The 72,089-nt window shown below is 33.3% G+C and overlaps 3 protein-coding genes across 3 annotated transcripts; all 3 read left to right on the top strand.

Annotated features, from left to right (window-relative positions):
• The first annotated feature begins 37,340 nt into the window (after positions 1–37,340).
• On the top strand, positions 37,341–60,727 carry LOC145329549 (all-trans-retinol 13,14-reductase-like). Its single transcript, XM_080173822.1, has 25 exons — positions 37,341–37,398; positions 40,559–40,623; positions 41,101–41,167; positions 41,468–41,504; positions 42,203–42,252; positions 42,457–42,517; positions 43,310–43,386; positions 48,779–48,858; positions 49,392–49,467; positions 50,067–50,132; positions 50,835–50,959; positions 51,628–51,703; positions 52,591–52,681; positions 53,609–53,673; positions 55,431–55,505; positions 55,995–56,055; positions 56,367–56,444; positions 56,658–56,711; positions 56,916–57,031; positions 57,617–57,715; positions 58,602–58,689; positions 58,909–58,984; positions 59,431–59,500; positions 59,646–59,702; positions 60,270–60,727. The coding sequence occupies exons 1-25, from the start codon at positions 37,345–37,347 to the stop codon at positions 60,351–60,353; spliced, it is 1,848 nt and encodes a 615-aa protein (XP_080029948.1). The 5' UTR covers positions 37,341–37,344; the 3' UTR covers positions 60,354–60,727.
• A 3,425-nt stretch (positions 60,728–64,152) lies between these two features.
• LOC145329548 (uncharacterized) lies at positions 64,153–69,651 on the top strand. Its single transcript, XM_080173821.1, has 7 exons — positions 64,153–64,226; positions 64,746–64,816; positions 65,832–65,915; positions 66,524–66,613; positions 67,022–67,679; positions 67,970–69,142; positions 69,518–69,651. The coding sequence occupies exons 4-6, from the start codon at positions 66,601–66,603 to the stop codon at positions 68,547–68,549; spliced, it is 1,251 nt and encodes a 416-aa protein (XP_080029947.1). The 5' UTR covers positions 64,153–64,226; positions 64,746–64,816; positions 65,832–65,915; positions 66,524–66,600; the 3' UTR covers positions 68,550–69,142; positions 69,518–69,651.
• A 479-nt stretch (positions 69,652–70,130) lies between these two features.
• Positions 70,131–71,546, top strand: LOC145329547 (uncharacterized). The gene is made up of 2 exons (XM_080173820.1): positions 70,131–70,614; positions 70,832–71,546. The coding sequence occupies exons 1-2, from the start codon at positions 70,143–70,145 to the stop codon at positions 71,350–71,352; spliced, it is 993 nt and encodes a 330-aa protein (XP_080029946.1). The 5' UTR covers positions 70,131–70,142; the 3' UTR covers positions 71,353–71,546.
• Positions 71,547–72,089: the final 543 nt, after the last annotated feature.

The raw sequence follows: 72,089 nt of genomic DNA, 5'->3' as shown, positions 1-72,089 counted from the left end.
ATTGTATGTTGTGTGACCAAATAATAAAAATACAATTACAATATGGTCTTATAATCTTAGAATATAAAATAATAGAAATACAATTACAATATGGTATTATAATCTTAGAATATAAAAAAATAGAAACACATTACAATATGGTCTTATAATCTTAGAATATAAAAAAATAGAAATACATTACAATATGGTCTTATAATCTTAGAATATAAAATAATAGAAATACAATTACAATATGGTATTATAATCTTAGAATATAAAATAATAGAAATACATTACAATATGGTCTTATAATCTTAGAATATAAAAAAATAGAAATACATTACAATATGGTCTTATAATCTTAGAATATAAAATAATAGAAATACAATTACAATATGGTATTATAATCTTAGAATATAAAAAAATAGAAATACATTACAATATGGTCTTATAATCTTAGAATATAAAATAATAGAAATACAATTACAATATGGTATTATAATCTTAGAATATAAAAAAATAGAAATACATTACAATATGGTCTTATAATCTTAAAATATAAAATAATAGAAATACATTACAATATGGTCTTATAATCTTAGAATATAAAATAATAGAAATACATTACAATATGGTCTTATAATCTTAGAATATAAAATGATAGAAATACAATTACAATATGGTATTATAATCTTAGAATATAAAAAAATAGAAATACATTACAATATGGTATTATAATCTTAGAATATAAAAAAATAGAAATACATTACAATATGGTCTTATAATCTTAGAATATAAAAAAATAGAAATACATTACAATATGGTCTTATAATCTTAGAATATAAAAAAATAGAAATACATTACAATATGGTCTTATAATCTTAGAATATAAAAAAATAGAAATACATTACAATATGGTCTTATAATCTTAGAATATAAAAAAATAGAAATACATTATAATATGGTCTTATAATCTTAGAATATAAAATAATAGAAATACATTATAATATGGTCTTATAATCTTAGAATATAAAATAATAGAAAATACAATTACAATATGGTCTTATGATCTTAGAATATAAAATAATAGAAATACAACTACAATATGGTCTTATAATCTTAAAATAGAAAATAATAGAAAAGCATTGCAATACGATTTTATAATCTTAGAAAAAGAAATAATAATAACATAATAAAATACGGTTTTTTAACCATAAATATGAAATAAAAGAAATGGCTTCCTACAATCTCAGAATATACACAAAAAAATCTTATAGATAGACAGCATTTTTACCATTTTTTTCTAGATATTTTTCTATGACTATTCTTTATATTTAGTCCAGACTCGATAAATGTAAAGAAAAGCATTTTTTTCCTTTTAATTCTCTTTCCTTTATAGTTCATTTTACTCTCATCTACCCACAAATATTTATTTATGGCTGTACTTTTAGTAGCTTAAAAAAAATACTTTTTAAGTTCGTGGGAAAAACATGATTTACTTGGCTGAATTTTTTTGTTGTAAAGATACTCCTTAAAAAAGAGCATCCAGTATACAACTTACTTGGACCGCCAGTTTAGAAATATACTTTACTCGTGATTTTATATTATTTATCATAATTGATTTATCTTTCTTTATACCGAACTTATAACAATTACACATATGATCATAACATATTTTGTTTGTTTGTCCATAATATTATTTTTGTGCTTCACTAATTATTGATATTGTCATCATAGTTTGTATTATATTGTAGTAACCTATACACTTTTTTACTAAAAGTTTTTCTATTTTTTCTTGTATTATCCGTTCTTAAAGATAAATGAAGTGTATATTTTTCCTCCAAGAATATTAGGTATATTGTAATATACAAAAAAAATATTGTAGGACCATTTAAACGTTATAAAAGTCAATATTTTCTTGATTTTTTATACTATTGCCTTGAGACTGGGCTCAGATAACTAGGGGCACATGAAGGAAGGGTGGGGCGACCCTCCAATTTTTATTCTAATTTTAAAAAGAAAATAGAACAACATCTTTTTGGAGGATCATTTTTAGTGGCTAATTCTCGTTTAAGGGTGGTGGTATCCTACTCAAAATAGTGATAAACCCTTCTTGGACCTTGAGAAGCTTCATTGTAAAGGAGAACCTTACAGCGGTTAGTAAGGTTTTTTAGTACACAGAGACAGCCAATATGATAATTTTATATAAGAATTATGCAAATGTCTAATTTTATTTTCCAAAATAATTAATATTTGAATCCACTTTCTCACAGTCCTAAACACATTTTTGTATTAATGTATTCCCCCGCAGAAAAGTTTGTAATGTCCACAATAAATCTTTATAGATAACAAAACTATGTAGTATTAGTACTTTACAAATAAATAATTTATAATGAAGTAATGGTATACCTATGTTGTTAAACAAAAATAAAACATTTTAAAGCTGTTTGTACTTAAATTTCAGCGTACTTCTATTTCTTAGTTTATTTCTTGCAATAGTACCCAGAACCAATTCTTTGATTGCAGGACCTTTGTCTCAAGTCACAAATTTAATTTTCTTAGTAAATGGTTTTTATTTATATGTAAATTTTCTTTTTAGATTTATTATCAGATGATTTTTTTCTTTGATAATATTCAAAGCCTTGAAATAAAGTTAATGTATATATGAAATTAAATCTAAATTAATCTATTAATAGTTGTAAAGAAGTTTCATTTTGGTGCCAAAATAGTTTTCAGATATTCAAATATATTTGCAGAGAAAGGGAAAGACAAATGGAAAAATCTGTGGTTAGCCTCGGATAGCTTTTTAGGACAAAATACTCCACGAAGTCACATTTAAGGGTATCTCTGAACTAAACCTTGCTTACTGGTGTGTATTGTTAAATATCAATTGTCCTTCAAACAATCAACCCTTTTATTGCACAACCTTTGTCTATGAGTCTGGAAGTATGGATAATAATATGTTTCACCTGTATTGGGTCAAATCATTTCTAATAATTAACTATTCATGTCGCACTACTGACATAACTGCAGTTGGAACTATCATTAACGTATTTAGTTATGACGCAGTTTCGGGCTGGGATTCGAATATATCAACCTCCCGACAACAAGCTGATGCGTATCGTGTTTCGCCACAGTCACAGGTAGAAAAACTGTTGAGTGAAATTAGATTAGAACCGTTTCCCCCACGGCTTAATGGACGGAGTATTTTAGAGTCAAGAAAATCATTTAGATTTTTCAATATTTATCTCCGTTTAAGTTTGGCACTACTCGCTAAGTTGAATTTTCAGAAATATAGGATCATGTAAAGAAAATGAAGTGTCGGTATTCGTCGTATTTTCACAGTAGCTTTTAGGTTCTTTTATGTTAGGTAAATGTTATTGATTGCCCCACAGAGTTAGAGCCCCTTCTCAGAATGATCTAGAAATAGGAGAAAAGCTACTGTGAAAATTCGACGAAATCTAAAATCCATATCTTTATTCCCTGAATTTGGCAGATAACATTAATTTATACATTATCCAGTTTCTTCTCTGTCATATTTCAAATAATCATTTAGGATTAAATTTTTTAGGAAAACTAGTATAGAACGAAATCATTATATAAAAGTAATAAGATAATTGTCTGCCTGTGTGTCAGTCTCTGCCAAGGATTTCGCTAACCACTGATGAACTGATATGGTTCTCCTTTACAGTAAAGGTCAAGGGAAGGGTTAATGATATTTTGCTTGGGTAACTTCACTTACCCAAGAGAAATAGCGTAGACAAAAATGCACCTCCCCAAAATTTGTTATTTAATTTTTTCTTTTTAAAACAAAGCTTGAAAGTGAAGGGGCGTATCCGCTAGTTTTAAGTAATAAGTGTAATGCTACTCTACAATATACAAATTTTTGTCAGAAACGTTATGGGTTAAATTAAACTTGTTTGCCCGTTTGTTTGTCGTTAATGCTGTGATGGGCGTTTAAATTTTGTCAATTAATGAAAATATAACTTGTCCTTCAAATTTAATAGTAAACAACAGGTTTAATAAAATGTAATTGATTCTAACAGAAAATACAGTAAAATTCCAAAGCTCAAGTTTAGTTGTGCAAAATCAGTTTTCTATGTATTTCATTTAGGTATAAATGAATAAATGATAAGCATGAATAGGGAAAGGGATATGACAACTGAATGCAAATAGAAAAAATCTCATTATTGCATTTAAAAGGTTTGGGAGAATTTCCTTAGAAAAATAATTAAAAGAACATCTTTTGTATAAGCCACTTTTTGACATAGACCACTAAAGTAATTGCTAAAATAAATATGATTTTTTTTAATGAGAGGGAACATGCACTAAATTTTGTTTGGAGGGGGGACAAATTTTTTGGGGTCTCATCCTCCAACAAAATATCTAAATCAGCAAAAAGTAGGGATATTATCTAAAATGTAGAATCCAATCGACCACGCGGTTAGCAAGATCCTATATCTCCTACAAAAGAACAGCTAGTAAGACAATATTCTACTTTATGTTCGTAATATAAACTTGCAAGAAAGGAAAACTGAACACAGTAATAGTGTCTGACTGATTATGACGTAACAAAAAAAATTAGCCAATGAGAGGCCGTTATTTACCAATGGTAAAATTTATAGTGGCCTCTCATTGGCAAATTTTTTTTGTTACGTCATAATCAGTCAGACACTATTACTGTGTTCAGGAAAACTTAATTTTGTATAGGTGATAAATCACAGTCCTTGAAACTAAATGGGTTTGAGAAAGAGCAATCAAGTTTAGAAAGTGATGCATTCCATTTCAATGATTGCAGCAATATGTATAATACCTGGATTTATATACATCATTTTGTTCTAATGATGTAAAGCTTTTAGAACAAACTTTATATGTTTACAATTATAGACATATAATCATAATTAATAATTTTAATTTGAAGGAAAAAATGGACTTATTAAAAGAATAAATAGATGAAATGTGCCAATATCATTCTAAAATAAAATTGTATTCAGGTTGTAAAATATTTAAGCATCTACCAAATGTTTATTATAGTATTTCCTGAAAGTAAAAAGATTATTGTTTTGTTTTTGTGTGTAGTAAAGGATCTCGCAACTTTTTTACAGTTTAAAACTATTTTGGGAAAGGTTACCCCCTACCTCCCAAGATAAATCAAATGAAAGTCTATGGTGAAATCATTACCCAAATTTTCCTAGAGACCTCTAGGGACGTAGCAAATATAGAGGTAACAAAGTACATAAAAGTAAAGCCATTTTATATAGACCAAATATGTTTACCTTTTCAAACCTGGAGGTATAGAGAGCCATAGTAAGTATAATGTAGATAGATAGCCTGATTGCTTGCTTTATTTAGCCTACCATATGCTATATGATGATCTTGAAATACCTAAAAACTTTAAGCAAAAATATGAGTTTTTTACCCTAGCGCGCGCGGGCTGACTACAACAAAAACCAGATTTCCAATTTGGGTCTACTGGGTCGATGTAAGAAATTTCGAGTATTTTTTGACTATTTTTTTATTTAAAACTACGAACTTACATACATTTTAATTACAATTATAGAGTTGCTACGCATTCTACTAGTTCAATGAATTTTTTAAACAAAATGACAATTCAATATGTTTAAATAAAAATTTCGATATTATATTTTCTTTAGTGCAGACACTTATTTAGGGTTATCGGCTATAAGATATCTAAATTTCTAAGATTCAAACTAATGCAATTTTCAATAAATATACATTTATATGCAGCTATTCTCATCAGTATTCTATGTAATTCAATGAATTATATAAATCCTAGGTTCTCCTTCCATAGATTCAACTTTTGTTTGCTCTAATAATTAATTTTCAATACAGCCAAAAGTTTAAATGCTATATACAACCAACTATATAAAGATTTGTATTCTTAATATAAATTACTTGACATATAGTGACTAATAGATTTTATGAAAGAATCAAATAAAGATAGACCTAAAAATATTTTAAAGTGCCGCACAAGGGTGCTGAAACTTTTCGACTTCCACCCCTCTCCCACCTCAAGGCCTCTTGGGGCTATTATCTGATATATCTTAATAAAAAAAAAAATATTATTTTAGTTTTTCTTTTTAATATTTACATATTTTTTGCATATGACGCTAATTGAACTGACAAATAAACTCATAGTTGGCTGACAAAGGCTTAAAGGTAGCTGAAAGATGCCCTTGAGTCCTGCTAATAATGTTTGCTAAAAATTTTGCATAATTTTTACTCCATGACAAAATTATTATGTTTTTGAATAGCTATTTATAGAAATATTGTCTCTGTTCTTAATAATGCTGACAGAAATATCGGATATTTATAATTTTCATAATTTTTGCTAACATTAGCAATTCTTTTTTTGATATATTTCAATTTTAATAAATTTTTATAATGTGTTCCCAACAAAAAAAATTCTTTTGTTAAAAAAGGTAAATTCATTTTGGGTTTCTCTCTCAGGCAATGGATATATTGCGTGATTTATATGTATATTAGCGGATATGCCCCCTAGAGGGCACTTGGGATTGGGGAGGGGAATTACACCCCTACCCCCATTTTCAATTTTATTTTAAAAAGGAATTGTGAACAAAACTTGATGGGGGTCATCTTTTTCTAAGGGCGATTTTTCTTGGGAGGGTGATGGTAACCTCCCCCCCCCCAAAAAAAAAAAAAAGTTATAGACATTCCCTGGATTTGCAAAAAACTTTACTGCAAATGAGAACTATATCGGTACAGAGAAAATAGCTTACCAGGAGTTTTATTCAGTGAGATATCGGAGGTGTTTCGCTACTATTGCATGTAATCATATCTGTTACATTTATATTTTTATCTGAAAATTATAGATCTTGTTAACTTCAATGATAAAATGAGTATCAATTTCAAAATTATATTTTGCATTTTGTAAAACTGTTTTAAGCAAATTCCTTGAAGCACAGATTGAACCACAAGACACAACCCCTTATCTGACTAAGCTAATTTTGTTATCTGCCACAAAAAAGTTAGAAGCTTTCTGTAGTGCCTATAAAAATGACTTCATACTTGCCTATTATTTGTCAATTAAAATGTATACTTAACTGCCATTTAGTCTGTGTATTGGCCTATCATTGGTCATTTGTTTTGTTTGGCGTCAGTTTCATAGGCACTGTAAAGAGCCTCAAAAATCTAAATATTACTCGTTTCTTCCAGGTTAGATTGGATAAAGAGGTTTATAAGGTATACATGCGAAGCATCTCTACAATCAAGTATTTACTTTTGTTCACATTAAGCCAATTTTGCCAAAGATTTGGATACATGCATTTAAAAAAAAATGCAAAAATTTCTTTATACGTCTGAATGTATTCAATTTGTTTTCCATTTGCAAGCACTGTCGTTCACATTTGCTAATGTCCGTTTGCCAAAAAAAACAGTGGGTGTATTGTGGTCCAAAAATGATTAGGTGGAAGGTCTCCCATTATATTTGAATAAATTTAATGAACTATCTTTCTCTATTTCTAGTTTAATCCTTATCAAAGAGAGATGAGTTAACTGCAATGAAAAGTTGGCATATAAGGTAAAGTAAATTGATCTAAAAAACATCTTTGGATTTATGCAGTTCACGGTGAAATGTTGCTGGTAAATTTTTAAAAAATAACAGCTGTTTTAAGTTTTTAAGTAAAAAGTGGACCTAATGACAAAGGTTTTTAAAAAGAAGGGCGAAGGAAGCAAATTTATGACATTGACTTAATTAAAAATACAAATCCGTTATCAAACAAGAAAACGGCACAAGATTTAAAAGAACTCTAGCACTTATAGGAGCTGATATAACAGAGGTGACATGCCATGGCAAATTCTCTTACCGATTAAGGTACGGAGGGTGACCCAACTGTTAAGGGTAAAATGCTTTGTTAAAGTCAGCAAAAAAAAATTAGATTCCCCTGCCAGGCTTGTTGGCGTCCTGAAGCTGCAAAAACCGCAATATTCAAAAACATGTATAGCTTTGAAGAAGGATAATTTTGGCGGTTTCAACTTCTATCTTTTACCTAAAAAAATGAGAAAGAAAAAACGCCCTAACAGCCCTGATTGTTGAGGGCCAAAATATAACTATTCCTTTGTTCCTGGATAATTTAAAATTCCTGAAAAGTTTTTATCTCTCTTTGCAGATTTAATTAAACAATATTCTGAAAATGAGAATTTCTTTTAGATAAACATACACACACACACAGAAACCGTTATCAAAAAATATTCACACAGAGCGGTCAATTATAAGCTGATTTTGATCAATATTTTATATTGATAATTAAGATTCTCAATATTTTAATATCTTTTCTCCTTACCTATTAACATTATATGTCTTTAATAAAAAAATCCTTAGTCTTTTGTTCTTATTATAACAACACTTAGTTAAGGTAATATTCTTTGATAATTTTTTGCAAGTTCCTTTGCTGGTGCAAACCTCTATGCTTTAAACAACCTATAATACATTCAATTATAAAATCATCCAGACAGGAATAAGAGGGAAGTAATTTGAAAAATAATGTTTATATTACTCTCCTTAATTTCAGGTGAAATAATAGAAAAGATATGATTTTTAGGTACATATATTTGATGAAACCACTAAGGTAGGATAAATATGGGTTCAAGTAATTGGCCTAACCGAGCTGTATAAGTTTTTTTATTAATACTTCTTAAATATAAGGCTTTTAAGTTTTACTGCAGTTCTTAGACGAGACCTAACGCCACAGTGATATAAATACCAGCCTAAATAATACATAATTAACACAATAATCATCATTCATCCCTCTAACCATGTTTAAACATCAACACAAAAACTTTATTCTTTATATCCTATTTCTTCAAAGCTTAACTTTTCACCAAACTAATTTATTCTTCTTTTATTCTTTTGGATTTACTACAAAAGCAGAGAAAATTAAAAACATTTTTGTAAAGATGAATAACAAGGACGAAAACATGAGAAGCCTGCAGATCATAGCAACAATGAAATCAACTCCTTCAAAGTTGATCTATACCAATCAAAAAAAGTCCAACTTGTGTCCTATGAGACAAAAAAAACAATGAGGAGGGAGGGGGGCGATTTAGTACCCCACTTCCAATATTTTCAGGTAAAGAATAAAATAAAAAAGAAAAGGTGAATAGAATTCTTTTCAGAATTTATATGAAGAAATCGCAGATTTAGAAAGCAAACCTGGGACAACAATTATGATAAACAATTAGAAGAAAAAAGAATGAGAAACATTCTTGTAAATTTTGTGAAGAAATTAAAAATTAAAGCTTTTACTTTATGTATTAAAATTTTGTAATACCATATCTAATTTGTTGATTTTATACTTTTTCCAAATTTTATATCTATAATACAAAGTAGCTTGATGTCTGTCCGTTTGAAGCCTAAGATCTAAGTAACCGCTGAAGGGATTGGGTTATATTCTTCAGGGAATATACCTATTCGTCCTGTGGTGGTTTTAAGATTTTTTTTTTGGGGGGGGAGGGGGTTTGGGACATCCCCAACCCCCCAAAAAAGGAAACATATCCGCCGCCCCCCCTCCCTCCTTCAATTTTTTTCCTTTTTTTTGTAAGGAAAAAGTAATTGCTAAACAAATTGGTCTCTACTCTTCAGATAATAAAGCTATTGGTCCTTTATCCACCCCCCCCCCCCAGAAAAAAAGAATACCTGGCCCAATTTTTTGGGGGGGAGGGTGGATAAAGGACCAATAGATTTATTATATCTTTATATTTTTTTTTTTTTTGTAAGGAAAAAGTAATTGCTAAACAAATTGGTCTCTACTCTTCAGATAATAAAGCTATTGGCTATAAAGGACCAAATTTTTTAGTTGGAAACAAAACAAAGATGGGTGGTGAGGATAACCCTCCCCTCAACATAGGGCGAAGTCTCCATAAAAAAAATCCCCCCATTTGTTTTAGTTAATTTTTTATTCTGAATTATGAAAGTTGAAAATTCTGGGTATATCAGCAAAAACAAATTAGTTGGGATTGGAAAACCCTCATCACACCATTGAATACTACCCCCCTCCCATAACTATTTTGGGGGTGGGTACTACCACCCTCCTGAGAGAAATTGCCTAGCTCTAGAAAAAATTTCACCCCCCTCCCAAAAAAAAAGCTCTCCCCCCATAAACCTTTTTTACTTTTTCTTTTTAAATATAATTGGGTTATATAATTCAACTTCCCCCTCTAAGAGGCCTCTATGGGCGTATCGGCTAGATTAATGTAAAGTAAATAATGTTGTAAATTATATTTAGTTGCATTCCAACTGTAATACATAATATACTTCATTATTATAATAGAGATAAAATGGTATTTAAATATGCTAGAATTTTGTTTCAAATTGTGGCTGCCATTATATTCATTGTACAGTCTCAGGTGTCTTTTTCTTTTCAAAATACATAGTTCAGTGCTTAGAGTCAGAGAAAGAGTGGACAATGGGATGTTAATTTCACTAGTCCCCAAAGTTGTTTACTAATGTTTTCTTATTGGTTGACCCAACAACTTTTAGGACTTTCATAAAATTTGATTGGTTATTTCATAATGTTGAGTGTCCAAACGTTTCAACCACTAATTTAAATCTACATAAGGTGTGATTTTGTGTATCATTTTCTCTTTAAACATTGTATTTTTAAACATAAGTATTTTTGACTTAGTAAATAATCAAAATTTTATCTAAAACAAGTGGGTTTTGTATGATTTAAACCAAGTATCTAAATAGTAAGATTTATCTTAAACTAAAAGTTATCCTGATCACTGTGGTGAGTTGCTTGAATTCAGTTAAGTATATTTCATCACTGAATCTCTCCACCTATCTATCTTTATCATACCCTGGTTGAGGGTTTCACTTAAAAGTATGTATATTGAACACCTATAATGCTCATTAAGGCTGAAGGGAAATATAAAGCTTTCCAGGAGAATTGACATACATTAAACTATACAATGTGTGAAGCACAAGGCTAGGTATCAAGGAATCAATCGTCAAATATTCATTTAAATTATATTTTCAGAGAATCAGTAATAACAAAGAACTCCTTTTTAGGAATCTATAGCCAAATATTTTGATTATCCTGTAGCTATGCAGACATCATCAATTCAACTTGACCAGTTGGAAACACATGATTTACCAATGCCCTGCATATATATACTTACCTACCCTGTGTTTAACTATAGTCTGGCAGCCCAGCATGGTTACAGATCCAGGTCATCTTTCCTTGCTGGAAGGATTGGAAAGAACAGCATTCCTCCTACCTGGACTGGTGAGTCTCAACATTATTTTATGTTTTAATAATGAAAATATATTACCATATTTTTAATGCAGAGTGTAAATAGACAAGGAGTAAGGGAGGGGACAATGGATCGAATATTCAATTTTTAAGATTCTCAGACTTTGGGTACTGGCTTAAAGGGAATGTGCAAGAAGTCAGCCGATTCTGTCTGACTTTGGGTACTAGCGCATCAATGCCCCGCTAACTAGCTGAGTTAGTGCTGAATATAGCAGACAGAAATATTTGTTATTGATGGCTGGTTTTAACAAATTTTTTTCCCAAGAAAATGTCATTTCATGTATAGAAACTCTACTGTGATATTTATGTATTAAACAATCTAAGTACCCGTTGAATTTAGGTGGCATTTAAAAATATATGAGAAGGGTTGATGAAGTTCTAAACACGATTTTTCTTGTGATTAATTACAGAATATTACTACATTGTGATGTACTGGTAATTAAATTTTCAAATAAATGATTTTTTTCTTAGAACTAATTTTGTTCTAAATTAAATTACCATGATCCCTTTACAATTTTGGTCAAATTTTCTGGATAAATTTGGTTTTCATTGCTTTTCAGCGAAAACTCTTGTATTGAATCAATTGCCCATTGTCCCCTCCCTTACTCCCTGGTAAATAGAACTTCTAATTTAAACCTGCAGCATTTTAATTACAACAAATTAGCAAAGTGGTGTAACTATTCTCTATAATTTAGTCTTTTTAAAATATGAAAAATAATATATCATAATGTAACTTATTTAAGATATGAATATAAGATATATAAATAAATTGTATTAAAACTTTTACTATGTTCAGGAAAAGATAACAAATATACATTTGAAGAACTAAAAGAACAACTGTTTAAGAATGATTATTCTCAGGTGATGATACAGTTTAAAGACATAAATTATCAAAATAAGTATCAATCCTCCCAATAGAGCTGAATAAACATTGATTCTGAGCCTTGCTGTAAACATATATGGATTGTATGGTTTTATACAAATTTTCTACTTAAATAATAAATAAGGCATTACAGTGTAAATTTCTTCTTGTTGTTCCCAATAGATATAGCATGTATTGTGATCAAGGATGATAAAGTTGATTGTTTAGATTCAATACTTTTTAGATAACTGCATCAAATGGAAAAACTGAGATTCTATTTTTTCCAACTACTGGTTACTATCTTAACCTAACAGGAATTACAAACATCAATCTTCAATTATATAAAATCAAGTCTGTTGTTGTTAACTATCAAATATGAAACTAATGTTTGTAATATAATCCTAACCTTATAGGTTATGAATTAGAAAATGGCCTTACAATAAAAACAGATGATAGGCCAATTATAGTTTACATAGCTCCAGGTAACACATTCACTCTTATATTAATTTTTTCCTTTTTTTTATTTTCATAAAGAATAATTATCTTTTTTAGATGAGGTTTATGCCAACACACTGAGAGTGGATAAGAGTCCAGAGACATCAATGAGAGTTGGTCCTAATGGAGAATATTATGAATACAAAGTTTTTGATATAAAATTCAGAATTGAGGAACTGTTGAATTAAAATATAAACAAGAACAATACCTCTAATATTAGAAAAGCTTATAACTAAAAAAAAATTTATTGGAATATCGAAAACAGCCTAATAGAAATTAATATATATTTTTTTTTTAATTTTAATTCTTTCTTCTATATCAAAAGTAAGGATTTTATTTAGATCTTGCTAAGAACAGAAGGCTGTCTATATTACATTGCACATTGGGGCATATCAGCCAAAAAGGGGATTTAATTATTTAGAGCCCGAATTTCGTGTTCAAAATGTCAAATTAGAATGTTTGAGGACAGGGAATGCATTTCTTAACTTATCAGAGCAGTATGAAAATTTTTCAGTAGCGCAGCTACTCTATCACTAGCTTTTTGGGCCCTTTAAAGTGTATCTATGTCAATTGTAGTCCGATTTTAGTGTTCAAAGTGTCAAATTAGGGGTTGTTGGGGCCTGGGAATTTATTTCGGTAGAAGGGGAGGGGATGGTGTAAAGGGGGTGGATGGGAAATCCTTATTTTAGTCAGCTACAAGTTTGTTCAGTGATAATAAATCCATTATAAATGTAGGCATGATTGACATCAATTTTTATAAACTAATATCTATTCCTTACCAACTCTATGGAATAATTTTAATGATATTGACAACATAAGAAATAGTTTGACTAAAAAGCAATTTATAAGCAAGCTTAAAAAGTGCCTACTAAATAGAATTGTAACCACATGTAATAGAATTTTATGCCGCTCATGTCTTTTGAGAAATTTAAATTAAGTAATAGCTTTAACTCCATACTTCATCTATTATCAATTTTATTTTTAAAAAATATTTTAATATCTAATGTTCTAGTCCTCTCACATACACCCTTCCTCACTCCCCCATTTTCACATTGGAATGAAATATAATCCTTTTAGTTAATTTCTGTTGTTGTTTCATATTCCTATTTTATTTTCTTTAAACTTGTATATCATCTATTGCAAAGGCTATCCAATATTACCTCTCACGAGATTGTTTAGTCCTTTGACACTGTACATAATTATTATTTGATCTGTCCTTAATATTTTATTCATATTCAATTTTTTTGTTTGTATATGAATATTTAATACCTGTATTATAACACTGTTATTATTTTTACTTGTTATGTGTGTCATAAAATAAATATCTAATCTAATCTAATCTATATTTATAATGAAATTATGATTCTTGTTTACTGTTTATCTGTATATTAACCCTTAACAGTTAGGGGGAGGGGGTCGTTCCCCCCCCCCTCCTCCCCTCCGTTTTTTTCTATCATATTTTCTGTGTGTGAAAGATAGAGGGCTATAAATGATTGACTTCTTAACTATGGCTATGCCACATAACTGAGAGTTGGAATTTTTTGAATATCTCCAGCCTGGCGGGCACTGCATGCCAGCAAACCTGACAGGTTCATCAAGATAAAAAGCAAAACTTTTTTTCTGACTTAAATAAAGCCTTTTATCTTACCAAAATATCATAAACCCTTATGTAAAATATAGGTATTCAAGTCAATTTTAGGTTCCAGGTATGATCTTGAAGGTCCTGATTCTCCAGGTCTCTAGAAATCTTTAAAAGCCTTCTGTGACCGCAATTTTTGACTTAGAGACTTCAAATTTTAAATTTAAGCTTTTCTTGTATGTCTACATAACGTATTAAAATTTTCTAAAGATCCGCCGCTGTTTTCCCGCCACCCGCTGACTGCGGCGGCTGGCAGCTGCCAAGTACAGCTGCAGCCGCCAAAATTTATGTTTTGAGATTTATAATATAAAATTTACATAAAGATAAACTATTTCTGAAAAAATTGTATTTGTAGCTTAAAAAAAAGAAAATAACAGCTTTTTGAAATTTTTAAGTAAAAAAGGACCTAAAAACAAAGGTTGTTGAATAAAAGAGCGAAGTAAGCGAAAATTGACTTTGAGTCGGAAATTCATTATCAATCAGGGGACCTGCAAAAAGAACCCCCTCCCCCCCGACCGATAAATGTGCAACAAGGGGCCCAACTGTTAAGGGTTAATTAACAAACAGGGATCTAAGGGACAAAACAATGACCGATTAATATATGTATCATTGTATATTGTATATACCTACATGCATAATATTGATACATCAAATTATATTACGAAATTGATTACTGTAGATGACAATTAGTGATTAAAATATTTCAACACTCTACTTAATGAACCAAGCAATAAAAAATCAATAAAACTTCTTAAAGTTTTGAGGCCAAAAAATATAAAAATTTTATTTTAAAACTTTGGGGACTAGTATAATAAACAGCCCAATGTCCCCTCCCTTCCTAAATAAAACTGCAGATTTTAAAATGAAGACCAAGTAATTACATAATTTAAAAACATTTACATTTGTGTGGTAAAATGTTTTGAATACTAATTTTTATCTATACAAGAGGTAATTTTGTGTTTTATAATTGGGAATGTACATCAATTATATTGACCTTTGTCTTATCCCTTTAGATCATTGATAATGGAAATAATCCTTAGAAACAATTATTTAGTTACATTAAAACTTCGAACATAAAGAGGTGTTGATTTAGGCTTAGCCCCTCCCCACCATTTAGTGCAATATCTATCATCTATCCATCTATCTAGTATGGTAAATTGCAAAATCCATCTATCTATCAATCTATCTATCCATCTATCTATTCATTTATATATCCATCTATCTATCCATCTATTTATCCATCTATCAATCCATCTATCTATCTATCCATCTATCTATCATCCAACTATCTATCTATCTCAACCTCTAAGGAAAACAATAAGGATGATACAATTCATAAGTAACGAAGCACAAAAAATCTACTGTGATAAATTGCGAATATGGTCAATTAAAGAGCAAATGCTTAAATTTAATAGTAAATTACATACTGAATAGCTTTTATCTAAACACTCTAAAATAATAGACATAATATACGTGGATATTATAACTGGGTAAATTTTGTTGTCAATTTAGGTTGCTAATTTAGTCCTCATTTATTGGTCAGTTCTTACGTCCAGTATGAGGGGAGGGGATATCGTTATATTAGCATGCTGGAAAGACCATTTCATTTAAGTTGGAGAAAATATGGTGCAACATGCAAGTAATTATATATCCCTTATTAAGATTCTAATTTCGGGTTTTTACAATATTGACAGGAAGAATTATCTAATAAATTAGCGCAGCAATATCAAACTTGAAAAAACCCATATATTTTAGAGGTAAAATAAAGCAGGGATTTAATAAAATAAAACAACAATGTTATTAAATTTTGACTTTAAAAGCGCCTTTAAAAGCATTTTCTTACAAAGTTTTTGTGCACCCACCTTCAGAAAACAGGCAAAAAACCCCTACGGGGGCGCGGGGGGGTAAATGAAACCAGTACTGGCGATTATAATATGTCTTTTGGTAATCAAATATCGCTTTTTTAGCCGGTGGCACCCGGTGAAAACATGTTTCCTGATACTGTCTACTTAAATGTTGATTTTAAAACAAACAAAAATAAACTAAAATCTTGACTTCAACTAGAATTATGTAGGACTAATATCTTCAATTTGTGCTTTTTTCCAGACATATGTCTACTAGAAATCTATTCAATAGATCTTAGACGATGGAAATTTGAAACTGTCGGGTCAATATTTCTTTAATATTCCCCCTATTTTCTAACTGTCCAAAGACGTTTATAATAATTAGGGAAAGGGTTGAATTTGGACAGGAAACCTAAATATTAAAATCTTTTCTAAATTTATACGATCCTGAAAGTTAATATTTACTGATATTTTCCAATAAATTTTTTCGTTTCGTCAAAATTTGGAAAAATAGCCAATATGGCTGTCTAGAAAAAACACGAAACCTCTACACCTAATATTTTCTCAGTGTTTTTTTTTACTTTTTATACAATTTTTTTTAAAAATTAAATATTGATGAGTTTTTTATTTTTATAGAATGAATTATAAAAAAAATAATATTGGTTGATTGGTTTTTGCGATATCAGAACTCAGAACCATATCAGTTTTACTTTTAAACAATTCAATAAATATGAAAACTTTAAAAATTAAATATTGATGAGTTTTTTTTATTTTTTTAGAATGAATTATAAAAAAATAATATTGGTTGATTGGTTTTTGCGATATCAGAACCATATCAGTTTTACTTGTAAACAATTCAATAAATATGAAAACTTAGATATAAAATTTGTATAATAGATAAGACTTTTAAATAATTTATTCTCCCCTTTCTTTATTCCAAAAATCTCGATTTTTCTTTCATTGTCATATCCTAGTATTTATTATGTGTATTTGTATTGTCGTGTGAGTATGTGAGAGGGTTGTAAAGGATAGATAAATTACCACCCCCCCCCCTCTCCCTCACATAGCTGTTAAGACTTAAGATTTTTTGTTTCAGGCTTTCAGCGTATCTACTCTATAATAATCCACCTTCCAAAGATCCAACACCCTACATTATCCAACCCTCCACCCTGCTTACTGTCTTCTACATTTCAACTCAACCATATATCAAACTTGCTAATATCATAAAGTGAAAGAAAAGTTAAAAAATAAACCACCAATAACCATTAAATAATGTATTAATCATTCTAACTCAAGTAATATGTACTAATTTATTATTTAACCTAACATACTAACAAAACAATAATCATAACTTTTTTTACTTTAATGAAATAAATAATCTAAATAAATAAATAAACTATGTTGACTTAAATAAAATGAAAATAAATATTTTTATTTTATTTGGATTGGAGTTAGTTTTGTAAATTGTAACGATTTGTCCTTGTTCTCTAAGGTCTCATATTTCCTGTATCATGAGTTGACCCTTAGCTTTATGCGGTCATAAATGTTCCCCCCCCCCCCCAAAAAAAAAACGCTTTTATCAATATACCTTGTATATTGGGGAATATTAACAAGGATTAAAACATCCATAAAAACTAGTACTGAAACTTTATGACAAACGGATACAGGAAGCAAATGCCTACATTACCAGAAATGAAAAAAGCTATCCGCTTTCTTACGGAGATTGACCAGCCCTAATTATAAAAAAGCTATTTTTCTGTAAGATTAAAACGATTTCTGAAACTGTATAACAAACGGATAATAACACTTAAATAGTTCAGAATAGTCGACAAATAGTCGACGGACAAACTGACCCTAATTATAGAAAATTATTGTTCTGTATGAAGATCTCATATTTCTCATGTGAGTTCAGTTAAGTTGACCCTTCCAGTTTCCCTTCCTTAATCAGGTGACATAAATTTTTCCTCCCCGCCCCCCCCCCCCCCCAAAAAAAAATATTGTACAGCGATTAAGCGAAGATATGTTAATTTTATTTACCATAAAAACGAGTACTTTTAAGTCAAGTTTTTATTTCTATATAATTACTGACCCAACGGTTTGAAATAGATATTTATCGCATTGTGCCGTATATGTAATTTAGAAGCCATATTGGAATAGATATTTATCCTATCATATTATAGACAACTGACATTATTCTTTTATTTTAGTAATTATTGGAAAATTGAAACAAATTTAAAATGCACGGAAAAATGTCTATAAAAATTTAAAAAAACTTAATTATGAAATAGCTTCGCTCCAAAACAAAAAAAATACTGAAGGGAAACAAACTAATCTAAAATCTTAAATATATATGAACATAGCTTTGTAAGTATGTCTGTCCAGGCGATAAATTTAATTCAAAAAATAGATATTTATCAAATTATCACATCGTGATCGTATTATAAGCGTATGACCGGAAATTAAAAACGATTTCTTTCAACTGAAGTCCAAAAAAACCGTATATAGTTATTCCGAATTTTACGATTTGTATTTAATAAAAGATAGACAGACAAAAAGAAAGAACTAAAATTATTAAAGTGATTATCTAAATTTGGTTACTATCATCATATCTTTGTATAATTGGTCAAAAAGCCTTCATAAAACTCCTAGGAAAGTACAGACGATATTTTTATTTACCATAAAAACGAGTACTTAAGTCAAGTTTTTATTTCTTTGTATGTAGATTTCTAGAATGATATCTATTTTTTTTAATAAAAAATTAAATCGACTTATATCGACAAATTACGGCTTTGTGAAAAAAAAACTAAAGATATATTTTAAAAATTAAAATCCACGGAAAATGTCTATAATATGTTAAAAGTAAAAGTACTATAGAACCTATTTTTTGAAGCGAAGCTATTTCTGATTTATTTACATAAATAAAAACGAAAATGTCTATAATATGTTAAAAGTAAAACTATAGAAACTAACTTTTGAAGCGAAGCTATTTCTGATTTATTTACATAAATAAAAACGAAAATGTCTATAATATGTCTATGTCTATAATACGATGCGATAAATATCTATTTTCTGAAGCAACATAAAAGATAGACAGACAAAAATCAAAATGTATTTCCGTGAGAAATTAAATCTTGTTGTTTATCTCCCTCCCCCACCCCTCCTTCTAACTAACCATTACTACCAGGCTAAACCAATCTAATGAAATTCTCCCCTCTTTTTATAAGGTTTTAATTTAACACCTGCATTTATAATATGTGTATGACCGGAAAGTAAAAACGATTTCTTACAGATTTTTCTTTCTCATAAATTTAAATGATTTCTATTTCAAATATTATTTTTTCAAGATTATATTAAAATAGTATTTAAACACAATTTTACGGATATAGGATGTATGTATGTACAATTATAATTTCTACTAAGAGTAAGAGTTATCAAATATAGTAAAGACAAGACTTATTAATCCCAGTGTATGACCGGAAAGTAAAAACGATTTCTTACAGATTTTTCTTTCTCATAAATTTAAATGATTTCTATTTCAAATATTATTTTTTCAAGATTATATTAGTATTAAACACAATTTTACGGATATAGGATGTATGTACAATTATAATTTCTACTAAGAGTAAGAGTTATCAAATATAGTAAATTTAAATGATTTCTATTTCAATCAAATATTAAAGACTTATTTAAGCTTTAAGTGTATGACCGGAAAGTACTTAAAATCTTAAAACCACGTTAAAACCATCGCAAATACGTCGTATGATGACCGGAAGAAAAGGCCAAAGGGGGCGGAGATTTAGTATAAATATCTGAGTTCCGTTCAAATACAACTTAGTTTAATAAAATATACGAACCATTCAAGACCAAGGTCAACAAGTCAACAACACCAGTCATCTTATACAGTTTTCCACAGTTCATCATTAATCTATTATTTCTAATTTATTCTTCAGTTTTCCACAGTCATCCCTATCAGTATCATCTTATTCTTATCATCATATCAAATTATATCATCATATTCATATTCATTCAACATGCCTCCAGTAACCAGGAGTATGGTCCGTTTAGGGGCTGCAGCCCTTGAACCTGCTGTCGGTGGTGCCCAGCCTGTCCAGCCTGCCCGTGTACGTCGCGCCCATGTACGTCGTGCACCACGGCAGGCCGGAAATGTAGGGCAGAACCTGATCATCATTGGTGATCAGGTTGTTAATCCTGCTCCTGGTGTACCAGCGCAACCGCCAGCTGACCATCCTCCTGCCCCGCCAGCTGACCATCCTCCTGCCCCGCCAGCTGACCATCCTCCTGCCCCGCCTCCTGCCCCTGCCCCTGATCAGCCTGGTGAGGAACCTGGACGTGGACCGAGAGGTCCGCAAGGACCGGCCGGGCCAGCTGGACCAAGGGGCCCTCGGGGCGCCGATGGGCCCCCAGGAGTGGGGAATAGGGTAACTAATAGTCTCACCATTAATAATAATAATTATTATAATTATATTATTAATGGTGTAAGAGTCCCCATTCCTGAGCGTGTTCCTGAACATCCTGGCCAACAGAACCAGATCATCATTCATATTCACCAGCACTACCATAATTAACCATCATCAATCAACTTGTCATCATCATTGTATATATATACCATAATCAGTTACCTGTTCACCATCGCCATCTGTTACCTGTATATATATTAATAATCCATCGCCATCTATTATTACCTGTTCACCATCGCCATCATATATTCATCTAATATTAACTAATTATTTAACTATTTGTTTTGTATGTATTGTAAATAGAAACTTAAATATATTTCATTATCGTTATATACTTTTTTTACGTAATGCAAAATTATCCTTTTTTAATATTAGGAAGAATTTTTATTTTACCCTGTAAAAAAAGCAATGAAAAAAGTAAGACGTCTAAAATGTCGTATTCTTAACAGGTAGACTTTTTGGAGTAAGGAAATTATGTCATCACATTAATTTCATAGAAAGAACCTAAAAGTCTAATATATCTAGTAAATTTTATTTCGGAATTGTTTAACGAACATACTTAATTTAAGATTGCGTGATTTATTTCGAAATAGAAATATAAAACGTAAAAATTTATTATTTTTCAAAATCTTCTATTTATTTACCAAGTACTTCGTATATAAATATTAAGAAATTTGAATATTTAGAAAAATAGAAATAGGGATGTATTTTTGAACGAAGGGAGAGGGGAATTAATATCCTATTTTTGAAATAGAATTCTTGCACACGTATATAAATATTCCCCAATTTCAATATTTTCATATGTCTAAATTCCCTTCCAAATTTACTCGAAATACGATACGTTTAGGGTTTAGAATAGTTAATATTTAAAATATCTAGTAGACACATCATTGCTTTTTTCTTTTATATTCTCAATATACATGTAATGCATGACTCAACAAAAGTTATTTTGTCTAATTACGTTAATTCTAAGAGATTTTATAATACTTTTAGAATTGTTGGTAAAACACACAAAATAAGCCTTTTTCTGTAAGAAATTTTTTGCATTTCTTAACTTCCAGGCATTAGAAAGCTTACTTAAAAAGCGTAATTTTACGATTCCTTTGAAATCTGATGTAATATGGATATAATAATACTCGTAGAATGATTAAAACTTGATTTGGGGGTGGTGAATAAAATCCCCTGGTTGCCCGTATGTGCATTGCAATAAAAAAAAACAATTAATTAATTTTGATAAACTAGATATTCAGGACCCAACTGTTTATATATTTTTTCATGAAAGACACTTTATCTTTAAATTCATCAAATTTTACTAAAGGATAACAGTCTTTTTGATGGTGAAACATGCACTGATTACAAGAAGCATAACACCAATTATGATGAATGTGTAGTGAATCACTACAAATCAGCTCAAAGCTTCTTATGGCTGCAAGTTCATGCCACCGTGGTTGAATGTAACATGTGAAGAGTCTGACAATATAGACCTAACTGATCTAGATGCTGATCTTCTGGACCAGTCTTGGTATGACATTGATAGACTAACTGATGGTATTACAATTAAAGCCATGCAGCAATGTAAACCTCCATGTAAAAGGTGAACTTCATTTATTACTCTTCAATTTTTGTTAAATCTAATAATTCCGTAGTCTTTCTTTAATCTTTTATTATTTTACAATCATTTTGATTATGCAAATTATTAGAAGAGAATGATATTTGTCCTACATTTTTTAAAATACCAGATTGTTGTACAAATTAAAAGAGGTTGCAATCTCAACAACATATAAAAATGGTCCCAGAATTATACTCAACTCACAGGATACTACTCTCATTGTTCACACAGTAAGTTAGTTATTCTTAAAGTGAAAAGTAGGTGGATGTCTGTGTATACAGCCTAACAGGTATAGTTTTCCTTTATAGTGAAGCTTGTTGCAGGTATAGGGAAGGTTTATTACTGTTTTAGGGGAGATAACCTCCATCCTCTCAAGAGAAATCCCCCCAAAAATATAAATTAGAATATTGTAAAAGAAAGCTATAGGCCTCTAGGGAAATAACAAATAATTTAAATACCACTAGAGTCCCCTAGGGGCATAGCCGCTAATATACTTATAAAAGTAACAGGACCTGTGTCTGTCTGTCCCAAAGGATCTTGCTTACTGTTTAACTGTTATGGTTCCCCTTTCCAGTGTTTTTTCTCATAGGACCTGGGAAGGTTTATAACTATCTTGGGGGAGGGTACCACCACCCTCCAAAGAGAAAGTGAAAAAAATATAACCAACTATATCTAGCGACCGAAAAATATTTTTTGTAAACAGCTGATATTAACAAAGATTGAAAAAAAATTTTTTACGTGGCCCTAGGTGCTTATCTGCTAGCCATTAAACAAAGTAATATTTATATAAAATAAATTTAAAAATATAAAAGGCACCTTGTAAAAAGATTTGTTTGAGATACAAAATTTCCAATTGACATTTAGTTCTATGAACACATTCACAAACAAATGCGACTAATGTTTTTGAAAATTTATAAATTAGGCCACCTACAGTTTTGGGATATTCTCCCTTATGGTGGAGCTGGGATCTGCTCTTGGTCTCTGGCTGGGACTATCAGCTATACACTTCTTTGATTATGGTAAAAAAATATAATAATAGATTTCCATAAAAGTAAGATAATTTAATTGATATGAAATGTAAAATCTTTTCAAATTGCCTTATTTTTATTAAGCTATCAGGCTAATAACTTATGTATGACACCTAGCTGAAGTAAATAAAGCTCTGGTTAAATTTAAAAGGAAAGAAGTTGCCAAATAATTAATATCTCTTTCTATTTAGGGGCTGAATTGATGTGGAAAGTTAAAGGCAAAGTGACTGGTAACCATACATGCATTAGTTGGGTTCTTGGAACCCAACAGGAACCCAACTTTTTTCCTCCTTATGAAGGGCCACCCTCCTCACAAGGAGGGGGCAACTCCTCACAAGGAGGGGCCACCCTCCTTACAAGGAGGGGCCTACTCCAAAAAAGGAGAGGCCAACCCCTAAAAAGGAGGGGACACCCCCATAGAATGAGGGGCCAACCACTAAAAAAAGAGGAGCAATCTCTTCAATTTTAGTTCTTTACCCTATGATTCTTTATAAACAATCAAGATTATATTCTCTTTTATGGTGTCACCACCATAAAAAGGAGGGACCAACATCTTGTTTTAGTTCTTTACCCTATGATTCTTTAAAAAACAATCAAAATTATGTTCTCTTTTATTGTGTTACTTTCCTAAAAAGGAGAGGCCACCCTCTAAAAGTAAAAGGCCATCACTAAAAAGGAGGGGCCAAGCTCTAAAAAAGAGGAGCAACCTCTTTAATTGTAGTTCTTTCCACTATGATTCCTAATTATATGATCAAAATTATGTTCTATTTTATCGTGTTACCCTCCTAAAAAGGAGCGGCTAACATCTAAAAAAGATGAGCAACCTCTTTAATTTTAGTATTTTATACCATGAATAATTCTTTATTTACTTTTCAGTTACTCAGTACCGTTAGGTGGCCCCTCTCCTCCTTATGTTCATATATCCTCCTTCATTTAATCAATTATGTAGAGCAAAACAAATTTTGCGCTTCGCGCACACATCTAATACTGTAAATCATTCTTTGCGCCAACAGAACTTATTTCAAATTCTATAAACTAATATTTTGCAACATTGAGAAAACTAGGATTGACAATCCGGAATATGCTAATTTTTGGACATTTTTTGAATCCAGAATCCAAATCCGCAATCCGTTATTTAAAAAGCGGATTCGGAATGTTAATTGTTATGCTAAAATTAGCGTCTTGATTTTTTTTGGTTCAAATATATATTTTGATTTTTAACAAAGTTAGGTTTGGTTGAGTAACGGTTAGAAAATGGCTGTTGTAGGGTCAGAAATAGGAGAAAAGCTACTGTTAAAATATGAAAAAACGCAGCTTTATTTTCTTCCCAGTACCCGATGAAACTTCATTCCTTAATTTATTTTTAAAAAGGCCCTTAAAAATATTGCTAGAATCCACAATCCGGAATACAAAAATCCGGACTTGGGCGGATTGCAAACCCTAGACATAATATTCGAATTTTTAAACTTTTTGCATTGTAATTTTATGGAAAACTATTGATAGTACTACAGATGGTCATTTATAACCAACTCCTGTGTGGGAAAAAAATAAGGGCACTTCATACAAAATATAATAAAGTCATACATTTGAATTCACGAGATCTAAAGTTTCTAATCAGAATATGAATAATTTTTTTTATCTTATGATGTCAAGCGAATCCCCCCCCCCCCTCCCCCTACGCTGTAGGATTTGAGAGACTTAATAAATACCATCTTTCTAGAAAGAACAGTTGTACCTAAATTTACACTTTGAGTAATATTTTTTCAAGGTTTTTAAAAGCGAAGCTTTTCTATAATTATGGTAGGGTTGGTCCGTCTGTAACGGTTAGCTCTTTTGGTTAATTTAGCCATGTTAAAATTTTCCTATAGATTTCAAACTTTGCAAGATGATTCTTATAACAGTCAGGTATAATTTAGAAAGATTAGAAATGGTGAACAGAAAATCCATACATCCATTTAAAAAATGCTGATTTTTTACCTTTTTTAACAACATTTTTCGTTTAACATAATTATTAATATAGACGTGTTAGAATTTTTGGGAATAGTCCCTTTCGTAACATCGCCCCATAAGGGGCTATTCGTCGTATTTTTAAAATGGTTTTTTATAGATTATTTTAGGTTAGGTTAGGTTATATTGGGTTAGGTGATTGCCCCACAGAGTTAGGTAATTAGCCCCGCAGGGTAAGAGCTCCCTGCAGGGGCTAGAAATAGGAGAAAAGCTACTGTGAAAAATACAAAGAATCGCCCCATAAGGTGCGACGTTACGAAAGGGACTACCCAAATTTTCATATCGATTTCAAACTTTGAAAGATAATTCCTATAATAGTTGGGCACAATTGAAAGCATAGGAACTATATAATCATAATACTTTTTTGTGTGTTAAGATTAGGTATCCTATTCATAGGATGTTTCAAACAATGATTCTTAGGACAACAAGGTAAAGTAGTATAAGCCAGGCAACTCTATTTTCAAATCCTAAATATTTACACAATTTGCAACAAATTAATTTACAATTTTGTTTAGACTTAAACTTCGAGTTCTTTGACTTATTGTTCATTTTTCCTTTCTTCTGATTTGAGAGCTTCGCTTTTATGGAAGTTGCCATCCTTGTTTTTATTGTGTTATTTTATTATTGTAATAACTCTCTTTAAAATAGCTATAATAGCATAAAAGGGATAGTTGCACGAAGTACATTTAATAAAATATATTGAACTGTTAGTTTTTTCGGTATTATCCTCTTAGGAAATTTGTCTCTAAATTTGACAATTTTTAACCCAACTCGCCCCTTTCCCCCCGAAAAACGGCCCCCTGGTCTGCCTAGCCGCGGGCGCTCAGCCCCCTAGCCATATAACCTAACCTAGCCTAACCTAACCCAGTCATTTAGTTGTTGTTGGGGGGGGGGGGGGGGGGGGGGAGGGTATAAAATTGAAAAAATTGAGAAAAAAAGAGGATAACGCCGTTTTTTCTTTTGAAAATATCATAGTAATGTATATTATAAAGTTATTGATTAAAATTAAAACTTTTGACCAGGGATTTTTCTCAAAAGTTAATTTTTATTTTTATATTCAATGTATTTACATGTTATAAGTGGAAAAAACTTTTTTGTCAAAAATACAAATTTAGATCGCATTTACTATTTAATAGAACTCTAGGCGATCTCTGTATTGGGGCGAAGTCTTTATTTTTGGACACACCTTCATTAAATGACATTTTTCTCCATGTTTTAATCGACTGATGGAAAAAAACAAAAAATCAAATTTGTTCCTTATTAAATTGCCTACAAAAAAGTATAAAATGAAAAATGAAGACGGACGAAATTTTTTTTTATTTTTTAGACAAAAACTGCTAAGAGCTAAGGCTTAGACGTCTTCAGGGGACTTATTAAGAATCTAATAGGCTATCCATTTCCGTTTAAAACTTTAAAAAAGCTTGTATAGTTTTTCTCAAATCGACTTTTTATGAGGCAGGGCGAACTCTGTTTTTTCACTTTTTATATTAACTTTTTCAATTTTATATAAAAAAAGTGAAATTTCCGAGAAACAAAGTCAAATTTTGCGTACTTCGGAAAGAATATTTTTTTTTCAGTAGAAAAAATAGATGTATCTTCATAAAAAAATTTTGTGCATGTTCTTTATTACATTTAGCAACTTTTACCCTTAGGACATGCTGTAATAAAATCAATACGTCATCGATTTTTTGAAGCTTGAAAATCCCATTCCAACTTTGCCTTGAGGCGGGACGAAATCTGTGCCGTTTTTGAGATCAATTTTGACAAACTTCCCAAAGTCCTAGGATAACGTCCTTTTAGGACCTGTTAGACTGTTCTGAGATCTTTCTAATGGTTTTGGTCCCATTTAAAAATTATAATTTTTACCATCTATTTCTTTCAAATAAAAAAGCACAAAGTTCGCCTTGCCTTAACCTAAACTTTTTATACAACAAAATAATTAGGTACAAGAGTATTCTTTGATTTGTGTATTTTTGTAGTATTGATGGAAAACTTATACAGGTGTATATGTGGTATTCGGCAACTCTGGGCCATGCAGAAACCAAGACATTATAGTGATGCTACGCACCCAGCTAAATCCTGTTATTCTACAATTGTAAAGCCACCTGCAAATATGTCAGATAACGGTATTGATTTCATCTCTCAGTTGTCCTGCAAGTGGAGGGAGGGGTGTTACCCCTCCCTCTCCCTTCTTAAGCACCGGAACCTTCCCCTTCAACCACCAAGTTATCAGCACCACCTCAGCCCTGAGGATAAAGGATCTAAGCCTTCCTTCACCCGATAGAATCACCACCCACACAGACTGTTGTTGTCACAGTAATCATCAAACCTTCCCTTTTAGTACCCAGACCTACCACTCAACCCCTCTATGCTTATCTACCCATTGTGCTGTTCCATGGGCTATCCTGCCTCCCCCGGACAGGGATAGCCATCTACCTAACCATTGCAACTATCTATGTTTTACTTGTATGATTTACCTTTAACTATCTTTATTCCTAATCCATATGTATTTATATTATGTTGTACAACTTTAGTAAACCTTAGACCCTGAATAAAGGAACAACTGAATAGACTCTGTTTATTATTTAGTGATTGCTAGAGAAGCGTAGCTTCTCTATAATATATGTGTCCACGTCTGTTTGCACTGCCGTAGTCATTTGAACTCTGGTGTCTGCCATTTAACCTAGGCGGATACCACAACTTTTGGTGACAGCTGTGTGAGATTACGGCAAACCACAAGTGTAGAGCAGACGCGCAGTTGAGGCTAAGGTACTCCCAGCAGTGAAACTGGCAAAACTGACACAAGCAACCTGAATTACCCACCCTGGATAGCAAGGTCTAACTCTGTATCCGGCAGTTGTGGAAGCGAAAGACCACTAAGTGTGGCGGAACCCGAGCTGCGGAGAGTAGCGAAATCGGACGAGAGACTGCGGAGAGCAGCGAAACTTGACGGAGAACCGCGAGAAGCGCCGACATCTAACGGAGGATTGAGCGCTCAAGGGCTGAAACAGGCCTGCGGACGGGCTGAAACAGGCCAAATAAGTGCAAACAGCTGAAAATAGGCCAACATTTACTGCATGAGATAGCAGGATCCGAACCAGCGGCGCTGCAGGAAGGGACATTCCCTGCCGCCACTAGCCGGATTCGGATACACGGCGCTGCAGGACGGGACATTCCCTGCCGCCGACAGGCTGAAACAAGCCAAATAGCTGCGAGCTGTGAGCGAAAATACGAGTGTAGTGTACCAAGCAGAAGAAAAACTACGTTAACTCCAAGTATCCTGAGAGGCTACAGCGCAGCCACCCATCTAGAAAAACAGATATTATATCAAATTTTAGGGATTACCACCCTAGTGTGAAAGCTGAACAATAGATTTATGGGCAAGGCTTGGTAAACAAATTTGTTGTGTATTGTGATAAAGCCAAAAATAGAACAGGCTTGGTAAGCAAATTTGTTGTGTATTGTGATAAAGCCAAAAATAGAACCTAGATGTAATATAACAATGCATTGATAAACAATCTGACCCCAAGCCTTCAGCACGACAAATACACCCCTTATCCCAACGGAAGGGGAGGGGCCAACCATAAATTGAAGCAAATACAATTGAGGTGACATAACAATAAGCTCAGGATTAAGGAAAAGGCACAATTACCTCACCACCCAGTTACTTCAAACTGGCAGCACCCCCCTCCCCATAGGGGGGAACGGACGGTTTTACCCCGTCCCCTCACGCGCTCCCCCTCCTACCCACACTTAAATAAGTCCGCCCACGGTGTGGAGATAGCGACCGGGAGAACAGAGCGCCATTTACGGGTCGCGCAGCAGAGCTTGGGACGCAACAAAAAAATTCAACGGAAAAAGAGAGATCAAGCGGACCAATGAGAGAGCAGATTGAGGGATAGAAGCGCATTTTACCTGTGTGCACACTCTGACGGCGCGTAGGCGCGTTGCAAGAAAAGGGGATTTCACACACACACACACACACAGGAGAGGGGCCACTCTATAGCATACAACAGAGATATTTTTTTAGAAGAAAAACTTGCAAGCTCCTCCCTCCCTATCTACAGTGTGATAAGGAAAACTAAATCAGTTCCTTAGACCAGCCCAGACCCTCAACATCTTCCTAGCTCTGCCAACCCTACTTCAAAGCTGAGTGGCTAGTGAACAAAATATATGTATATATAAATACCTAAGTGTTAACAACTCAATACTAAGTTGTGCAGCAACCAAGTGATAAATAGTGTTGTTTTTTTTGTATCATGGTTGCAAGTAAGTGAATATTAACCTCACCATACAACACTGGAGACTGATATGGTAACTTAATGAAAGTACGCCCACCCTGTGGAAATAGCCTGACTTGATGCCCCACACTGGGCAGTGGTGGTGTGTACCTTGACCATAGACCCTCATAGTTGTGAACTATATACAGAGGAAGCGTGATTTTTTTGGAGCAAGGAGGAAAGCTAGCTAGCTCTGAAGATATTCCTATACACGTATATATATATGGGAGTGTAGCCATATATAGATAGCCTACATATCCATATATCTACTAGCGGATACGCTCCTTGAGACATCTATGGACACCTAACATATTCCCTTTTATCTCTAAGCTAAGATCCGCTGGTTATCACAGAAATTAAGAGCTATACTGGAAAGGAGAACAACTCAGGCTCAACAGTTAAACAAGACGCTGGCACCAACAGACCAACCCCCTGCTACTTATCATGGGGACACTCCAGCCACCGAAACTCTTGAGCCAGGAGGACAGAGCCTACGGCTACGTGGACTACCACCCTAATTACACAGCTATAGTATCTATAATAGGGGTGAGCCGGCTCGAGCCTCTTTGTGGCGCGGCTACTCTACTCTGCTCCTATATCTACAAGATGAGAAATTGTCAGCCCCTAGCCCGACGTGCGGCAATAGAAGACATTCCTGATTGGGCATTAACTGTGTGCCTAGGCATACTGCTGGCAGTGTGGTGGACAGAAGCCTTCATTTGGATCATAACCACCAACATCTGTACACCACCACTCTCTGCTTCTTCATACAAGGTGCTGCTTCTGTTATTACTTGGGCCTACTGTGTTGAGTACAGTGAACATAAAACACATGCCAGGTCACAGACCCCTGGTCCCTGAGATGCCCTTGTCTGGAAGGGTGACTGAATGTCCGCTGCACAGCTCCTGTACAGTTGGTGCTCAACGCACGAGAAATGGAGATACTGGACTGGGGATTGTTGAACCTGTATGTGTCCTCCCGGGAGTGTTGAACGATGCGACTGAGCCCAATGAGAAGGTGACGAGCTTCAGAGACTTAGTGGCCAGCCCCAAGATGGGCACTACCACCAGAACTAAGACTCCAAAGGGGCCCAGCCCTAGGGCCAGTACCACCTGTGTCTGGGGTGGAAAGGTCCTCCCTGGCGCTGGCCTCACCAACCTGGAGGATGGGGAGCTGTCCCAGGGGAATAGGCTCTTCACCCAGATGCCCGACGCGTACCTGGGGGTGGGGGAGCCGCCACCCAAGCCTCCCTGGGAGCCTCCAGGCATGGAACGACTGGGGACCGGCCTAAGGATGGAGAATGGTGACCTGCTGCAGTGGAAGGCCTTACCCAGCACGGAGGGAGCAGGGTTGACCAGCAGCAGTGAGGCTGTTCCCCCACACTCCAAGACCAGATGCCTCTACCCTGTTGAACCACTGCACATGACCCAGCCAAGTCCCCCCATGCTGCTGAAGATGGAGGCCCACCAGGATGCAGAGCTCCAGCTAGGGAAGTCAATAAGAAGGCCACCCCCTGCCAAAACCAGAATCACCGCAGGGGCCCCCCACCAGCAGCTGACAGAGCCTGGCAGGGACGCAATACCAGCTGGCAACTCTGGCCTAACTCAGGTGGCTACCAACAGCCCGCTGGCAGTCCAGAACCCAGTTCAGGCTACCATCAGTATGGCATCTTCTGGGCCTTGCCGGTTCAACTGTGGGTACCTGTCCACACACTGGCCACAGATACCCCCCAGAGATCATAGCCCACCTTCCGACTGGCACCATCAACGGCCTTTGCTACCAACTACCTGGAGTAACTGGAGGCAGGATCCCTCATGTGGAGAAGCACCTGCAGAAGCTAAGGCCGAGGCTGGCCTCGCCACCCAGGAGAGGAGAGCCGCGGTTGTATGGAAGGGACCTGTGTGTATGGGGAGGAGGCTGAATGTAACCAAGGAGCCAACACAAGCAGTCCAGCACTGCCTGATCCCTAGTAGGGAAGACCCTGTTTGTCAGCTGGTGCCCCAACTGGAGGATGAGAGACCTGGCAGGTTGATACACCCTGTGGAAGCCTGACTGATGGGACCCAGCTGGACGAAGGAGCGCTGCCGCTTCAACGGCCACACAGCCGCCAAGTGTAGAACCGGTTGGGACCAGGCAATGAAGAAACACCAGGCAGCCCAACAACCTGCATACAACCAGTCTGACACCCAGGTCTACCTGGAGGGAGATACCCAGCCGTCACCCCAACCAGCTGCCGCCGCTGGGGCCGCGGCTACCCAGGAGTCTGTGCCTCAGATTGGGACCATAGTGGCCAGGATCAACGTGCTGGGAGGAGCGGCTGAACCCAACCGGGTTGGCCTGGACTTCAGCCTCAACCACATGGGACCGGAGTTCGTGCAGCCAACCAACCTTGCGGAGCCAGAAGTCCTGCGGCCCCTGCCGGTCGGCCTCAACATGATGGTACCCGTCAGACCGCGTCCCCCGAAGGAGGAGGTAACCCCTGTCACCCCCAGCGAGAGCCGAGGGGCGCTACCCAGCGCCACCGGGACGGTGTACGGGGAGGCCCTGGCGGCCGCCGAGCGGGAGAGGCAAGAGGCGCTAGCCAGCAAGTCTGAGTCGATGTATGGGACGCCAACCGGCGTCGCCACCTGGGAAGAACGAGAGGTGCTTCCCTGCACCACCAAGCTGATGTCTGGGGCGACAACCGTCGCCGCCACCTGTGAAGACTGGGGGGTGCTATCCAGCGCCCCACGCTGGTGCCTGGGGCGACAACCGTCGCCGCCACGGAGAGACCTGGACCCCTGTGAAGACTGGGGGGTGCTATCCAGCGCCCCCACACTGGTGCCTGGGGCGACAACCGTCGCCACCACCGAGAGACCTGGACCCCGGAACGAGCCCGCAGCCCCAGAGGAAGGGGTGACACCCGTCACCCCCAGTCAGCCAGAGCCCCCAGCCAGCAGGGAGAGTCCAGCTGTCCCTCACCCTCAACTGCGTCCAGCTGTCTACCTCCCTCAACCAAGCCAGGGTAATTGTATTGCATTGGTGTACCAGGAAGTTTGTGCTGGGTCAAACTTGCCTGCGCCCCCTGCATCTGCCCCAGGAACCAGGATATCAGCCATTACCAGCCAAACTGAAGAAGCTTTGGCCGCTGCCTGGGGAGTAACTCAACTAGATCCCCAAGAAGTAGAGGATCCCCAACAATTATGTCTACCCAAGATGGAGACGATGTGCCTGGACACCTTCAGGCTAGGGGAGGAAATCCGGAGCCTTGTGCCTCCAGTCCACCAGCAGCAGTGGCCGTGGATTGGCCTGTCCCCCAGCCAATTAGAGCGGAGCCAACCCTGCAGATCCAAGACAGCCTCCGGCACAGGGGATGGACTGTTACCTTCCCCTACCCTGCAGGTCTGACTGCCATGCACCACTCTGCCAATGTCCAGGATGAGCCTGAGGGAGGCAACGTTCCTACAGTATGGCAACCACCACCTGCCCGCGTTGACAGAGACCCTGGAAGCCGAATGAACCTGACCAGCCCCGAGGGCGAAGAAGCTGCGCCTGCATCCAGTAACCAGCCTGCCAGCAGCAAGGTGACCAACAAGATGGAGACCACCAGCCCAGTAGAGAAACCTGAAGAGGTGTATACCAGGCGGCTGTTGGTCCAAGCCCCCTCATGTGCTGTGCCACCCCTGGAGGTTGCCAGGGTGGCCTCAGAAATACATAGCCAACGGCCAGAACATCCAACAGGACCAGCTAATCCAGCAGATATAGCAGATTCCGTTTGTAAAGCCACCTGCAAATATGTCAGATAACGGTATTGATTTCATCTCTCAGTTGTCCTGCAAGTGGAGGGAGGGGTGTTACCCCTCCCTCTCCCTTCTTAAGCACCGGAACCTTCCCCTTCAACCACCAAGTTATCAGCACCACCTCAGCCCTGAGGATAAAGGATCTAAGCCTTCCTTCACCCGATAGAATCACCACCCACACAGACTGTTGTTGTCACAGCAATCATCAAACCTTCCCTTTTAGTACCCAGACCTACCACTCAACCCCTCTATGCTTATCTACCCATTGTGCTGTCCCATGGGCTATCCTGCCTCCCCCGGACAGGGATAGCCATCTACCTAACCATTGCAACTATCTATGTTTTACTTGTATGATTTACCTTTAACTATCTTTATTCCTAATCCATATGTATTTATATTATGTTGTACAACTTTAGTAAACCTTAGACCCTGAATAAAGGAACAACTGAATAGACTCTGTTTATTATTTAGTGATTGCTAGAGAAGCGTAGCTTCTCTATAATATATGTGTCCACGTCTGTTCGCACTGCCGTAGTCATTTGAACTCTGGTGTCTGCCATTTAACCTAGGCGGATACCACATATATATATATAAATAAGTTTATATTGTATGGTTAGTTAGTTTGTAGAGATAATGTATTGTGTATATCATAAGGAAACTGGATGTTTTTTTGTGTTTTTTTTAAAGTAACTTTAGAGAACTTACCCCAAGGGGAACTCATGTGCAATATTTCTTTAACTTTTGTGAAATATGCAACAAATTATTCTATAATACTTTTGTTTTGGGTATACATATTAGGAAAAAAATAGGCCATTCTCATGTAATTTATGTGGCAAACCACTTTAACTTTTATAGATATTGTCAAATAAAAAAGGTTGGTCAGGTCAAAGTTAAAAATTCTTTTACACATAATCATATCTATCCAATGCCATAATATATTCTACTAAGACATGTTAAAGTTCACTACTCAAAGTACCTTAACTCTTTAAACCTTACAGATAGGGAGGGGGGGGGGGGGCTCTAGTTTTTTCAATGTCATTTTTTTGTAGGTAAGATAGAGAGCTGTGACTTCATGACTTTTTAAGTTTGGTAATTATACGTCAGAAAGAGTTGATCTTATAAGGATATCTGGTCTGTGTCAGCTGTGGTGTCCGGTCAAAGTCGGTTAGGTAGCACCAAAATTAGAAAAAAAATCTAAATAAATGTTAATTTCTACATTATGACTTTTGTGTATAAGGTAGAGACCTAAAAATCTTTTTAGTGAATACTTAGATATCAATTAACATCTGAATTAACAAAATTGGCCGCCCTACAGCTGTTTTAATATTTAGCGGCTCCGGCTGGCCGCTAAAAAGCGGCCAAGGAGCCCCTCCCGGCCCCCCGATCATATAAGGTGGGAATTGGGGCACAATCTGTAAGGGTTAAATGCACTTCATGCAACCATCCATTTGAATCAGTGCAAATTCTTAATGCCATAATAAAAACTAAGGGGGGAGTTTGTACACTTATAGGAAATGAAATTCAGTATCAAATTTTGCCCTGGATGGTTGGGCTTGTTTTTATAGTTATCAACCTAATTATTTTTGTAAACTCTCTTATATGATTGGATCTACTAGTTTAACAAAAATCAAATTATTGGTAGAACATCTGTTTTAGATATCTTCCATAACAAACACACAAATTTAAACATTAATGATATTATGTTGTGTTGTTAAAAAGAAATAAGTTAAAATGCATTAGAAATTAAAACTCATTGTATCAATGTAACACTGAAAAAAAATATTTTTTCTAAAGATGGTGAAAATTTAAAAGGTAAAATTTATGCGTGAAAATAATCCTTAACCTTCATGTTTCAAAGTTCATAATTCATCAACCAGTAGTTGAAAAGACAAAATCTCTTCGGTTTTATATGTATTTTAAATGTCTGGCCTTAGACCACTACGTGCATGTAGTCATAATATATCTTAATTGTCTAGCCAATTTCCATTTATAATAAGTGCTGTTAGTTTTGGTGGCTAAGTTCAAAATTCTGTCCAGAATGTTGGTAATTTATTAAGTCTCTCAAATCCTACAGTGTAGGGAAGGGGGGGGGGGTTGAACATCAACAGACTTTTAATTCTACATTCCTGAAAAATAACTATTAAAATGTAAGACTCATATTCTGATTAGGAACTTTAGATCTTTTTACATTCAAATGTACAAATGACTATTATATTTTGTTAGAAGCGCCCTAAATTCTAAACCCACTTCAGAGTACTATTTATTAACAGTTTTCCATCAAATAGTATAAAAATCAGGATGTTATATAATTTTGCATAATATTAGTTTACAGGATTTGAATATAAGTTAAATGTTTTCTTTTGATAATATGATGTGTGAAGTACCCCTAAAATTGTTGTCAATGTTTTTATGGCATGAAGCGCCAAGAAAATGTAGAGTCTTTAATTTGCGCGAAGGGCAAAAAAATTTGTCAGTGCTATTTTGGCGCGTAGCGCCAAAAAAATTTTGCAATACCTAAATGCAGACCTATCAGAGGATATATGCCAAAAGGAGGAGAGGGGCCACCTAGTGGAACTGAGGAGCTGAAAATACTGCATGTATGCTGGTAACATGTTTCAAAGATGAATATAAAGCTGTAATTGTGAAAATTATTTTGATCTCAATTCTTTCATGTAGTTTAAGTTAATATATTGTTAATACGGTTAAAAGCAATATTATACTTAATGAATGATTTGATTATGTAATTATTTTAATTTATTTCTACATTACAAATATATTAAATGTAATTTTCATTCATATTAAATTAAACAATTATAAAAAAAAAGGTTTGTTTATTTCAAATAATAATACTGTTTAAAATGTTTACACTTTCTAATACCAATAACATTCCATTTTAGTTCTAAATGATTTCATGATTATTTTATTTGTATTAATTTTTTGAAATGAAAATATTTACCTTTTTGTTGATAATATTTATTATTTTGGAGGATTTTTCAAAATAAGTTCGATTAAAAGATATGAAATAAAGATTTAAAACCAGTGAAGGAGGGGTCTGGCTAACAATGTTATCTAATAGTTAGCATTCTAAATTGTTAGAGGAATCTACACTAGAAAAATTGGATCTCTATTTCTTATAGCCTCTAGGAAATTTAATTTTTGATAACTTAATCGGACGGAAGGACTGACAGACATACCGAACCTAGTTATAGAGTAGATTGTGCTACCTACACTTAATTTTTATTTGACTATAATGGTTATTTCCCGAAACTGGTTTTTTACTGGACACCCTGTATAGAAGATTACTTAGGTCACCTGATTATGATGATCCATACTTCAACAATTTATCGTACATTCTATATTTTATCATAAAATTTTTATTAAAAAACTATTATTTTTTTATAAATAATCAACGTTAGATATGTAAACTGTTGTCCTATCAAACAAATTGTGTACATTTCATAAGCGACATATATTGGTCATTTCTACAGTCAACAAATTATGTTCCCGAGTCGTTGAATAAATTTAATGTAACACTACTAAAGCAATCCTTCAAAAGTATAAAATAAACTGTTATGATATAATATTTGTTGGCTATAGTCACCTACTAAGCCAAATCGACCTAAGCAACACAATAAGTTCACAGTATAAATACTCAGTTTTAATTTGGTTTTCCTTGAGAAAGCCACAAGCAAGAAAACTATAGCTTTAATACTGAGCGTGTGAGAAGTGTGGTTTGGGAAAGCAATGTTTATATCATAATTTTTTTTAAATACTACATAGTATATCCTTAATAACAAAAAAATTTCAATTATTATACCTTAATTATAAAATAGCAAGTTGGTTTTTAGGCAATTTGTCTGCAGATTAAAATAGATTTTAGGGGTGGAGGCGATATTATGCAAGTTTTACAAAATAAAACTATTAAAATATATGTGATATTAGAACAAATGTAACTGTAAAAATATTAAATGAAAACGGAATCTGCTCTAGTCTTGAATAAACAGAAAATTTGTCTATTTTATTTTAATTGTAATTTTTTTCAGTGAAAATATGTTTTCGTTGACAGGTATTTTGGTGGCTGCTCTGGTTATATCTATTGCAAAGGTATTATTTAATCAATTGAAATAAATTTGTTTAGATTTTCTAGATAAAGTTGTTTTAGATTAAAATAATTTAGAAAATTTTTATTACCTTTCAATTATAGACTAGTTCTTAAACTCTTTATTCTATATATTTTTAGCAAAGCTTTAGCACAAGCTGTCAAGGTTCGTACGTACGTCTGTTAATGCCAAAATTGGTTTTATGTGATTGTTATTAACTTAGAACGTGAGATAAATGTAATACAAGTAAATAAAAGTGCAACTAAATGACTCTAGTATTACATTGCATTGGTTGGACATGCTATATGTATATTTTTCTGATATATACATACACAGGGACGCCCAAGCTTTCTATTTTGAGGGGGTAAAATAAGGGTTTTAAAGGTTTGATGGGGGTAATCTAATGTATTTTTGAAAAAAAATTGGGGGGTAAAATGAGTGGTTTGAAAGTTTGATGGTTATCATCCCTTTACCCCCACTCTGGATGTCTATGTACATGTACATACAGGCTATTATTTGTAGAGTACAAACTCTCAATTTGGAAGAGAGTAAATTTAGAATAACAGCGCAAAGAATGGACAGAATTTTCCCTGTTTTAAGTAAAATTTTGCAAGAAAGTGTCAATTTCTGTGTAATAAATTGTTCTACAACAAATTGGATTGACATTTTATTAAAGATTTTTATATATCTTATGAAGGAGATATAAATTTTATTTTAATTCAGAAAGAAATATTTAAACAAGGAGATCAACATGCTTGAGCAGCGAAATAAATAAAATACGAACAAATGGAGTTATATCTTATTTCTATAATTAAGTCCTTAAGTATGTAAGTAAGTCCTTAAACATTATTCTGTATTTAAGCATTATTTCAAACACTTAAACTTTTAAACATTCTTTTACCATTATTCAGTTCTGACACCCTACAAGTGTTAATGTTCGTTTGTCCCTCCGTTCATGGATATTTTCATCTTTTAAATTCAAACCTTTAATTTCATATTGGTGCTAAGGACAAATTTAGAAAGTTCTTTAAATTTTCATCATTCAATTTCCTGTAAAAAATATCTTTTTATCTTTTTGCAATTTGTTAAATGCACAATTGTCTGCAAATATGCACTCATATATTTGCAAAGTTTGCAAGTAATAATTGCATTAAAAAACATGCAAGTTAGGTAAAATATATTTCGTTGACACAGTGATAACTAAGCAAGGATGATAATATCTAATATAGGCGACAAAATATGAAGGAAAAAAAGATATAAATAGGAAACAAAAGTTTTCCATCTGTATCTTCTGACAGTAGCAGGGTAAATTACATTTGCTTCCAAAGGTTGACATACTGACCGATGGACGGACAGACAGACGTACAGACAAAGGGTATTAAAGAGTAGCTGTTGTACTATATATTTAATGTTGAATTGATCTTTTACTGACAGTAACTGAGCCACGCTTTTTTGGATTCGGCTATCCTTAATTTCTTGTAACTATTTGTTCACCTGATAAAGATGTATCTCTCATGAAAAGTATAAGTGATAAAAATGGACATAATTTGATAAACATTTTTGTGTACTTTTTAGACACCTGCTGCATAGATAAGAAATAAACTAAAAGAATACAAATTACATCTTTAATATATTTTATCTTTTTCGAGCAAATGCAGTTTTAAGCAGAAATATACCTTCCAGATTTAATTTTGGCCTTGCCCCTAGCATTTAGGTGCTTTGTATTTTAAGGGGCAGGAAAGCAGAAAAATAGCCATAAACCTTTGTAAGATCTTCATTTTGAAATATTATATCCTAATGGATGTAGAATATACGTTGATATTATGACGGGAAAAATTGTCGTTAATTTAGGTTGGTGTTTACCCTGTCACTTATTGGTCAATTCGTTTATCCAGAAGAAGGGGGTGTGATTAGATAAAAGGGGCAAGGATGGGAAGATCGTTATTTTAGCCGGCTAGAAGATTCGCTTTATAAGAGAACATAAAATCTCGTTTAAGATCAATAATATTAAAATCAATTATAGCCTAAAATCATCCTCTTTCTTATAATATATTTCTTAAAATCGGGAACCTTATCGGTGGCTAGCAAATATTAAATAACAGCCAAAAAACCTGACAACTTCACAATAGTATAATTTATACACTGTAAGTGTACAGCACCCAATAATTTTAATTTTAATTGTGTTTGAAAATGATCAGTTAACAACCATAGCCCATTCACCTAATCCCTATTTAGAGGATTTTTAAAAAATCAATAAAGGAAGCCTGCAAAGAATACCACGCTTTAACTGCTGAAAGACTGCCACAAGTAGACTCAATACTCCAAATTTGAAGTCTTCAGCTTCTATAACAAAAAAGTTCTAGGCTTAGAAATTTTGAAATTAAACTACGTGGCCTAGAAACAAAATTATAAGCTTATTTTTGTCATAAATTTAGATTGCCAGTAACTAATTATATTTTTACAATAAAAATACCCATTTTTATAGTCAAAATCATTTTAAAAAATTAAGTTTAACTTGCGTTGTACCGAGTGTACTGTAGCCAATCAGAAGGCTGAATTAGCTAAGCAACCAATCACAGCTGAGTTTGCAGAAGTTTCCCCCTTTGTTTCTGCTATGATTTTTGTTTAAAATGCAATTTAAATTAAATATTTTTCATAGATTTTGACTATGAAATGTGGTGTTTTTATTGTAAAAATGTAATCAGTTACCGGCAATCCAAATTTCTGACAAAGATAAGGTTATAATTTTTGTCTAGGCGACGTAATTTATTATTGTTTTTTCTTTTATGAGCATTGGAAATCTTTTAAAATTTTCATTGTATATAAAATGCTTTTTTGAAATGCCTAGAACTTTTTTGTTATTGAAGCTGAAGGCTTTAAATTTTGGGTATTTGGTCTACTTGTGGCAGTCTTTCAGTTGTTTAAGCGTGGTATTTCTTGCAGGCGTCCTTTAAGTGGTTGTTAAAATTTTCTTGGGCTTCGTTTATACTTCTTGTAAAATAAATCAAGTATTTTATGTACCTGATTTAAAATCAAATATGCCCCTTGGGACGCAAACTCAAGGGTTACTAAATAATCAGATATACTTCATAAGTTTACTTTTAATTTAAATGATCAGATATACTTTATTGATTTACTTTAATTTAATTGTTTATATTTTTTAGATCCTGCAATGGATTTTGAAGCCAAGACCTCCAAATCCATTTTCAAAAGATTCCAGAACACAAAGGTATAAATTAGAATGTAGATTTTTAGAAATGTATAGATGTATAATTCCGACAACTACTTGCCCCAAGTGACAGATATCCCTTTCGTCTGCTAGCAAATTGAGTTTTGGTCTTTAGTAGGGACTCGGCTGTGTTTTTATGTTCGACGCCATTAGCTGACTTCAAAGACCTTATACAAAATCGGGACAGGGTCAACGCCCTGTAGGCATAGTTACATTTCGCTTATGTCCCTTATTTTCTTTTACTTTTATGTTCTATACATTCTTTTAAAAAAGCATAAAAAATATAATTACGTAATTTTGTTTTGGCATTAAAAATAAGAGTGCAAAATTTAAATAAGGAGATAAATTTATTACAAATTTGCGGCATAACTCTTTAATTAAATTCTTTATACTTGCTTAGACGGTTCATTCATAAGCGATAACTAAAAGGACGGACAAAATCATTACTACTTTGAATTTAACATATGAACTTTATAGGAAACCGTACATCCAAGATCAAAAAGTAAGGGACAAAATTTTGAAGCAAGCATTTTCTGTGGATAAAGTAAGTAACATAATTGTCAGGAATAAGTTATAACCAACAAGCGAAATAAATCTAAAATAATATTTGGGGGGAAGAGGCCGAAAGAAAATCATCAATTCTACTATGTGTTGCAATTCTACGACAGTAATATATGTTTCGTGATTTTTTCGTTTTTGTTATAAGCTGCATAATTGTAACCCGTGGTTTTTTTTGTAATGTGTCCAGTAGTTAAATGGTATATGTGTCTAATTTACAAATTAATATGACATGTAAAACTTTGTGATGTTATAACATCAACATAAGCTTCTGCTTTGATTTTAGGTCCCCGAAAAGTTAGATGCTATAATTATTGGATCAGGTGATTTTACTTATGGTCATCTCATAATTAAATAAATACAATATAATATTGTAACTGGATATGTTAATTGTATTCATTATTACATATATTGCAGTTGTGGTCGTTGTGGTTATGTAAATTGTAATTCATTATTAAATTCTAATGTACTTTATTATCTATAATACAAAGTAGAACGATGTCTCTCTGTTTGTTTGTCTGTCTGTTTGTTTGTTTGTAGCGAAGGATCTCGCTAACCACTGAACCGATCGGGTTCTCCTTTACAGGGTAGCTTCTTATAGGTCCCGGGAAGGTTTATAACTATTTTCTTGGGGGGTGGAACACCCCCAACCCCCCAAAAAATAAAAAATACCCCCCCTCAAAAAAAAATTTTCTTTTTTTAAATCTAAAATACAAAAAAAAATTGGTTTGATCAAACCTCGTGGGGCAAAGCCCCTAGAGGCTAGGGGCGAAGCCGCTAGTTATATTATATGTAACTAGTGGAATTGAAAATTAATCTAAATCTACTGTACTTTCTATGGACATATTTTTCCTAGATAGCATTTCTATACAAAGACGTGCATAACGGGGGTTAAGGGAGTGCAAAAATTTTCGTGGATGACACTTTTCAATATCAATGTTCTATAATAACAGAAATTATAAGTTAAACAATTTTTTTGAAATCGCAAATATAAAAGGATCGTCTTTAAATTTTAATTTAGGTATTGGCGGTTTAACAACTGGAGTTATAATGGCAAAATCCGGAAAAAAGGTACGTGTTTTTATTAGAAGGCTAATTTATACGAATCTCAAGTACTTAAACTTTACAAAGTGTCTAAAAATCAGCTTTATGACGTCATGAAAATGAGGGATTATTGGGGGCTAAAAGTTGGTTTTAAATTTCATCCCACATTATACTTCTAATTTGGAAACAAAATATATTTCTTTTGGTAATATATCCGTATCATATTTTCAGGTATTAATTCTGGAGCAGCATGATCAAGCTGGAGGTTGCTGTCATACCTTTACAGAAAAGGAAATACAATCATAGTATTTAAGAGTTTTAACAAGGGTTATTCCCTCCAAAATGTTAGATAATCTTTAATACAAAGTAGCTTGATGTCCGTCCGTCCGTCTGTCTGTCCGTCTGTCCCTCTGTTCATCTGTCTGTCCCTTAAGATCTCGGTAACCACTGAATCGATCGGATTCTACTCTTCAGGGAATATACCTACTGGTCCTGTGGTGGTTTTAGCCTTTTTTGGGGGGGCGTGGGACACCCCTAGCCCCCCAAAAATAAAAAAAAACCTTTTTTTTGATGATGCAGATGATGAAGGTCCACCAAATGTACTACATTTTTATTACCTTTTGGGGTAAAGCCCCTAGTTATCTAATCTAATCACACCCAACCCCCCCCCCCCCACCAAAAAAAATCCACCCACCAATTTTTTTATTTCAAATAGTGGTGGAGTGGTGGGGGCTCTCCAGGTAATAAAAGATGTAATTATACCTCTTGGGGCAAAGCCCCTAGAGGCTAGGGGCGAAGCTGGTAATAAAATATATTGAAAAACGGCCAACTCTTTTAGGAAATATCTTCAATAACCAGAAAATCATTCATCCACCAACCCACCCCCCCCCCCACAAAAAAAGAGAGAATTTTTTTGTATCTAGGATTCATTTTTTTTAGTTGGTTAGTTTGAGTAATTTTTAAGATTCCCGCTTGGTTAGAGCTATTCACAGGGTAAATACATGTGTAATTTTTCACCTGTGATAGGAATTACTGCAAGTTGACATATGATTAAATAATATTGTATTGACTGTGCTGTGGCAGGGCTTTGAATTCGATGTTGGTATTCATTATGTTGGAGAGATGGGTTCACAGACTCTTAATAAAACACTTTGTGACCAGGTAAATATCACAAGGAAAAAAATAGAAATCTATGTATACTTATAAAAAAAATAGGTTTCACTATGGGGTAGATATTAAGGGATAAGACAATGGAGGTAGATTGGTGTACACAATAGTTATTTATCACATCGTATGTTAAACAGCGTTCCGCTGTTTATCTGAAAACGTCAAATTGGAATTAATAAAGTTAAGGTTTGACTTTTCTAAAATTAATTTTGTTCTGTTTGTGAATTGTTAATTCAACTTTTTAAAGCAATTAAATTGTAAGTTGACACCAGTGTCCTGGATAGGAAACAGGTTTTTTTGAGTTACGTATGACAAGACTTATATTTCTATGACCGGGCGTGTATGACGGTTCAGCACATAACTTTCATTAAATCACAGCTGATCATTTTTGTGGATTTTTTTGAAAATTACTTTTTTACCCATAGTTTTTCCCCCAAAAAATCACAATATTCTCACATTTACAGCTTAGTTATTCTAAATTCATGCAAAAAAGTATAATAGATGACAGCTATAACAAGATCAATAACCTCAATTGACTATTCTAAGATTTGTAGGTAAAACATAGATCATGGATGTGATACAAGGTTCCTCTAAGGTTCCACCAAAAAAGTTTAAACCAATCAGAATCAGCATTGATTTTGTACAATGTTTTCATTGTACTATTGACAAAAAAATCACTTCTAGACACCAAGCTTATGGAGGACAATTAGGGTTCCAGCTACTGCCCTGTCTCACTTCTTTATCCTGCCTGCAGGATTCGTCCCTACCTGAAGGATGCTGTTAAACTTGCAGACCAACATTATGGCTTTCACACAGGCAGGTTCACCACCACTGCCTTACAGAGTATTAAAACCTTAATTAACAACAGCCTAAACAATAAGAAACCAGTTATCAGAACAGTGCCAGTTATCTTTCAAAGGCTTCTGACACTGTAAACAAAGGGTTCTACTGCATAATATTAATGCACTAGACTTGAATGAGTACATGTAACGTTTTTATGTGAATACCTTAGAGGTAGACAACAATTTGTTGTTATCTGAGGATCTAAATATGCATACAAATCTGCCGAACAGGCTGACCTACAAGGAGGGGTCCTATACCATATACTATTCGAACTGTAAATTTCATAAATGCCAACACCTCACTCTAATTACATCTAGTTCCCTCTGCTGACAACTCCAACAGCATAGGTCCCCTTATTTATCCTTATGTCAAGGACATCAAAGCTTACTTGGCAGTTCTTAATGATTGGTTAAAAAGCCAGAACCCATTCATTTCTCCAGCCAAATCATCTATAATAGTCTTTACCACCTGTTTGAATGAAGCAGGCACTGTAGTCATTGTTGAAACAGTACCATAAGTCAGACATCCTAAGTTCTTATGTGTTACATTTGACAATCTTTTCTATATCGATCATCTTGTTAAGGAGCCTAGAAAAAAACTAAACCCTGAAAACAAAATGCTTTAAGCTCTCTCCACCAGAGGGAATGAAAAGTAAGTCATAGTAAATACATAAAAAGCAATTTGCCAGTCCCTGATATTCTACTGCAGTTCCATATTTAGTAATGCCAGTTGGGACAGCATACTGTTTGCTTTGAAAAGCTGGTCTGAGATCAGCCATGTACGGTCACATCATGAACCAGGAAGCATTTGTTACTAGCAATATTTTACCATGAACTGCAGTAGATCCAAACTCATTACCCAGAACAGCTAAAACCACCATGTCCCAATACTTTCAGGTTACAATGTTTACCTGATTACCTGAAAGGCCAGAGTAAACAAGAATCTGGTGCAGTTTGTGTCTGACACTGGCGAGAATTTCACACAACCACCATCATTTCAACTGCAACCACAATCCATCAAAACCTTTAAAATCAGCCACAATACTGAACTGACTGTTTCCAATGATGATGGGCAGGAACAAACAATAACACAGGAACTATTTAGACATCAAGTCAACAAGGAACCAATATTGAGCAAGATAACTTGTCAATATTACAAGGAAAACTTTATACATCATTGCTGATTCTGAAGCATGTTAGTTTAAACTTCATTGGTGGAACCTCAGAGAGACATCTTATTACAGCCAGGAACTATGCTATTACAATTCATGAGGCATGCATGAGGGACTTAAAAAATGAGTATTTTTTTGTGTTGACTACCAAAACAAACTTAAGTTTTGTTGAACTGTTTAGACATTAATTCAAATAACAACTCCAAATAACTTTTACCCAACTTCTAGACTACAAATCTTAGATTAGTTAATTGATTCTGAAAGATCTTGTTATTGATAATAACATAATCTTTGGTTCAGCTATCATCTATTATACTTTTCTTTAAAAATTTAGATTAACTAAGCTGTAAATATGAGAATATTGTGATTTTTTGGGGAAAAAACTATGAAAATCTGGGTAAAAAAGTAATTTTCAAAAAAATCCACAAAAATGATCAGCTGTGATTTAATGAAAGTTATGTGCTGAACCGTCATACACGCCCGGTCATGGAAATATAAGTCTTGTCATACGTAACTCAAAAAAAACCTGTTTCCTATCCAGGACACCAGTGTTGAGTTGCACAAAAAGGAATAGTTATTAATCGCATCGTATTATAGACAATTTTTCGTGGATAGTAAATCCATAACATGAAAAATTTTCATCTTTAATTTTCATCAGGATTTATTTTTAAGATTGTATTTTGTTTTTCGTCAATAATTCTCTATGATACGATACTATCAGGATTTTTTAGTATGGCTCAGAGGCATCTAGGGGCGTAGTCGATTGGTTAAATATTACTAAATCCCTGAGTTGTTTAAAGTTTGTTAACTGAAGTTAATTCTCTTTTCTAAACCTGAAATTTTAAATGCAAGGGCAAGACCAAAATTTTGCATGAGGAGGGATAAGAGAGACAGAGAGATGGCTCTGAATCCGATTGATTTCCGATGAATTAAAAACCTGTTCAGAATCATAACGAATGGAATAAGAATTTATTGTCTTCTGCATTTCCAATCCACAAAGAAATGTGCAATAATTATGGATACATTTTTTTTTAAAGTCAGGTTGGGGGGGGGGTACATGGTTTACTAATTGGTTCTAGGTTTTAAAACCTTGTTAGCTAAACAATTCAGTAATAGGATTAAAATTGCATAATTTTATTAAAGAATTATAAGTTTCAACGGCATCAGAAAAATTACTAAAAATGTTACTAGGTTAACCTTTTTAACATTTTTTTTCTTTTTTTTTAAGTTGACCTATTTTATCTATTCAGACAATTAATTCCATTTGAAATTGCCGTAAGTTATATATTTTGTTGGTTTAGAGTTGGCATACAGTTTTTTATATAAATGAAGGGAGGTGGGTAAGAAATGGAGAAATAAGGAAAGAGGGTGGTTTGTCTGAATTACTTTCCTCAGTCCCTGTATTTTATATGTGAAATTTTTTATTATTATTTGAGTCAATAAGGTGGTCATCGATGCATAATAAAAAATCGCAGTAATGCACTAACGAAATTCTTTAAAATAAAATGAATTGAAAATTTGCTCTGAGTGTTTACATGATTTGTTAAAATTCAAGTAAGAAGAAAAACACTAATAGAAGTAGGGGATTATGACCCCTTTCTTCATGATACACTCGTCCTTTTCACTTGAAACGTTATTGTGTCATAAGAAACATCATTGTTCTTTTAGTTTTTTTTATTGTATTAATCTTGCCTTTTTAGGTAAATATTATTTTTATTTAAGATATCTCATACTTTGCCGTTATTCTTTTCTGATGAAAGGGCATACGAACATATCACAAATGTTAATGTACATACTGAAACTATCTAATGTTTAAACAAGGGTATACACACGAATGACGGGGGGGGGGGGGGACGCCCACTCAAATTAATTTTCTTGTCTTTAAACTGCCAGACACTCCAAAGAAAAAAAAGCTAGCTCTGTCTAAAGTAGAGTGGAGGACAGAAAAACTTTTTTAGAGAAGCAATCAACTCATCTAGTTAAACTACAAGACTGAAGAGGGTGCAAAGTCCACCGAAATATATTTCAATAAATAACTAAGAAGTAACAAAGACTTTTTCACTCAGTGAATTTATCACAATCAACTGACATTGAGCTGTAATTTAACTGGTATCCAAAGTTTATTATCACGTCATCTCATTCGTTGGCTTAAATACTCATGGTACTATTAAAAAGTCTAGATTGGTTGGTAAAAACTAGCAGTGTTCAAACTTTTCCCCCCAATAATTTTAAACTAGAGTTTGGGTAATTTTGTTTGTCACAATATGGAATTTATAGTTTGTTGTCCTATCCCTTAAGATTTTTGATCAATATACACTTACTAAACCATAAATTGTAAATTCAGTTGGCTAAAAAGTAATCAAACATCAGATGTTATATCCTATATCTCCTATATCCAATACTAGAGTTTGCTCGATATAACTATCTCCCTATTGGCTAGTTTTCTATATGCATATCTATTTCTCAATAAATCTATTTTCCTCACCCGGCATTACTATTTAAAGATAGTAAATATTTAATAATTTAAATGATTTTAAAAAGATTTTTTAAATTATATTTTTTTCTTTACAATACCATCACCAAAGGGTTAATATGATTACTACAATTTTAGTTTAATATTTGAACACACAAAGTGTCGCCACAATCGAATTCTTTTAAAACAGAGTTTTCTTAAATTTATTATATTATAAATTTAATTTTCTTTTTCATGATTAGAAATTAAATACTTCAATATAATGTAAATAGCAACATGAAATGAAAAAAATGAATTAATTTTAATAGAGTAAAATAATGGGTCTTATCGTTCTGGCCAATGGGATTTTATTATGGATTATTGGAGCACTATAAGTTTTAAACATATATTCCTTGGAAGACTTGAGCTCATTTATAGACATTTATTTCCTATATAGATCTGACATGGATCTTGATGCAATACAGCAGGCCGTTTTGTACATGTTAAAAATTAGAAGATTTCATTAAATAAAAGTAATCGCAAATATACTTAGTAAATAATAATAATAATTAATATATCTGAAATCAAAGCAAGGGTATGGCCGTGGCCTTAATCAAATTAAGTTTGGTATACAACATGGTTTATACAAATTAATTTAATTTAAACAAGGATCACAACATTCAATAATGCGAAGCTCAACAAATCAGATCAAAAATTAACGTGGACAAATATATAATAGAGTGCATGCACTTGATATTAAAAAGCTAAATTATCACGAAATTTTAATAAAGAAAAAAGTGAGGCTTGCGAGAGATCTTATCATTTGTCTTTTTTTATCAGAATAAAAAACATAATTCGAAAATAGTCTTTCATTTAGGAATAAGTCATTGCATTGGACGTAATCTTCTTTGAAATTTTAGATAACTGACGGTCAACTGGAATGGTCCGCCCTTGAGCCTGAGTTTGATGTTGTCAGCATTGGCTATGGAGATGAGAATAGGTAATTATTCATTCTCGTACAAACTTTTCAAGTTCAAACATTGTTTAATTTACATGATGTTTGACAAAGAAGATAATTATTGCTTGTAAATAAATGTATAAAAGTTTCACAAGAGGTATTTTTTCCAATTTTTTAAACAGTTTATAAAACTTTTTATTTTCACAACGTTTGGGAAAAGCGTATTAACAAAAATACTTATAGGGTTCTTAATTCTTTTATAAAAGTAACAGGATCTTTGTGTGTGTCTGTCTGGAGCTCAATTATCAATAACAACTAATTTTTTTTATTTTCTTAAAATTAAAATTATTAACGGTTGGTCGACTTAACCCCTCCCTAACTGCGCCTCCGTTCCTCAAGTGCTCTTAGAGTTTTTTTTGTCTGTCAGTCTTCTAGGAGCCAACTAATTAAAAGTATTTATTTATTTTGTAATTTTATTTTTATAACAAAAATTAAGTTGAATGAAGATTACTCTCCCACAATCTGCATTTACACATCAAGGCTATTGGCGCAGCTGCTTATGTATAATATTTCAGGATGTACCCCGTAACTACCGGTATTGAAGCATGGAAATCTCTTTTGAAAAAACAATTTCCTCAAGATATACAGGGAGAAATTTATACTTTGGCGTATATACACATATTAATATGGGTTCAATATAAGACAAAGCCCAATCTGTACCACTCTTAATTCCTGTGTCGTCATAAAATGAGGGATTCTCCAGCCCTTTTTTAGGGATTTTCTTTCCCACTTCTCCTCTCGTTTCCCTCATTTTTATGACATCACAGGAATCAAAAGTGGTACATAATTGGTACAGATTGGGCTTTGTCGAATATAACCCAGAGATCCTAAGGGTTAAGACGATGGACGGTAAATTGATGTCCGCCTCCAATCACTGTTAACAAAATAACTCCTCCTAATAATAAAAGTATGAGTGGAAAAGTTGAATACTGAAGTTTTTGTATAACCCAATGAAGATTTATTTAAAGTCACTATTTTTTAGGCCAACGAAAGTGATTTATTGTATGTAGAGCTTTGGATATCATACCAACTGGGTTTTTTTCTACAAAACACAAAATCAATATTAAAAAAATTTCAATTTCCAAAGACTTATTTAATATTTATGTTACACAATTAATCTGATATAGTCAATATTTCTAGAAAATTCGTACTTGAATCCCCTTATTACGCCATTATATATATTTTAGGGAATAGAAAAATATTTTGATATGATGGAGACTTGTGAAAATACTTTCATTTTACATGGGATTTTAAAGGTATTAACAGTAAATCTCTTTAAACATTAGACCTGTAATGCGTTTGAGATACCCAATAAGCTATAAAAATTGGAAAGAATTTTAATGAATATAATAGATTTGAAATCTGCATAAAATTTTAAGGATTTTTTATAAAATTCGTTTTTATATAATTCATTATTTAAAAGCGCAAATCCAATTTAAGTTAAAAAATTTTGACCAATAGGATAGGTGGATTGGAAACTACCTGCGCTCTAATTGGTTGAATGATGTACGTCACTTAAGCTTCTCCAATCAGGGCGCAGATAGTTTTCAATCCACCAATCACAGATGTCAAAATTATTTAACTTAATTTGTATTTGCGCTTATAGATAAAGAACTATACAAAAAACGAATTTTATAAAAATTCCTTAAAATTTTATGCAGATTTCAAATCTATTATATTCATTAAAATTCTTTCCAATTTTTATAGCTTAATATCCAAGCTACTCTTTAAATAAATAATACAATTATTTGTAGCTTTTTATATTTATTGCTTTACAAAAAAAATTTACATGGCAAAATTTGATTATATTTCAATTATTTTGCTCTAATGTTGTTTCTTCATGGGATTTAAATGACATCAGAAACAATATAATTTAATTATTCTTATGCTCTTAGTCTATGATTATTAATGAAATTTGGAGATATATTTAGGAAAAATTAAAGATCTTTTTCTCTTAGATTGTTCCTCTGTGGCTGGTTAGGTTGGCCATCAAATCTGGAATTCTGAAATTTGTAACAAACTTATGGACGCGTGCCTACACAAGTCGTACATTGGATGTCGTACAATCACTCACAGATAACAAGTAAGCATTAAAACAAGTTATGTTTATAAGTAGCGCAGCAATAAAAGTGTTTTTTTTTGTTTATTTTAGATTGATTTAAAATACGTAAGGTACCTATGGAACATGGTAAAATTAAAAAAAGGAAAAAGTGGAATAGTTTCTCTTAAATTTCATTTTCAGAAGTAAAAAAAGATATATCACAAATTTTCCTTTTTATATTTCTGAAAAAAATATAAATGAAAAATAATATTCTTTATATATGTATAGATACATAGACAAATATTATGATATATAAAGTTTTAGAGATTAATTTTTCGTAATAAAGACAAATTTATGGATTTTGACTTAATAAAATTATTTTGTATGTGCGTGCATTTAAGGCCGTTAACGGTTATAACACACAATGATGTAGGGATAAGGTATAGCACTAATTTCTTAATAGCATCATTCTCATAGCTTTGATAGAGCACTCTAATAACATATACGCTAATATCATTACGCGTGTAATGCATTACAGACAGACAGACAGTGTAAGGAATATAAGCTTTAAAGAACAGGCATGTAGAAATATGAGAAAATAAATATCTAAAATAACTCTGTAATAAATTTTTTTAACAATCAAATTTGATTTATATTACTGAAAATATTTCTCTGTCCCCGTCTCTAAAAATGAAATATTTCTACCCTAGGGAGTTGCAAACCGTTATGATGTATGGTTGGGGGGATTATGGAACCCTCCCCTCAAAATCTTACTTTACCATGCAGGTGAGAATTATAGAGTTGTCCTGTCCTACAAGTTTAAAACTTCAAATATTACAACACCTTTCAAAATAAAATAAAAAATATAATGATATTCTTTTAAACAATTTATGTACATTATTTTTTGACAAAATAATATATATTTGCCTATTTTTATATCATCTGTGACTATTTATCTGTACGTGCATATCTAATTCTAGTAACGCTTCGAAACCGATTAATATCCGGTGGATTAGAACCGGTTCTCAGTCATCTATAAAAAATCTTATAATTATACATTTTTATATCTTATATTATTCTTCATTTTTATACTATATACCAGGATTGATACTCTTTCTATCTACTTATAGGCCTTAGGAAACCATCGCTTTATGATGGATGATATTCATTTGATTCAGGGTTCATCTATCTATCTATCTGTAAATGTTTTACTTAATATCTATTGAATCAGGACTGAATATCTTTCTATCTAATTATCTAATATCTACATTGTATCAACGCCAAATGAAGCAGTACTTTATATATACTTTACTAGCGGCTTCACCCCTATAGGCCTCTAGGGGCATTTGAGGAAGGGAGAGTTGAATCCCAAAATGCATTTTTAAATTTAGTTGTTGTTTTTTTTTTTTTTTGGGGGGGGGGGTATTTTTATACGGGCGATTTCTCCTAGGAGGGTGGTTATAACCTCCCCAAAAATAGTTATAAACCTTCCCGGGACCTATTTGAAGCTACCCTATTAAGGAGAACCCGATCGGTTCAGCTGTTAGCGAGATCCTTCGGTAGAAACGAACAGACAGACATCGTTCTACTTTGTATTATAAATATAAATCTTTTCATGCAGGAAAAGTATATTTTCTTACTATCTAACCTTCTATCTATGAATATCTATCTAGGCTCTTCTGAACCAACACTTTATGGTTGATGGTGGACATTACCCGGTAGGGGGAGCTAGTGAGATAGCCTACAATATGATTCCTATCATAGGTAAATTAGAAATATTCTTACCTTTTATACAAATTTCCTCGCGCCTCGTCATGCTAAAGAGGAATTAATAACTAAACCTGATAATCATTAAATGCACCACCCAAATTTTGTTTTGTAATACTGCTTTGTCTAACCATATTATGTAAATTCAATTTACTTTATGTAATTAATTCCACAAAAATACAACAAAATAAGCTCAAAAAAGTCTAAAATTATCCTATTGTAAAATTTAATGAGGTTTTTTTGTATGTAGTTTAAGATCTTGATAAATACTGAACCGATTCGGTTCTCCAATTTGGGGAAGCTCTACGTTCCGGGATGGTTTTCTGATTTTTTTAATTTTTACATTTAAGTCTTGGGATAGCCTAAGGCTATTCTCTGCCCTTTCTTATCCCTTTGATTACAAAGGCCCTGAATGATATTAAGGCGAAGCCTCTAGTTTTATGGAAAGTGTTACATCAAAATATGCTCGCAACCAAAAGTTTTAATTGCTTTACCTTCCTGTAAAATCCTATTTATCTTAGTATTAAAGGTACTGCCCCTTTGATTACACAACTTTTTGTATCTTATTTTATATAGATGATAATGAATTGTGCCTGTTTATTCCTCCTGATTACTGTTGATATATTTCTATTTAATGTTCGATACCTTTATGTATGTGAATAATTAGTTTACTTTAGTTAGTAGCGTTTGTAAAGTGAATAGAGCTTCCTTTTTATTTATAGATTTTGAATGTTATAAATTATTTTTGGTATGGTTATGAAACCGATTAATATCCGCTGGATTATAACCGGTTCTGAGCCATACTGAAAAATCTAGGGGGCCAACAAAACTTGAATTTATATTATTTTTTTTATTTTAAAATCTGCGGAAAGCTGTCTACAATACGATCCGACAACAATTAAGCAACCAATGTTTTTTTTTCAGAGAAGGCTGGGGGTAAGGTTCTTGTTAGAGCAAACGTTGAAGAAATTATTATCAGAAATGGAAAAGTAAGAGACTTTATTATTTACTAAGTATATTTGCGATAGCTTTTATTTAATGAAATCTTCCAATTTTTAACATGTACAAAACGGCCTGCTTAATTGCTTCAAGATCCATGTCAGATCTATATAGGAAATAAATGTCTATAAACGAGCTCAAGTTTTCCAAGGAATATTTGTTTAAAACTCATAGTGCTCCAATAATCCATAATAAACTCTCATTGCCCAGAACGATAAGACCCATTATTTTACTTTATAAAAAATAAATTCCTTTTTTTAATTTCATGTTGCTATTTACCTTATATCAATGTATTTAATTTCTAATCATAAAAAAGAATATTTAAATTTATAATATAATAAATTTAAGAAAACTCTGTTTTAAAAGAATTCGATTGTGGCGACACTTTGTGTGTTCAAATATTAAACTAAAATTTTAATCATCATCATTAACCCTTTGGTGATGGTAATGTAAAAAAAAAATATAATTTAAAAAATCTTTTTAAAATCATTTAGATTATTAAATATTTACTTTCTTTTAGATAGTAATGCCGGGTGAGGAAAATAGATTTATTGAGAAATAGATATGCATATAGAAGCTAGCCAATAGGGAGATAATTATATCGAGCCAACTCTAGTTAATATGTATTAGTGAATCTCCACCAAAAATATTATCTTTATATCTAACAAATTGTTCAGCTAAAATATTTACAGCAAAATGGGCTCAGCAGTCGCGCGTCGGCCCGCCGTAAGCTTCACAAAAATTTACATTAAGCTTAGTCGCGCTGCAAACAATAAGGTAAACTTTTTGACTCTGGCTCTAAAACTAAAAAACTAGACATAGGATTATTTTAGCGTACATTTCTCTTTATCACTGTAAAACCTCACTCATGCTAATTATTTCTTAATTAGCACCAGAGACACATAATCATGGAAGAAATTTGTATGAAAATTTATATTAGAAATATTTATTAATTATCAAAGGACGTTGCAAACAAAAAGATTAATTATGAATTAAACTTCACTCTCTTTTTTCACAAAATATTTGTAATAATTTTGGTAGGAATTAAATCTAAATCACGACAGTAGCAAAATATGATTTCTTGATGTAGAGAAAACTAATTTTAAATTAAATTTTGCGTCCTAAACTATCAATTTTATTGTGTCATTTTGAGTTGTTAATTTACGGTTGGCAAAACTAACCCTTTTTCATAGTAGCTGCCCCCCTAAAAATGAACACCAGTCCCTGTCCTAGATACGTACAAAAATATATTCTACACAAGTATACAATTATCTTATTAATAACAATATCCATTTCATCCAAGAAAACGTTCACAAACCACCAGTTCTTTTTTAAGATCGTTATATTAGAATCCTGGAAACTTAAGTAACTGGATGTTTTTATGTTTTTTTCTTTTTTGTAAGATTTTTTAAAACCACTATTATATCGATTTGTCTGCTGTATTTGGTAACGCTTTGTATTGGACCTGTACATGTTTGGTTATCATCTTTAATATGATGAAAGAAACCGATAAGTACAAAAGTATATAGTACATATACCTTTTAACGAGTTTTACAGACATTGTACACAACAAGTTAACCAAATATTAATTACTCCTGTAGAAATAGTACTTTAGTGGCTATTTGACTTTTACTCTTAAAACTTGTGTTCATTTTCGGGCTTCTGGGTTTCTGCCGCCTTGTATGTTGTAAGTATCTATTTTTGGTCCCAACTTTGTATAGTTATCATGTGTTAATTATATTTTTAGGCTTGTGGCGTACGAGTTGTGAAAGGCAAAGAGAAATACAATATAGATTGTGATATGGTGATTAGCAGCGCAGGAAAAGACATAGAACGTTTTTTTTTTGAGTAGAGAGAGGCGGATAACTTTCCCAGTATGGCTTCAAAACCGATTAATATCCGCTGGTTTACAACCGATTCTCAGCCATACTGAAAAATCATGTCTTCGGCATCTCGGGGCTACTAAAACTGGTTTTAATCTTACAATTTTAAATTTTCATACCCGCGGAAAGCTGTTTATATTACGAAGCGAATTATAAATATTCCTCCTCTATTTTTAAATATAATATTATCAATTAATACTAACTTTTCTAGGGGCGATATCCCTAGGAGGGTTGAGGTAAACTCTCAAAGAACAATGAAGAACCCTTCTAGGACCTATGAGCTACACCTTAAAGGAAGCATATATGTTTAGGGAGATCTTTCGGAAAGGAAAAATAGAATATAGTTTATTGATAATAATATTTAATCTTACTCCTTCAAATTTTGGATGAAAATACTTGTCCGTGACTACGTTCTTGCTTACACAGGATTATATAACACTTTCAACTCACTCATTCCTAAATCTATCTCACACACTTCTTACTTCTCAAGTAAGTAACTTAAAGCAGCGAAGCAACTCTATTATTCGCTTTGTACGTACGTCCGCCCTTAACGATCGGGGGAAATGTGATTTTCTCAGCTGCTATATAGACACCTGAAATTTTTTTATTTAAGACTCCCTGTATTAATAAGCTTAATCAATCAGAATATTGATTTCTTTGTTCGTCGGCCTGTCACGCATCAAAAGTCATAAATACTTATTCTTTCCTTAATTTTGTGATTTCTATTACGAAAAACCATACGATAAATATATTTTTAAAATCAATTATTTTTTTATTTACAAAATTTGTTTTATTTATAGAAATCTGTTCTGAATTAAAGCCTGGTGTAGCCACAATGATTTGCTTTCTTGGCCTAGATGCTTCTAAAGAAGAATTAGGTATTTTATTATATAAAATCCTTTAAAAGTTAGAAAAGTTCTCACTTTTCTACCAATGAAAAAAAAACTATAACTGCCTTTTATTAACAGCTTGTATATAAAAGCTCTCTCTATATATAGAAATGGTCTGCAAGGACAGCCATGATAAACATTTTTAGGAGGGTGTGGGAGTTAATCTCTAATATATTTTTAAAAATTCATTCCTTTTGTCAGGAGTTAGACCTCAGAATTATTGGGCATTTACCAGCAATGACATAAACGCAACAGGTATATCTATTTTTTCTACTGAAACAAATAACGCGGCAGACAAAGATTTAAAAGATAAATGTAATATAAAAATCAATATTCATCTTTTATAGGAGCTACCTTGCCTGATTTTATTGTCGACGTCTTGTTCACTATTATGCTTTTCTAATTTAAACTTTAATTAATTGTTCAAATTTTGTTTACTGGTGTTTATTTCTTTAATAGCTGAGGAATATTTGACAATGAAAACCGAAGATGCTCTAGACACAGATGTTCCACTTCTATTTATATCATTCCCATCCACTAAGGATCCACAGTGGGATAAACATCCACAAAGACAGGTATATTACGGCGTTGCTACAAAAGATCTAGTTACATAAGGTCTAATTTACAAAAGGTCTAATACTACAAAAGGTCTAATGCTACAAAAGGTCTAATTTACAAAAGGTCTAATGCTACAAAAGGTCTAATGCTACAAAAGATCTTAGATTAGACCTTTTGTTGGGATAGATCTTTTGTAAAGTAGATCTTTTGTGAATTAGATCTTTTGTAAATTAGATCTTTTGTAGCGTTAGAACTTTTGTAGCAATTCCCTTTCTATTATCTCATTTTTAATCTAATAAATATAAATATGGTAAAGATGCCCCCCTTTGTCTTTCTTCAGAGCACAGAAGAAAGTTTAATGATCTTCCAAAACAATTTTTATCACTATGAGGACCATTTGCGATACAAAAAAGTTGTTTATCGCATTGTATTATAGACAGCTTTCCACGGATATAAAAATAAAATATTATTAGAACCAGTTTTGATTTTCAGTATTGCTGAGAATCGGTTCTAATCCTGCGGATATTAATCGGTTTCAAAGCCATACTGGAAATTTATTTATGTTTTACCTTTCTGAAAATTTCTAATTGAATGCTGTTTAGGGAAAGACGACCATGCAAATTATTACCCTGTCCAACTATGATTGGTTCAAACAATGGAAAGATAATCCTGTCAAGAATAGAGGAGATTCCTATGACGAGGTGGGTCAGATTTTTAGTTGCCAAGCTAATCTGCTTGGTTTGTCCAGTGTGTTTGTATATTTGTCGTTTAAATCCATATTTATAAGGTAATTATAAGCTACCATATTTCATCATTAAGGTAACAAAGAGGTTTCACAATTAATCTGTGAATTGTAAGAAAGATTGAATCAAAGGTTATTTAAGTCGCATTTATAGTAGATTTATTTATGCAAAAAAAAAAATTTCCTCCATGCACCTATTAGTATTTCCTTTGGGATCTACTGCAGTTCACGGTAAAATATTGCTGGTAACGAATATTGCTAAAAATTTATGAATTTTAAAGGCAGCTAGCTGCCAAACGGCTGAACGCACAGATCATGCCCGCACACTGTTTTATGCGGCATAAGAAGGCCTACAAATAATCTGTAATAGCCATAAATCAATAATGCATAATTATCTCGCAGTGCAGAGAAATGCGCGAAAAAGACCTAATTTACGCGTTTTTTCTTCAGTGAAGCTTACCCTGTGCATAATTGGATCTTGGCTATTCCAGATTTTTTGTAGGCCTTCTTATGCCGCTTAAAATGTTGTGCGGGTATAATCTGTACGTTCAGCCGTTTGGCAGCTAGCAGCCTTTAAAATTCATAAATTTTTAGCAATATTCGTTACCAGCAATATTTTACCGTGAACTGCAGTAGATCCTTCCTTTGTTTATACTTAGTTGTATTAGAGAACATGAAAATCTAGTGTAAGATCCAAGTAATAGTATATTCAATGTTGTATGGTAATTTGATAATATGGTCTTAGACGATATTTTCATCATGAGAAAGAAATTTTAAAGAATAATTGAAATCTAATTTTCTACTTTTTTACTTGCTTTATTGGATAATTTGATCCTTGTTGTTAGATAAAGAACTGTATTGGACATAAGATGATAGAACAAGCCTGCCAACTATTTCCACAAATTAGAGATAAAATTATCTACACTGAAATAGGTGAATATGATATTTTTATTATTATTTATTTATAAGTTCCTTATTAAATAAAATCTTGATCAAAAAAAGTTGAAGAAAAAAAAACCTTTTTATTTAGTAAAATGCTTTGGTGTCCTGCTTTGCCAATTCACTACTAAAAAGGACCTAATTGTATATTTTCTAGAAATATTATCACATTATTTTTTTTATATTTTTAAATAATGATATTCTTATATTTAGCAAGCCCTTTGACAAATCAGCATTACATTGCTCAGCCAAATGGAGAAATATATGGCTTAGATCATACATTGGAGAGGTAATTTTCATGTTTAATCTGGAATAAGTGTGCTGAGCTGGATCTTTAAATCATTTCAATGGTGCGCACCCCGATTTAGCGCACCATTGAAATTATTTAAAGATCTAGCTCTGATAAAGTATAAAACTGTTGTAAGTCGGTCCTCCTCTAGAGCGCATTATTTTTAATCACGTAGTTATCAAAGATAGACTGCTGAAATGTTATGTATCTTATCATATGGATACTAAGTATCTACTCTACAACTTATAATGTTTCTTTTTCTCTCAGTTATGCAGTGTTTAGAGAAATATGATTGTTTCTAGTTGCTATTAATTGTAGATGTCTCGATTTAAGACTGCAGATTTCCCTGAATAATGAGCATCTACTTATTTGATGCTTCTCTTTTATTAAATATTTAAGAGCTTCGCTACTTATGAATATTGTCATCCTTGTTGCTTAATTTTTAGGTTTGATCCAATGATGGTTGCCAAGCTAAGGCCTGAGACTGATATACCTGGCCTATACATGACTGGACAGGTATGTAATCACGAAAACTTACCTTTTGGTTACACGACATTTATCGTTGTGTTTCATTCAAAAAATTGCAATAATAATCATTTACTGCCCTTATATGGGAGAAATTATTACAAATCTCTCAAATTGTACATTTTGATATTTTTAGGATACTTTGGAAGCAGGATTTACTGGAGCATTATTCAGTGGCGTTATAACCGCTCAGGTATTAAAATTGGATAGTTATAAAAGTGATAATACATCTGAAGGAAAACTATTTTACCCAATTGTTGGTCTTTTCAACAGAAAAGTAATAATAAAATGTTCCATTATTTTCTTTATTGGTAACTAATTACAACATGCGTTTGTACAATATTATGCAGTGTGTTTTTATTTAATAGGACAAAAGTATTGCTTCATTTAACCCACTTACCATTGACAAAAGTTACTAATCAATATCTCATTTTCTTCATTGACATGTGGCAAAAATAAAGTAAAAAAGATGAACATAACAAACGAACAAGACATAAAAAAAAATAGAAAATGGGATAGTCGTAGGTATTGCAAACCCACATGACAGCGTTCTAATAATAAAACCGCCTATAAACATAACACAAAAATTTATAAGTTTTTAAAAATAATGAATTCAAAGAAATGTTCATTAGAGCCGCAATCTTCTATTTCTTTAATAATAAAAGAGTTAATATACGTTTTACATAATGACTGAATATTTAGCCTCCTGTATTTAGATCTTTGTATTTTTTCAACCTATAATAAATTATTATTGTTTTAGGTTTGTTTGGGTCGGCCAGTGTTGTGGGACCTGATAAAGCTGCATGACAAATTGGAAGCAAGAAATAACAAGAAAATTAACTAAAGAAGTAGTTCCTACCAGCATTTTTTTTATAAAAATTTAGTTTTGTTATTAGAGACATATGATAGATTATAATCTAATTATGAAAACTAACATATAAATTATTTGCAAGTATAGCCTCGAAACCGATTTATATCTGGTGGATAAGAACCGGTTCTCAGTCATACTAAAAAATCGTATTATATCCATATTCCTACGAATATAAAAATTTACAATCATAATATGAAAACCAGTTTTGTTAGGTTGTGCCTTCGGCATCTCGCGTCTAACAAAACTGGTTTTAATCCTATAATTGTACATTTTATATCCGTGGAAAACTGTTTATAATTACGATGCGATGAATAACTATTAACCAATAAATAAAGATATATATTACATATTATTATATTTCACATAAGTTAATATGTCATGAGATAAAATCAACCTTATTCGTGTCACTCAAAGCCCCAAAAATAATGGACTTAAAAGTGTATTAAACTGTATATAAGACATTTGCGAATATATTGATACCATTAATTTGCCTCTTAAATCAAAAAAAGTATGTCTTTTTAATATTTTTCTCTTGCTACAAATCAAATTTCAAATTTGAGTCACCAAAAATCCTAAACTAATTTTTGCTCTAGAAGAATCAATTTTTGGAGTTAGAAAGTGCTTAATACCTCATTTTAATTGCCTGGCATTGCTTTATAATATATAGGAAACTAGAAATGCCTGGATGTACCATCCAGGTTTAGATAAATTAGTAAAAATAATTGTTTCCTTCTGTTATGATACATTATTGATATTGATTCTTATAAAGATCATCATCCTGAAACATTGAAGTCGTACGCAGACATACGCAATGTTAGAAGGGTGACGCAAATTTCAGATCTCAGTATTCATGATTTGAGAAAAATTCATCTTTGTATCATAGCAAATTAGATAATCCTGAAAGCATCGCTTAAATATTATGTAGAAAATAAGTAAATCAAATTGCAAAAAATAGTATCTGAAATTTGAGCTAACCTTCCAACATTGTGTATGACCGCGTGCAACTTCGGGAAATGGCATTTTATAACTGTCCATCATTTTAAAGGATTTTACAAAAAAGTGATTTTTAATCTACAAAACTAAACTCTCCATAACTTTCCCAGTAATGTATTAATATCTTCAGAATGTTTAAGTATTTGATAGATTTACTTAAATGAATCTTATTATGGAGTCAAAATAAATTTTTATTTATTTACAAAGATGTCTACTAAAAGTAATTTTATTCTTTATACTATAAAAAAATTTAAATATTATATTATTCTAGGAATTATCTTTATTGCTTCTCCACGTAACAAAAGGAAAATTTGTCTACAAACAAATCTTGTTGCAATTTAAAACATGTTTAAATTTCCACTACGAACGAATCTTACATTATGGCTGAGTGGGCTAAGGCGACAATTTAATTTTTTTCTCTTCATATCTAATTCATATCTTAAAACTCAGGATCGACTCTGCTTAAGAAAAAATGTGTTTCAAATCAGGTTTTTCAGATTTTTTATTCAATATATATAACTTTTCCATTAAAATGCTAATATCATAGGAAACCCAGCAGCCAAGAAAATGCAACATGCAAAATTTAAACTGTTATAATTAAATTTAGAATATCAACTTTTCAAGTAATGGTGAATTTTTCTCAAATCATGAAAACTGAAATCTGAATTTGCGTCACCCTTCAACCTTGCATATTATTGGGTATGACTTAGAGAAACAACATCTATAAAATCCATCATAAAATATAAATATTGACATAGTCATAGAAAAACATATTTTCTATGTAGGCATTAAAAAGCATTTTGCTTCCAAGCTTCTATATTAGTATTTTTAACTATTACCTTAAAATTTGGGTGAAAATTCCTTTCTTAAATAGCGCATGGGTTAACACGCTGGTTTGTCATCCTTAAAATCCAGGTTCTAGCCTTGCAAGGTTACACATTTTTTATCCAAAATTGCGTTGACAACAAATTAATCGTTCCTTGTTACATATTAATTTCACGAACCGATTAATTCATTTACGAATCAAAAATATTTCAAGGGGGGTGGAGAGGGGGAGTAATATAATAGTTATTTAGCATCGTATCATTGACTATTATTATATAACACTGGCTTTAATCTCAAATGATTGTACATTTTTATATTCATAGAAAACTGGATATAGTACGATGCATATATATATTTTTCAGTGTGGCTAAGAACCGGTTCTAATTCAGATTCGAAGCGATACTGGAATATTAAAGTGAGAATGTATTTAGGTCAGGGAATATCAAATACAAATTTTATTATGTATAATTAAAAAAAAAGTTTACCAAGATATGTATCCTGCATGCCTTAGTGTTTTACACTCTAGCTTCCCATTTCTAAAATCCAGGTTCTAATCTGACTGGGAATCCACGAAAAATATTCTCAAAAATTATGTGGACACTAACTTGATCATAAATTATGTGAACACTACCTTGATCTTAATGAGTTGAATTATGCTTTCAAATGGAAGGATTAGAGCCATGAAAAAATTCTTGTAAAGAAAATATAAGGAGAAGGAAATATATTTTCTTTGAAGGCCGTTTGCGAAACGGTGGGTCTAGCCCCTATGGTTGTAGAGAACCATTAAGGGAGGAAAAAAGGAAGAGTTTAACCCTGGGCAAAAGTGATAGGCCACAGGAAGAGATTCCTTGTAGGACAAGGAGGTGTGAGCCCTAAGATAGGTGGTCTTAGGGAAAACTAGTAAGATATAGTGAAATAGGCCGTAGGGGGAATAGTAGCTACGGACTCGGAACGGGGCCAAGAGTAAAATGGTCATACACAGGGGGTAGGGATATAAGGGAGATGAGAGAAAGGGGAGGGGGAAAGGATGGTAAGGGGGGTAGGGAAGGGGGGGAGAAAAAAGGGGGGTTACGGGGAGAGGGGTCAAGATGATGAAGGAAGATCTCGATCTCAGATATTAAGGATCTTTTCAAACCCGTTTACCCCTCCCCTATTTTCATTGTACATGAACCAGAAATTTCTGGATACACCCCTTCAAAGCTCTTTCAATATGTTGCTACAGTTCAACAAATTTAAATTGTAAATTGCCGTTACTAATTTATTGTTAATTACTAGCTTATATAACTATTAAATATGTAACAACGTACAGCCAGAAGTAAATAAAAACAAAAAACTATACTACTTTATATAAATGGATAAGGATAATAGTAATTTTCGATTAGTATTATAGATAGCTTCTCTAAGCCCCGGGCTAACAAAACTGGTAGGTATTAATTTTATGATTTTTATTATAAAATTCGCGAAAATTGTCTATAATACGATGCTATACATGATTTTTCAGTATTGTTGAGAACTGGTTCCAATCCCGGGGATCTTAATCGGTTCTGAAGCCATACTGGACATTTTTAGTAGGATAAAAGTTATGCTTGAAAATTGTTTTATTAGCTATTATTATAAAAATAAATTTCATTTTTAAAAAACGTCATTTGCGTCATTTTCGCGTAATTTCTATTTTCAGATATTTTAGAGAAGCTATCGTCAAGATGCAGTTTTAGTAGGGACACACACGTTGTAAACGAAAGAAGTGATTCCGCGGGTGTTTTAAGACTGGACTTAAAATCCGCGAAAATATAAGCAGAGATTGATAAATTTATGTATAGTAATATAAAAAGAAAATTTTTCGTGAAAATAACAAATGAAAATATAATAAAAGATCTAAAATATACACGAAAAAATTTCTTTTTTACCCACCCACCCACCCGACGATTCAATTTATGATGTATGTCTTATTTTCAGACGATTCATGTTTTAATGTAAACAAAAGTTTGGCGGGAAAGTGAAAGGGAAATCCCACACAGATTTATACAGGTGAGTAAACACAATATGATACGAGAGAAGACACAGTAAATGTAGGTATAAAAAATTTTTTAAATTATACGGAAACTGTAGAGTAATATGGTAAAAAATATTTTAGAATAGAATATAATAGAATAGAATAGAATAGAATAGAATGTATTAATTTTATTAGAACAAAAAAGTAAAAAGAAAGTTAGCGACAACGATAGGTATTTAGCTATTTTTAAAAATAGTTTAATAGATTAAGTTTGTTTCGATAGTTGTGAGATTAAAATTGTTTTAACACATAAGGAACACGCATTGGTGGATAACACATGGGTTTTACAAGGTTTACGTTATGTTAATTCTAGTTTGGAAACAGCGCAGAATATTTTATTACTTTTGTATTTTATAAATAAGAAAACCGAAATCATTAGCGATGCGTTCATAGAACATTAATATAGTACAATAGAGATAATTATAAAATAGTCAGGGAGGAAAGGAATATTCGAAATTTATAAATTTATGAAATAATTGTTTTTAATATTTTAGAGAAAGAACAAGTTGCGATAGTTACGTGGTAACATAATATAGAGAAGGAAGTCTATAATAGATTTTATCAGGTAACAAAGATTTTTTATTCTAATACCTTACAACTAAACAAGTAGGAGGACAAGAATATAAGACGAATAAAGTCAGATAAGGACAAATCATAGCTTCCAATTCTCGTAATAATAGTAAAAAAGGAAAGAGCAATAGAGAGGGGAACAAAGGGTTGTTTAGTTTTTTGGTAGGGACACGTAAGTACACAATTTTGATAGGAATTAGGGAGGGGGCCACAGGCTCTTGAAAAAGTAAGGTTTTAATTTTTTATTTCTGTTCCCATTTACTCGTGCACATAGGCGGCTTACAGGATGACAGTAGTTGCGAAATTTCGGATTTTTTTTTAACACTTGTTTTGTTCCCCCCTCTTATTTTTGTGCATCAACTGGTGTTTATACAAATGCGCCAATTTCAAATCCCCTACCTAAAAATTTTTTTTGTTTTTTTATAATATTTTTATTAAAAACTCAAAATAAAAGTAGAAAGGCGGTTGACTTATCCCCCTCCCACGTTAACAATACCTATAAGCTTCTAGGGGGCGTTGCCCCTAGTCTATCTTAAAATAAAAGCTATATTTTGTATAATTTTTTTCAATCAGGTGTTTGAACACGAACTGCATATAGCAAAAATATTTTTCTTTTTTAATTGTTATTCCAATAAGATAAAAGTTATACTTAAAAATTGTTTTAATAATTATCATTCTATTTTGCATTTTTAAATAAACACCAAAATCGACCAAAATATGCGTATATATTTCGTACTCACTTGCGTCATTTATATTTAAGATTTTATTTACCCGTCACCGCTTACAGGATATTTTCAATTCCCCCTCCCCCCCCTCTATTTTACTACCTCCTATAAATCGGGGGGGGGGGGGGGGGCTTAATTACAGAGCTGGATGTTATTATGTTTTAACATTCTAAAAGCGAACGCGGTGAATATAATAAGAGTTGGCATTTAAACAGAGAAGATTAGGTTTTCGCCGAGACATATAGATAGAGAGGAAAATTATAAAAATAATAATTTTATATTTAGGTGAGAGTGTTAGTCGAGACCAATATAATAGCTACGATAGAGAAATTGTATCAGGCAGAACAGCTAACAGTGGGGATACTAAAGGTAAATAGGAAATAAAATCAGATTTGTTTTTGTCCATTACATTATTAATTTTATACAAAGAAAAAAGGGGGTTGATACAAATGCGCCAAATTAAAACCCTCTCTTCAAAAATCTTTTTTAATAAAACTCAAATTCAGAAGTATAGGGGAGGTGGAGGTATCCACTTTCCATTTAAAATACTTAAAGGCGTCTAGGGGACATGAACAATGGTTTTTATCTGAAAAATGAGTGTATTGTTATCGATAGGTATTTGCATATAATAAAACTAGATTCTTATTTAACGGGTGTTTTTAATAAGATAAAAAGGATGAGGATTGTTCTTCCATTTTTCGTATTATAAGAAAGTAAGCAGGTATTAGTGTACATTTTGGGTTTATTTGCGTCATTTATTTTTTCGAAATTTTTATAGGTTGACAGATTAGGAACAAAAATGAGAAAAGTAAAGGAGGGGTTAATAGCAGAATAAATAATATTATGTAATGGCCTAGGATTAAAAAGGGGGGAGAAAAGGAAGATGAAGACACATGAAAGGGGGGGGGGAGAACATAAAAAGAATCATACACAAAGGATGATTTTTTATTTTTATCCGATCGAATTTTTTATTTTAGAAGAATCGACGGCGTTCTTAGAAGGAAACAAGTAGTGGTCTTATTTGGAAGTAGCAATTCTGGCGAAGTACGGCAGAATGGAACAAGAAGGTAAGAAGAAGATTATCATAAAAAAGATTAAGGAATGACTTTGCTCACACTACATAAATAGGAAATTAGGACATTAGGGGGGGGGGGGGATTAGGACTTTAGAGAAAGGGTTGTGACGAGGGTAGCCCTCGGCCAGTAAAAACAGACAAAAATAGGAAATTGGGACATGGAGGGGGGGGGGGCAGTGGGGTAGGATCTTAGCTAAAAAAGGTTTTTAGTGTGTAGCTCACGTTTAGTAGAGTCAAACAAAGGAAAAGGTTTTTCAGTAAAATTAAAAGGTAAAGTTTATAAAAAAGAGTAGGACACAGGGATATTAGCGTATGTGTACAGGTTCTGAATTATTAGTGAGGACAAATTTTACTAGTTTTTAGTCAAACGCATTTGAATAACATATTGTACTTGTTTTAGGACAAGGTCAGAGAAATGATGAAGGTGACACAGGGAATGAGGGGTCACAAGCGGGAGATGGGACAAATCCGGCGGATACACAGAAAGATAGAGAGGAGCAACAGGCTCAAGGGATGTCGGAAAATCAAGCTTTGATCCAGTCACTACTGGATCAACTGCACAAGAAAATATCCAAGGTAGACGAACTCACTGCTATAGTGGAGTCAAGGCAAGTAGGACACAGTCAACACAGACAGGTGGAGCTAGGAGAAGGGTCGAGCACAGCTCCAACACCCAAGAGGTCACAACTGCAGGATTTTTTTGCGGGAACGTCTCAACCGGCAGCAGCTATGGGAAACAAAACGCAGCATCAGGAAGATATAAGACGTTATGGATCAAACTTGGATCAATATACTATGCCGCAGCCATGGCAAGCAAATGTAGAAGGAGATGGACTACATGGGTATCACCCGAAGGTTGGCGTGGGAGGCCAACCAACAAGCAGTGGTAGCAAGAGAAAGGCGGAATATCAAATTCAACGTGGGGACATGGAAGAAAGTAGATTAGAGACGTACAAAATGGTAGGATGTCCTTCTTTGAGGATGGTGAAAGGACAAATTGCAGAATTCAAAACTCCAGGATTTTTGACAGCGACTCTCAGCGGACTACAACAAGAAAGGTATATAGAATTTTTTTTTGTTTTTTTTATTCATCAGGGGAAATAAGTAAGGAAAGCATAAGCAGTTCACAAAGCATATTATATATGGGGATAATATAGTGCAAGCTCGAAGCAAAATAATAAGATATTAAACGTAAAGCACATTTTTTGAATATATAGGTGGAAGAGTAAGGTAATAAAGAAAGAATGGGGAGGGAAGTCAGCATAAACGGGAATTTACATAATGTTACAAGGATAGAATAAATATTGGAATAATGAATATTGAGGATTAATTGTATGATGTTTTTCAGGTTAACAAAATCGTTCAACATCAATATTTTGAACGCAGGATCAGCATCACATCTCCACTTTGCAAAGTACCAATTGTCAAAACTAGCAACAATGAAGGGCAGAATAGAGGATGCTACTCGAAGATTATTTTTTCTCGAGGTGCCAGCACATCTTAGGGAGTGCCTACACGCAGTAATGGATGACCTGTTGGGGGGGGTAGATCTTATTGAAGAATTGAATCACACACTCAACATGTTCTTTTGGCCCAAGGCCACACACAGCTCAGTGATGAAATTCATTACACAAGATCACAATGAAATGCTGACAGGCGAACGCAAAAAGCACTGGGAAGCGATAATCAAACAAGAGGAGGACAGAAAGGAGGAATATAGGAAGAACAACACAACAACCCCCACAAGCAAACAGGGTGGAAGGAAGTTCGAGGGAAAATGTTACATATGTAACAAAGAAAATCACATGGCGAGAGAGTGCCGTTCCCGAAACCAAAACAATGGTAACGGAGGAACGGGGGGAGCGAGTTTTAGAGGACCAGGGAGGAACGGATCTGAGAGGTCAGGATCAGAAAATAATGCAAAATAGCTAGAGCAGACAGAATCACCTCAAACTAAAGAAACGTTGGATCCTCTCGCACAGGTGACACCTAAAGAGGTGATTCATAATATTCAACCACCAAAAGTTAACTATCTACCTGAATATATTTCTGTAGATGACTCTGATTTAGAATTTTCGGCTTTTTGTGATTCAATTATAAGAAAATTAGAAGATATGGGATTCGATTCAAATAATACTAAACTTCATTCTCCAGAATCCATCAGATTTTATAACCAGATTCTGGGGGCCAGTGATAAAGTGATACATACCCTAACTCACGGACACAAACCTCAATGGGTGAAAAATACCCCCCCAGGTCCAATGTTCTTTCAAAATAATGCGTCTGCGAGACTGAATATGGATATCGTTAGAACTCAAGTTAAAGCCTGGGAAGAACTGGGAGCAGTAAAACAAGTGGCAACACGTCCAAAGATAGTAAGTCCACTTACATTATCTACAAAGACAGATACACAATCAGGCAAACTCAAACATAGAGTTTGCCTTGATCTGTCAAGATCAGTTAATCTGTATGTCAAAGAATCTAACGTGGTCATGGAAGATTTGTCGGCGGTGTTACCAAGGTTCGAATATTTTATTTTTTTCTTAGGGTCAATGAAACAGGGAGGAGATAGGTCGTGAAGAGCGGACTTTTTTATGTACAGATAAAACGAGAGTACAAAGACATAAAACAAATGGGGAATAAAACATGGTCCAGTGAGGGGAAACAGAGGGTTTTTTCGTAGTAGTTGGGAAAAATATGGCAGGTGTCTAAAACAAAACTTATATGGATAATATTTAACAATGAACAAACAAGGGTATTATTTTAAGCAACTAGTTTTTATTGTCAATGGGGTAAGACAAGAAAACAATTTTCAGAGAGCAAAACAGGAAAGGACTCAAAGACAAGACATATGCTTGCAAAAATAAATAATGGATAATTCATAAGAATTTTTCAGGATTCAACCCGGTTACTACATGGCGAGTGCGGATATCAAGAATATGTACTTGAATGTGAAGCTGGCAGAACAAGAACAGACTTATTTTGGATTCAGCATCACAGACACCAACGGTGAGACAATATTTTACGTGATGACATCAATTCCGTTTGGTTACGCACCAGCAGCAGCGGAAATGGAAGATCTGATTAGGCCACTAAGAGTCACACTTCATAAATTATCAGTGGATATATCGTTTTACATAGACGATTCTTTAAATGTAGGAAGGTCAGTGACAAGATGTGGCAGTTTTTTCAAATTATCTTTAAATTTTTTGGGCAACAGTGGTTGGATCATGGCGGCAGAAAAATTAACAGCTCCAACCACTAAGATATATTATCTGGGATTTTTTATGGATTCCGTGTTGATGAGAGTGTTTGCATCAGAGGCCAAGATCGCCAATTTAATAGCAAATATTGATTTAATACTGGACAAGAATGAGAATATTCACAACAAACAAATGGCGGCAATTTTGGGGAGTTGCGCACATCTTTTAACCTCACACCACAATTATGTAAGAATAGCGACCAGGGTGTGTCAACATTTACTTGGACAAAGTGTGGAAAGCGGGGGATGGGATGGACATATGGATCTAAATGAACACACCCGTCAAGAATTAAACATTTGCAAAATCTATCTCAAACAGGGGAATGGAAATGCGATTAGGCGTATTAGGAAAGATTTTCACATAGTGCATCCTGCTCAAAGCACATATAGTACAGACCAATGGAACCCGAATGAATCAGAAGAATCGTTAATCAAAATGGTTAGCGATAGTTCCAGCACGCAGGCTTTTGTGTTCGAAGCGGACCAATTTAGGTTGGTCCGCGAATATCCATTCGACCTAAGTGAGGTTGAAAAAAGTTCCACGTTCAGGGAACTGGCAGCAGTAAGCCGGTTGTTCACACATGACACAAATTATATCAAAAGCATAAGGGGGGCCACATTGGTCTGGATAACAGACAGCCAAAGTCTGGTACATATATTGACAAAAGGGTCTCGGGTCCAAGAGCTACAGAAGATTATATTAAACATTGTAGACCAACAGATAAAATACGGTAAGCGTTATAAAAAACCTGACTGAAATTATAAGTTAAAACTTACATGAGCAAGGACACAAAATTAAGATGAAAAGGAGGATTAGGATCACACAGGGGATTCAAAGAATTATTAAGGTTACTATCAAAATCACGGACATGAAATAAGGATTGTTTTCCGACAGGCGTCTCAATATGGAAAGTTTTTTAATGAAATTAATGTTATTTTTATTTTCAGATATCAAGATATTCCCAGTATGGGCTAGCAGAAGTAACGTAAACCTGGCGATAGCGGATGCTGGATCAAAACCCATTCCGACTGATGAATGGCAACTGGCGGAGGAGGATTTCCAGAGGATAACACAGGCGTTGTCGGTAATACCGACGGTGGACGCCTTCGCCACAAAAACGAATACCAAGTGTGAAAAATATTTTTCTCGTATCCCGGAGGCATCAGCATGGGCCACAGATTTTTTCATACAAACATTACAACCTAAAGAGATATATTACTTGGTACCTCCGATAAAAGAGGTGACAAGAACATGGTTTGCACTGACCAATGTGCCTAATATTACAGCAGTGCTAGTGGTTCCAGCTTGGTATTCCGCAAGCTTTTATCCGTTGTTTAGAGAAAAAACATGTTTTAACAAGTTTATTGAAAAACATTTTGAATTTAAGGCCGCATTCCGAGATTCAGATCATACTATTTTCAATTCAGAGGCAAAATTCAATATGTTGGCGCTGCTGATTCGTACCTAAAATGTACTTTATTTTCATTGAGTCACTACAGTATTTAGTTCTGTATTTGAGTTTAATAGTGCGAGTATTAAACAAGGTAGAATATTAACATAAATTATCCTTTCTGTTTATTCACTAAATATTCTATAGAAGAAATAGTAAATACAAAAATTTTATATTAGGGAATTTAACACATGGCTAATACAATTAGGAAACGGGGGGACAGGGCAAAATATTAAAAACAAAGGGTGGATTATTATGTATAAGATTAGGAATGAAGATTACTATGACAAGAAGGCATACAACTTTGGAGGGCCAAAAGGGTAAAGAAATTAAGATAAAAACTATTTGAAGGACTTTTAGATGCTATTTCTTTTTAAGAATATTTACTTTTGTTGTTATAGTATGTTTTATTTTTGTTCCAGCAGTGGTGTTTTTTTCATAATTTTTTCCGATAATAGTTTTCTTTTCATCAGACTGAAATTTAAAGACATTCTTTTCAACAAATTTAGAAAATTGTAATGAAAATTCATATATGTTTGTTTTTCAGAGAAAAATGAACGAGGGAATAGATCTTAAACGTTACAGTAGGAGCCGACAAGGGCACCCAAATGAAAGACAGAGTGGGAGAGATAAAGGGGAGTTGAGACAGCCTACAACATCAATGCTTAGAATGGACTTGGATGAGGGCAAACAACACCAAGCCAGGTAGGGATCAGAGGGCGGCAGATTGTGTAGGGAAATTTTTGTCAAAAACA

The sequence above is a fragment of the Acartia tonsa genome, chromosome 10 (assembly GCF_053477335.1).
Source record: "Acartia tonsa isolate MP-2025a chromosome 10, ASM5347733v1, whole genome shotgun sequence".
Classification (NCBI taxonomy): domain Eukaryota; kingdom Metazoa; phylum Arthropoda; class Copepoda; order Calanoida; family Acartiidae; genus Acartia; species Acartia tonsa.
This window is presented reverse-complemented; position numbering and strand designations above follow the sequence as displayed.

Coding starts and splice junctions, on each gene's coding strand:
- LOC145329549 (XM_080173822.1), top strand. CDS start 37,345: ATGTTTTCGTTGACAGGTATTTTGGTGGCTGCTCTGGTTATATCTATT. Junction 37,399..40,558: donor TGGTTATATCTATTGCAAAG/GTATTATTTAAT, acceptor TATATTTTTTAG/ATCCTGCAATGGATTTTGAA. Junction 59,703..60,269: donor GTGGCGTTATAACCGCTCAG/GTATTAAAATTG, acceptor TTATTGTTTTAG/GTTTGTTTGGGTCGGCCAGT.
- LOC145329548 (XM_080173821.1), top strand. Junction 67,680..67,969: donor AGCGGACTACAACAAGAAAG/GTATATAGAATT, acceptor GATGTTTTTCAG/GTTAACAAAATCGTTCAACA.
- LOC145329547 (XM_080173820.1), top strand. CDS start 70,143: ATGGATCTAAATGAACACACCCGTCAAGAATTAAACATTTGCAAAATC. Junction 70,615..70,831: donor AGACCAACAGATAAAATACG/GTAAGCGTTATA, acceptor TTTTATTTTCAG/ATATCAAGATATTCCCAGTA.